The 72089-nt window shown below is 47.0% G+C and overlaps 1 long non-coding RNA gene across 1 annotated transcript; it reads left to right on the forward strand.

The window, feature by feature from the left end:
- Positions 1 to 18699: 18699 nt before the first annotated feature.
- LOC138421814 (uncharacterized) lies at positions 18700 to 32479 on the forward strand. The gene is made up of 4 exons (XR_011249645.1): positions 18700 to 18861; positions 18972 to 19081; positions 28210 to 28485; positions 30087 to 32479. It is a non-coding gene; the product is annotated as an uncharacterized lncRNA (long non-coding RNA).
- Positions 32480 to 72089: the final 39610 nt, after the last annotated feature.

Raw genomic sequence — 72089 nt, forward strand, 5'->3', positions numbered from 1 at the left:
GCAAGTAGGCAGGGCCTGCTGGTGCTCACTCACTAACCATGGTTCCCTCCCGTTCCCGCGGGCAGTCATACGACCACGGCCAAAGGACCATCACCCAGATCATGGTTTTAAGTATGTCTCTACAGGTGCTCAAGTGTAGATAAAGCCCCCTCTTATGGTCTTTTATGGTGATGGACAGGGAGGCCTGGCGTGCTGCGATTCATGGGGTCGCAAAGAGTCGGACACGACTGAGCGACTGAACTGAACTGAACTATGGTCTTTTATAGTTTTTAAAAAAACAGATTTGACTTTTCAGAGTAGTTTCAGGTACAGAAAAATTGCCTAAAAAATACAGACAGTTCCCATACCCCACCGCACCCCACCCCCGCCACCTTTCCCTATTTCTACCATCTTGCATTAGGGCAGCACCCTTGTTACAACCACTGAACCAGTCCTGGGATATTATTATCATTAATAACTAAAGTCCATAGTTTCCATTAAGGTTCACTCTGGGTTCTACAGGTCTATGGGTTTTGACAAAAGCGTCATGCCTACATCCACCAAAACTGTATCAGACCGAATACGTGTGTGCTAAGCCCCTTCTGTCATGTCTGACTCTTTGTGACGCTATGGACTGCAGCCCTCCAGGCTCCTTTGTCCATGGGCTTCTCCAGGCAAGAATACCGGAGTGGGTTGCCATGCCCTTCTCCAGGGGATCTTCCCGACTCAGGGATTGAACCCACATCTCCTGAGTTGGCAGGCAGAGTCCTTACCGCTGAGCCACCTGGGAAGACCCTTCAGACAGAATAGTTTCCCTAAAAGTGACCAAGCTCCTCCCATTCATTCCCCCCGCTCTTCCCTCTGAACCCAGCTTTGTTCACTTTTTCTTCAATGCCCTTTTGCCCCATGCAGGACATATACTGATTGCCTGAAACCACTTTGTTGGATGAACGGGAAGTGCAGTGGAGGGAACATAGCCGGCTGGAGCGAGGTGGTTTCAGGGCAGGAGGAGGAAGCACCATCCAAATTGATTTTGCCTTTCGCAGTCACCTCTCTGTTAGGAAAATGACACGCAAGACAGTTATTCCTGAGCAGAGCGGCTGTGTCGTGGGGGCCATCAACATAGCTGCACCATCCTGGCGGTCGGTGCCGCCCACCCTCACCCCCTTGGCATGGCAAGGCCAGGCTGCAGGAGCCCGGCCCTGAAACTGACCAGCAGGATACAATCCATCAGTGTCTTCATCATGGTGACTTTTGGAGTCACCTCTAGATGTTTTGGCCCAGTAAATGATTAAGCAGTTAAATAAAGACAGGCTCATTAAGGAAACACACTTCCCTGCGTATCTGCCCCAGTTACTCCTAAATTTAATCTGTCCATGAGCCAATTTCCAGGACAAAAACACAGTCTTTTTTTTTTTTCAATCTTCAGAGCCTTAACCTTGAGGTCATTCATCACTCAGGGCTTTTCCTGATTCTATTCTCCCACCTCCCTTCTCCTCGGTGGCCTGGGGCGGGGCGGGAGGGGGGACTTCTCCGCACCCACCCCCAGGCTGTGAGGGGTGAGCAGGTCCCAGGATACAAATGAGAGCGGACAGGGCACCCGTGGGCCCCGTGCCGCAGGCAGCAGGGCTGAGCCCGTGAAGGCTCCCTTTCTTCTCTGTCACACGGGAGCGCCAGCCTTAAGCAGATTGAGTTTCCTTGGTGGACAGGTCGGCTTTGTTCTCCTGCCCAGATTTGTGTCTGCTGGACTCCCCAAGTTGCTTCTCGAATGTTCCCTGACCTGATTTCACTGGGGACACATTAGACTCTGTGGGTTCCACTGGGATGGCCAGAGCACCGGGCTAGGTGAGGGTTGGGTGACCTCAGAGGGGAGATGGGCAGTGAGGAGCCAGGCCAGCCTGTGCGGGATTTTCTCATGACCACTCATGTGCCTCCTGCCCAGCTTTCTGCTTCCTTTCCCTCTGCCCTGAGCTGACTCCGCTGAGTGTGAGGACCTGTGCCCCCCTGACCAGGGCCAGTGGCACCCTGGGCTGCAGGGCTTGTGATCAGCAGGTCAGGAGAGGACCTCCGGTCCCTTCCCAAGGCTCTGCAGCTCCCCTAGCCCTGGATGTCCATGCTCCTGCTGGTCCCGGGGCCCTCTGTGGGTGAGGTATGTGGAAGGAGGGTTTTGCTGATTAAAAATCCCAGGAGGAAATCTCTTTTCCTGGAATGCCAAATAGAAAGCTGTTAAAAGAGGGCTTCCTCTCAATCTAGTTGAATCCTGGGTAAAGACCCAGGCCTTGCTAGAGAAGGAAGAGCTGCCTGCACTATGAGGAGTGCCCACAGGAGGCGGGGACCCCCCGCCTGCGGTCCCCCGCCCAGGCTTCCTCCGTGCCTTGGCAGGGTCCCGGTGAGCCCACCACTGTGGCGGTGGCCCTGCTCATGGTCCCTCACCCCTCGCTCAGGCCCCAGGGCTTGTGGCTGTGCCCTGCCCCTCCTGGGAACAGAGGGGGCCCAGGAGCCTCTCTGCAGCATGGCCACCACCCAACCTCATCGGACCACGAGGTAGGATCCAAGAGAGGACATGGGCCCCGGCAGAGCTGATCAGTATCCTTCCCTCATAACTGGTGGGTGTGCTAGAAGGGGAGGTGAGGGCTGCAGGCAGCCCCTCGCGTGGTAAAGAGAATGAACAGAGCACATTCAGAGACGTAGCCGGGGAGGGGAGATGGAGGGGCGTCTGAGAGTGTTTGCCTGCCTGTACCCAGGAGGCCCCTGTGTCTGCTTCCTACCTGTCTTTTCTGGATTTATTTTTGTCATCCACTAAGTCCTCCATTTTACTTCTGTTCATTCATTTGAATTCTGTTTCTTTTTTCTTTTCTTTCCCTTTCTTTTTTGCAAGTAAAAGAGTGCTGATGGATCCAGGAGTGGTGAGGAGCTCTCTCCACCTTGTTGCAGCTGGGCTGGCAGGGCGGCCGGGAGGGCAGGGACCAGGCTGCCTGGGTTTGAAGCTGATCTGTCCACTTAGCACAGGTTACTCTGAGCCAGAACTTCGAGCTTCTGATCTGTAAAATGGGAGTAATCCAGTGTCCAGCTCGTGCGGTCGGTTATGAAGATGAGGTGAGTTGATACATACCAGAGGTGGTTTGAACAGGGCCTGGGGTGCAGCCACTTCAAGGGCTGCTATCATTACCCTCTCCCTTGGTTCCAGTGGCTTGTGAACAGAGCCTCACAACACCCAAGTGCTGGAGGAAAGGGAACAAGCTCAGAGTGTGAGTGATGCTCTCTTGTGACCTAGTTAGTGTCTAGCTGGAGGGCTGCTGGTCTTGCTGGCAAGTGAGGGACAGATGGAGTGCCTACTGAGTCCTTGCAGATAACCTGGGCTGGGCTGGCCTGGGCCAGCCTCCTCACATGCCAGCACCCAGACCCAAGTGGGGGCTACTGGACCTGCTTAGGTCAGCGGCATGGAGGGGGCCCACAAGCCATCAGTTCTACCCCAAGGTTGCCTAGAGAAACTTCAGAGAAACACACACAGGTGCTCACAAGCTGTGCCCGCAAATGCCTAAAAGAGCGCTATTTGGATGGCCAATAGCTAGGTACCATCCATAGGCCCACTGACGGCAGGATGGGTAAGTGAGTTGAGTCACAGACACACAGTCGAATACACCATGTACCTGTGAGAGCCAATAAAGTACAACCACATACTGGGAGAAAATATTTGCAGATGATGTGAAAGATAAGGGGTTAATATCCAACATATATGGGCTTCCCAGGTGGTGCTAGTGGTAAAGAATTCGCCTGCCCATGCAGGAAACGCAAGAGATGTGGGTTCGATCCCTGGGTTGGGAAGATTGCCTGGAGTAGGAAATGGCAACCCACTCCAGTATTCTTGCCTAGAAAATCCCATGGACAGAGGAGCCTGGCGGGCTACAGTCTAAGGGGTTCACAGAGTTGGACTCAACTGAGCAACTGAGCACACACATGTCCAACATATATAAACAGCTCATATGTGAAACAAACACACGGCCCCATTAAAGAATGGGTAGACGAACTGGAGACTTTTCTAAAGAGGAAATGCAGATGGGCAAAAGCGCATGAGAAGATGTTCGACATCACTAACCAGCAGAGAAATGCCGATCAGAACCACCTCACACCTGTCAGCGAGGCTACCGTTAGAGCACAAGTTACAAGTGTTGGCGAAGGTGTGGAGAGAAACCTCCTGCATTGGTGAGGGTGTGAACTGGGGCGGCCACCGTGGAAACAGTGTGAAGCTTTCTCAGAAAACTGAGTCGAATTACGATATGATCCAGCAGTCCCACTCCTCGGTGTAGATCCAAAAAACCCAAACACATGGATTCAGAAAATGCACGCTCTCCAGTACTCACAGCAGCGTTATTTACAGCGGCCAAGCTGTGGAGGCAACCTGAGCACCCATCAGCAGGTGAGTGGGCAGAAGAGAACATGAGATACAGATGTATATATATGCACAAGGAATGCCACGCAGTTATAAGAGTAAGATGTCGCCATTTGCAGCAACATGGATGGACTTGAAGGACATTATACTAAGTGAAACATGCCAGTCAGAGAAAGACCAATACTGTTTGATACCACTTCCATGTGGAATCTAAAATATACAACACACTAGTGAATAAAACAAAAAAGAATCAGACATAGAGAATAATCTCGTGGTTATCAGTGGGGAGAAGGGAGGGGTGCAGAGGGGTAGGGAAGCAAGAGGTACAAACTCCTAGGTATAAAATAAGGGAAATAAGAGGCACAAACTTAGGTATAAATACGCTACAAGGATATACTGTACAACACAGGACATGTAACCAGTATTTTATTAATAACTTTATAGAATATAACCTTTAAAAATTGGGAATCACTATATTGTACATTTGTAACATATAACATTTCTGTACGTCAGCTATTGTTGTTTAGTCGCTAAGTCGTGTCTGACTTTTTTGCGACCCCACACTCTCTGTCCATGGGATTTCCCAGACAAGTATCCTGGAGTGGGTTACCATTTCCTTCTCCAGGGGATCTTCTTGACCCAGGGATCAAACCTGTGTCTCCTGCATTGGCAGGCAAATTCTTTACCACTGAGCCCACCTGGGAAGCCCAATTTAGAAAAAAAAAAGAAAGAAACTCTACAGCCATGGGGGTCAACATGGCTAAACTGGAGATACAGGCTACTGAACTTAAAATGCGAGTTACAGAAGGGTCCAAGATGCATTTCTGATAAAGCTTGAGAACAAGAAAATAAGCACGTAAGCACACTGGACACACACTGTATTTGGTACACACAAAAAGTGAAGCAAGGGGAAGAGACCAAATGAAACGCAGGGTGTGGTCAGCTCACAGCGGGTTTAGACGTGTGGGGATGGGGGCGGGGAGGGCATCAAGGTGGATCCGCCTCAGCGAGGGTGGCCTCGGCAAGTTCTAGTGCCTACATGGAATGGAGGGGTTGTGGGTATTTGTTTCATCATCATGCTTTATGATTTAGTATAAACTGCATTCAGTTATCCCTGTGAAATAGTTCATAATAAAATGTTAAAATGCTTCAAAAGAGAATGCTGGCTTGACTTTGCTGTTAGTTGTGTTTCTCCCCTCCTTCCATCTTCTTTCCTTCTTTCTTGCCTTCCTCCTTCCCTCTTTCTTTCCTCCTTCCTTCCCTCCCTAATCTCTCCCTTCCTTCCTTCCTTCCTTGTATTTTAATGAGCAAGGATAGTTTTGCCTCTAAAAAGATAAATTACAAAAGAATTTTCAGTTCCACTGCCATTGCCTGGATGAGCCCGCAGTTCATCCAGCCGCCATCCTCACCACCTCCACCTTTGCCTCTACTCAGCCTCAGAGGGATCTTTGAAACCCTCAGTGGCATTGGGCCACTTTCCTGCTTAAAGCTCACCAGTGCTTCCTGAAAGCCCGAGGCCATCCGAGTCCACTGTCCTCCTTAGCTGGGTTGATCCCTGACCTTTGTAACCAGAACTAGAGTTCCCTGAACCCAAGACCTGCCTGCTGCCTCTGGGCTCTTGCTCAAGCTGTGCTTGAAAGAACAAGTCAGGTCTCAAGCTTTGTCAAGGTCTTTAAGGGTGTGGCAGCCGAAAGAGACCAGGTTCGAGCTTCATTCTCTGCAGAGCTCAATTTAGGTGACACCTCCTCCAGGAAGCCTTCCCTGATGTCCACCCTTTGTTCTCTCAGCCCCTTTGCGAACCCCTATCAAACAGTGCTGTTAAATTTTCACAGTGCTGTTAAATTTCCACAGTGCTGTTAAATTTTCCATCGATGTATCTCCTCCATTGGACAATAGCACCCTTTTCTCTGTTTCTATAGTTACTGAACAGGCTCCGGCACTGTGGCACTCAAATGCCAGCTCCATGAAGGTGGGGATTTTGTCAGTTTTGTTGACCCATGAATTCCAAGTACCTAGAACAGTGTCTGGGACATGTTTATGAGACATGTCATAAACATTTATCGAATGAGTGAATGGATGGATGGATGGATGGGTGGATGTTACACTGTACTGAATAGAACTCTACGGCTTGGTAGCTGTGAGAGTCTGGGTCAGACACTTGACTTCTCTGTGCCGCACTTTCTTTCTCTGTAAATGGGGATATTAATAGTACCTTTCTTGAAGGGTAACTGGGAGAATGCATGTGAAAGTACCTAATGGATGTCAGACACATAACCCAAGCTAGTGCGTATGATTCTCAGTCTGACCCCGAAGGCCTGGACAAATTCCCAGGCGGCCCAGTCCCCTCCCTGTGTGGTCCACGGGAAAAGTCATCACGGGTCTGTGCTCCTTCTCCTCGACCAGGGGCTAGTGACCTCTGGGGGTCACCTCTGACTGCTGGGTCAGTGCATCTGTTGTGCAGGGGCTCTTAATGGCTGGGCAGCTCCAACGAGTCCCCTAAGCCCAGCTGGTCTGTGCAGCCATGGCCGTGGTTCCCGTTTCCTGAATGGCGCTTTCTTTAAATAGAGGCGAACTCTTCGGCAGCCACAGGCAGCTCCTGACTCAGCCAACCGTCTGACCACTCTCTCAGGTCACTTTGGGTCTGGAAATTCTAGGACAGGCAGCAGGGAGGTGGAATCATGCAGGCCTGGGCTCCAGGACTGCTTCCCCCACCCCAGCACCCCATTCTGTCTGTGTGACACTGAGCAAGTAACTTTATCACTCTGAGCCTCAGGCTGCACATCTGTGAGATGGGGAAACCAAACCTATCCTATCCAGTGGGACTGTTGTGAGGATGCATTCGATTTTCCTGGTAAAGTAGTATTCACTAAAGAGTTATATAAATATCATATATATATATATATACACATATATAATATTATGTAGAAGTATAAGATGTGATAGCTTCCCTGATGGCTCAGTGGTAAAGAATCTGCCTGTCAAGCAGGAGACATAGGTTCAATCCCTGAGTCTAAAAGATCCCCTGGAGTAGGAAATGGCAACCCATTTGGGTATTCTTGCTTGGGAAATCCCATGGACAGAGGAATCTGGCGGGCTACAGTCCATGGGGTCGCAAAAGAGTCAGACACGGTTTAGTGACAGATTGTAAGATGTGGTGCTTATATAATTACGGAGATGATGATGCCAGTGTCTGCATTTCAGTGAATTATTTTATGTAGACTGAGCGTCAGGGGGAAAGAAGCACCGTGCACGTGTGCTTGTGCATATGTGCTGTGTGTCTGTATATTTATATATAGACATATATGGTGTATATAAATAGACACTTCACATTATGTAAGAGAAAGTGACATCACAGGAAAAATACATCTCTGTTATTGAGCATGTTTGTATGCATGAGTGAGCAATGAAGCACTTGGAATGCCAGCTCAGTGCCACAATGCTGCCTAAACACAGGCCGATGTCTTGGTGTTGCTGATACCCAGACGGAGGGCTCCTGGATGTAGCCTCCCAGCTCTGAAGCACCCGCTCACCTGCACCTCCCCACGTTCTTGCTGCTGCTCCTGCCACACCAGGCTTTTCCTGTCACCCACACCTGGGGCAATCACCCTGTTACAGAACTTGTGGTTGGATGAATGAATGGATGGATAGTTGGATGAATAGATGGGTTGATGAGTGATCAGATGGATGAAAGGCCGGATGGATGGATGGATGGATGGATGGATGGATGGATGCTACTTGGATGGATGGTCAGATGGATAGATGGATGGATAAATGGATGGATGGATGAACAGGAGGATGGATGATGAATGGATGAATATCACAGATCTACCCTTGAGGAGCTTATAGTCCATTTGGAGTAATAAGATTTAGAGCCATAAAATGGTCAGTCATAACTCAAGGCACTTTGTGGTCCAGTGTCTTTGATGGAAGGATGTATTTCTGTGGGAGGAAGAAGAGGAAGGGCCTTGTGATTGGCAAATGGAAAGGAAGCCCATGATCATCTCCTTGAAGGACAGAAATTTTGTTTGTATGAAACAGGAGACATTCTCAAAAGACCCAAGGACAACCTCTTCCAGTGTCAAACACCCTTCTGTGTCTTGGCTGAAATTCAGGACTGCACCGTTTCAGTTCTTCAGGTCGTTATTAGCCATTCCTCCTGCTAGGCTCTGTGCCAGGGTCTGAGGACACAGACAAATCCGAAAGTCCTTGTCTGAGAGCCTCAGATCTGCAAACGTCACACAACTGTGCAGGTCACAGCAGAGAGGTGTCAGCGCAGAGAAGAAGGAAGACAATCTAACCACTGAGACAGAGTCAGGGTGGAGGTGGAGGTTAGGCTGATCCCTAAAGGACTGACAGGAGGCTGTCCTGGTAGAAGAAGAACCAAGGCAAAGCAGAACAGGTGAGAGCTGGTGGCTTCCCAGCCTGAGTGACCACTACTCATGGGAAGGTGAGAGATGAAGCTGGGAAGCTTGGTGGCCGCACCCAGTTGGCCAAGGCCTTAGACTTTATTCTGGAGGTGATGGAGAGCTCTTGTTGGCATTTAAGCAGGAGGGAGACCTGGTTGCATTTGAGGCATGGTAGGAGGGGAAGAGGTGGAGGCAGGGAAGCTGGTTCAGAGGCCACAGCAAATTTGAAAGTGGTGTAGGTCTAAATAGAAGCTCCAGATAGACAAGACATTTCATTTATTCATTTATTCTCTAAAAGTGGAGGGAAGGCAGGTAAAGACTGCTTATCCCACCGTCCAGGGCAACACATGAGGGTGGGAAGTTGATGATTGTTTTTCCTGCTCTAAGAAATTCAAGACATCTGACCCCACCCCTGCCCCACCTCCCGGGTGCAGAGTGCACTTACTTGGCAGTGCTGTCTGTCTTTGGATTCTGTTGCCTGCCAGATGCAGAAAGGAAGGGCAGGCCCCCTCTGAGCTACAGGGGACAGAACGCAGGGCTGGGCTTCTACAGGGAGGAGGTGAGGAGAGGCACCTAGTGGGCAGGCAAAGGGAAGAGGGTTGGGGGAAGGGAAGACTGGAAAAGTGAGGACTGTAACCCCTAGTAAGATCCAAACTGAAAGGCAGAGTGGGAAATCTAGAGAAAGGGCTGAACTATGACCTCAGGCAGAATTTTCTGTTTCCAAATGCATGTGAGGAGGAAGGTTTCATTTCCCACGAGTTTGGGAGAAATGACTCAAGAAAACAGAAGGTAATATGGTACAGGTGGATAAGAACATGTTTTATAGCTCTGTCTCCTAAAACATTTGTTTTTAAAGGAAACACTCTAGGGCCAGAACACTAAATGCCTAACCACAGGACAGGGCAGGTCACATACATGAGCGAAGCAGGCTACGTGTGCAAAACACAGGAGGTCAGGCATGAAGGTGCAGTGCAGGCAACAGCAGGCTATAGTTACCAGGAGACGATAGAGAAGGGTGGAGACTGCGGCAAACAGACCATGGAGCCAGCCAGAGGGAGCAGCACAGGTCAGCCCCGAAGACCTATTGTCTGAATAAATACAGGTCCAGGGAGGCCAGGGCTTCTCACTTTTTTTTTTTTTTTCTTTTTAATTCAGAAACTTGCATTTTTTCCCCTTTAAAAAATTTTTAAAATTTATTTATTTTTAATTGAAGGATAATTGCTTTATAGAATTGTGTTGGTTTCTGCCAAACATCGACATGAATCAGCCATAGGTATACGTATGTCCCCTCCCTCTGGAACCTCCCTCCCCATTCCACCCCTCTAGGTTGTTACAGATTGTTACAGGTTTGAGTTCCCTGAGTCATACAGCAAATCCCCATTGGCTATCTATTTTACATAAGGTAATGTGAGTTTCCGTGTTCCTCTCATATGAAACTTCCTGATTTACAAATTGTAGCAAGTAGGTCAGATGTTTTTCTAATCATTGTGCTGCCTAAATTGTAGAGGCCGGCAAACCCACCGCACCCTTGGGACACTTGTGCTCTAGGCCAAGCTTGCAGTCAACTGAAAACACACTTTATAGGTTCTGCCGCCTCCTCTAGTGTCCCTGGCTCTCCCAGAGGAGATCTGGAGAGAGGAGTGGCCTGGGGGTCAGGGTGTGGCATTTACTCCCCAATTCTCCATCTGATGAGATTGCTAGAGCAGGCCCTTCAACCTCTCCAGACCTCAGTTTACCAATCTATATAGTGGCAGGAAGGGCTCTAAGGGATCCGCCTGCCCAAATTCTCTTCTCTTTGTTCTCATCTTCCTTAAATCACCACCACTTTCCATTATGTAAGGCCCTACTATGTGCCAGGCATGGTGCTACCCAAGATCACACAGCTGTTAACGCTGCTAGAGCTGGTTTCCAGCCCCAAACTGTGTGACTCCAAATGCCATTGGCTTAAACACTCTACCATCTTCAGGAAAAGCAAATTATAATTCAGGTGATACTCGGGGGAAAAGGAAAGACGCTCAGTTGCTTTTCATTCTGCTACCCAACTTCTAGGTGACCCCAAGGATGGTTTTTGTAGCTCATGGGCCAGTACAGATTTTTGAGGATTCTGTCCGACTTTGGAAAAGGCTGGAGACTTTGCCTTCAGAGTCAAACTGAGACACTGGCTCTTCTTGAGTCTCTGCTCTGCTGGCTTTCAGACTGAGCTTGCATCATCAGCTCTTTTGGTGCTTTGGCCTTTGACTGGAGCTGCACCATTGGCTCCCGTGGGTCCCCAGAAAGCAACACCTGTCTTCAGTTCTCATAGGTGAGCGAGTTGTTCTGTAGATTATTATCCTTCTTGCTAGCTGGTTTGAGGATGACTAGAATTCTGGTTCTACTTCAGTTTCTATGGATGCATTTACCAGCACTGACCTCTTTTCATTAGAAAGCGGAAACTGGTGGGCTTCAGGACCTTTGCCCTTCCTCCCCAGGTCATGGGCTTCCCGGATGGCTCAGTGGGAGAGAATCAGCCTGCAGTGAAGGAGACTCAGGAGACACGGGTTCAGTCCCTGGGTCAGGATGGTTCCCCGGAGGAGGAAATGGCGACCCACTCCCAGGATTCTTGCCTGGAGAGTGCCATGGGCAGCGAGCCTGGTGGGCTACAGTCCATAGGGTCGCAAAGAGTTGGATGCGACTGAAGTGACTTCTGACACGGCATACACACCATGGATTATAGTAAAACCATTTTTAAAGAAATTCTCTGGTTTAGACCACTTCCAAAGTCTCCTACAACTTTAAAATTCCATTACGATATTAATTTATTTCTTCCATATTTATTTCTTTGGGACATCTAGATTTTTTTGTGGTCAGAGAAAAGAAAATATAAGTACAATGAGTCAGAAACAGAAGCGAGGAGAGCTATAGATTGTAGTTTTTTAAATGGCCATTTCAAAAATACACAGAAACTAAAGATTTAGACTTTCTTTTTCATTTAATAGGTTTTTAGCGACTAAAAGGGAGAAGGCACTGGCACCCCACTCCAGTACTCTTGCCTGGAGAATCCCATGGACAGAGGAGCCTGGCAGGCTGCAGTCCTTGGGGTCACGAAGAGTCAGACACAACTGAGCGACTTCACTTTCACTTTTCACTTTCCTGCATTGGAGAAGGAAATGGCAACCCACTCCAGTGTTCTTGCCGGGAGAATCCCAGGGACGGGGGAGCCTATTGGGCTGCCATCTGTGGGGTCGCACAGAGTCGGACACGACTGACGCCACTTAGCAGCAGCAGCAGGAGACTAGAGAATGTCACGGAAAGCCAGGGGAACGACCAACACCAAATGGGGGCGCGGGTAGGGGTGTCTCAGTTTGGCGGCTCAACCTGGGCTCCCGTAAGGTTTCAGGCCAGGCCTGGGCTCACTGGAGTCAGGGCATCAGTTTGTACATAGGGCAGAGGGAGCTGGGAGGAAAGCATTGACCTGCAGAGAAAGACAGTTGGAGTGTGTGGGCAGGTCAAGAGCATGGCCTCTGTTGGGGTCGGGGGAGACTCTTCAGGCAGCTCCTGCTTGTCCCAGGGCTCCAGTGTAGAGACCAAGACACAAACCGGAAGTTCTGTTTAATTAAAGAGATTGCCCCCATATTGCTTTCTTCCGTTATTTCAAATGTCACCACTTTCCACTCCATTGTTGAAATCAAAGCCTGGATGATCCTTGACCCCTTCGTTCCCCTCAAGCCCCATATTCAATCCTTTGCCAGATTCTGTGACCCTCCCTGAAAGGTCTCAAGAATCTGTTAAGCTCCTCTCCATCGGCCTGTGCCTCCGCAGCCTCCCTGCCAGTATTCATGGTCACCCCTTTCCAATCTACTCTTGATCCAGTGGCTGGAGAAGCTTTTATAAAATGCAAATCTGGCCTTGTCCCTCTTCTGCCCTAAAGCCCCCAGGGCACCATTCATAAAACCCAGGCTTCTCTCCACGACCTGCAGATCCCTTCATCATCCGGCCCTGACAAACCACACTCCAGCCACGGTGGCCTGGTGTCAGTTCTTCCCACGCTGTGGGTTCTTTCTGACTTTGGAGTCACAATGACCTGGATTTGAATCCCGGGAAACCACGGGTCAGTGACGATGCCTCTCTGCGCCCCACTCTGCTGGCTTCTGAAATGGGTATAATTGTGTAGCTTCTTTCAAGGTTTAAACAATACAACCAACAGGTGTGGAGCACTCTTTGGCTGGAAACTTACAGTCCCACTGGAAAGGGAGGAGAGAGAGATTTAGTCTAGTGATAATTTCACCTGCCTCTTCTACTTTAACAACAAAGTAAGTCAAGAGACATTCATAAACCTTGGCTTCTTTTTAACTGAGTTGTACAACTGTTTTCACTTTTTAAAGAAAACTACAACGTCTCCATCTCCTTGTTTTGAATGTGGTATTAATTCCTCCCTTGCTTTTCTTTATATTTTTATGATTTAGTTATGGTGGTTCAGAAGGTAAAGCGTCTGCCTACAATGCGGGAGACCTGGGTTCGATCCCTGGGTTGGGAAGATCCTCTGGAGAAGGAAAGGCTACCCACTCCAGTATTCTTGCCTGGAAAATCCCATGGATGGAGGAGCCTGGTAGGCTACAGTTCATGGGGCTGCAGAGTCAGACACGACTGAGCGACTTCACTTTCATTTTCACTTTTAAACAATGGATAGCTCGTTTTGGCTGTGTGGGGATTTTGGGTAAATGGAATCATACTGTATGTGTCTGTGACTTGCTTTTTTCACTCACATGAGGGTTTGGGAGCCCAGACCTAAGCCCCTGAGCCCAAGCCCCAAGCCCAAGCATCAGTTCCCCGGTTGGGAAGATCCTCTGGAGAAGGGATGGGCTACCCACTCCAGGATGCTGGGGCTTCCCTGGTGGCTCAGCTGGTTAAGGATCCATTTTCAATGCGGGAGACCTGGGTTCGATCCCTGGGCTGGGAAGATCCGCTGAAGGAGGGAACGGTTCCACACTCCAGCTCCCCCGTCTGGAGGGCTCCGTGGACGCGAGCCCAAGCGCGGTGGGTGCTCCGTCTTCACTGTTGTGCTGTGCTCCTTTGGAGGAATGCCACCTAGTTTCCTCGCATGTTCTACTTTCTGTGGGCACTTGGGCTGGTCCCGTCTTCAGGACCGTGAATAGCATTGCTGAGCGAATGAGTGTGCGTGTATCCTACAATGCACTTGCAGGCTTCCCTGGAAGGTCCATAGTGAGGAGTACAACTGTGGATCTTTGGGTATGTGTGAGTCCAGCTGAACTGGGTAATGCCAAACTGCTTCCAAAGGGATCATTTTGCGAGAATTCTCCCACCAGCGGTGGATGGGAGTGCCCATTGCTTCTCATCCATTGGTATCTCGTTGCGGCTTAGTTTGTCAGAATGACCAGGGCGTCGTGCAGCCCTGCAGTTCCTGCCTGAGCCCACCAGGACTGCAGCTGCACCTCTCCTCAGACCCTCCAATGTAGGGCCTGGGCTGATGGCAGTCTTGAAGAAGGTCAGAAACGCTGGAGCCTGCTTTTCTAGAGGAGGAGAACTCCTCATCCAGTCTGGTCAGGGGGAAATAAAACCACTGTATTCCTCTGCCCTAAACTTTCCAGAGGTGCCCAGCTCATGTGCATTAAAATTCCAAGTCCTTCCTGTGCCCATGTAGCACCATCTGCACTGACCTCCTTCTGTGTTTGACTCACCGAGCATGTTGATCAGGGCTTTGCCCTCATGGATCCTCTGTAGGAACACTCTTGCCAAGATCTCCACTTTGCTCTGTGCCCCCTCAGTCCCTTTCTGGGCCTGTGCCCAGGGACCTTCTGTCCATCACTCTGTTCCCTGCCCTGCTCTATTTTTCTTGCAAACATGACTGCGCAATGCTTTACACACAGGTGTTCGTCTGTTTGCTGTCTGCTTCTCCCCCAGGGTGTGAGCTCCAGGAGACAGGGATGCGTCTAATTTCCTGTTGTGTGCACAAGCCTAGGGCAATGCTCGCTTAGGAAGTATTTGCTGAATGAATCAGTGAATGAGTGAGTTGCTCAACGTACTTTAAATAAATAAAAATAAAATTCACTTTTCAAAAAAAAAAAAGAGCCCTCAGCTTTGGAGACTGGTTCAATAATGAGTTCTTTTCATTTATCAACATTCCTTACTAAATTATTATGAAGAAATGAACAGAGTAGACTTCTTTCATTACTGGGCATGAAAACACTCAATGATTGAATGAGCTACACATACACACGTATACAAAAAGTAGTCTCTGTATATTCATTTTATTCCACGCTTCTTGCCCAGCAGCCAATGTTAGTAGTCTTCATGCTCAAACATGTACAAAATGAGGCTTATAAAAATAAGTTGCTTCTTGCCAAACAGTGGGATCTTGTGATTGATATTATTCTGTATCTTATTTTTCTCATTTAACTATATCCTAGATGTCAACCCCGATTGTTGGCTGTACAGCTAATTTCTTTTTAAAATCGCATTAGTATTCCATTGTTTGAGTGACCTGTAATTTACTCAACCAGTTGATAGTCATGAAAATGTTTCCAGTCTTTGCCACTACAAACAGTACTACAATAAACATGTGCTACTTATAAGTCTTTTAAACTGGTGTTTGTGATGTTGGATAGATTCCCATGTAAAGGATTATGTGGTCAAAAGATATGAATACTTTGTATATTAATAGATATGATAAGGTTACTTTCCAAGGGGTCATTTGTTCTGCTCCTTTGCTTTCCCAGGTGACTTTCTTGGCTTCTGGCTTCCCTGGTCCTGGCCCCCCACGCCCCACCCCGCCGAAGGTCACCCAGAAGTTGGGTGCATCCTGAACATCTTCCCTGGAAAACTGGTTTCCAGGTGTGTAGTTGCTCCTGGCCAGCCAGCTTATTTGGGGAAAGCGATCCTAACCCCACTCCTCACTCCCCTGCAGGTGCCTCGACCACTTCCCCTTCAGCTGCTCAGCTAGGCCGGGTCTGGTCAGGTACAGCGGCTTCAGGAGCCAACCGCAGAGAAAGGGTGGGGCTGGAGGGTGAGGAGGAGAGAGAGGAGGGAAGTGGCTGTTGGAACAGAGGCGTGTTCTCACTCTGCTCTGGGTCCCCTTCCTTTTATTTTATCCACTTATTCTTGGTTGCTCTGGGTCTCTGTTGCTGTGCACAGGCTTCCTCTAGTTGCGGTGAGCAACTCTTGGCTGCGGTGCGTGGGCTTCTTGCTGCAGTGGCGTCTCCTGTTGTGGAGCATGTGCTCTAGGTCCACGGGCTTCAGCAGTTGCAGCCCCCGGGCTCAACAGTTGTGGCCCAAGGGTTTAGGTGCTCTGTGGCCTGCGGAATCTTCCTGTAGCAGGGATTGAACCTGTGTCCCTGCACTGGCAGGTGGATTCTTATCCACTGCACTACTGGGTAAGTCCTGGGTCCCCTTTCCATACTGACTATCCTATGGCTAACATCATCCTAATGATGATGATGATAATCATAGCAACAACATTAATAATAACAGTCAACATGTATAGTAGTGATTTGCAATGGGGGAGATTTTGTACCCCGCAGGGGACATTTGGCAGTGTATAGAGACTTTTTTTTGTTGTCACAACTTGGAAGAGAGGGTGCTATTGGCATCTAGTGAGTAAGGCCAGGGATGCCACTGTATATCCTACACTGTGCTGAACAGCCCCCAGCCACACATACACAACAAAGAATTATCTGCCCCAAATATCAGTAGTACCAAGGCCGAGAACACCTGGTTTACAGTGCACTCACTGTGTGATGAGAGCTGTACTGGGTGCTCAATCAGTGTGAGTCTCTCAGTCGTGTCCGACTATTTGTGACCCCATGGACTATAGCCTGCCAGGCTCCTCTGTCCATGGGATTCTCCAGGTGAGAATACTGGAGTGGGTTGTCATTCCCTTCTCCAGAGAATCTTCCAGACCCAGGGATCAAACTCAGGTCTCCTGCATTGCAAGCAGATTCTTTACCAGCTGAGCCACCAGCCTATATGCACCCTCTAATTTGGTTCTCACAGTGTTCTTTGAGCTAGGATTATCATTGAGCTCATTTCACAGATGAGGAAACTAAGGCTCAGAGAGCTAAAGTGACCTACTCAAGGCCCACAGCTTTGGGGTAACAGAAGAAGCATTTGACCTCTGGTTTGCTTGACTGCACCCCTCTAGATGGTCTCTGGTTCACCCTCTTTCCCCCTGTCCTGTGACTGAGTGCCAGTGGGTTAGATGGCTTCATGCTATTGCAGCAGATGGAGTGTCTAATACAAACCATGTGCTAAAGACTTGGGTGGGGTGACGGCCCGGTGTGATCTCGGTCCCTTCCATGTACTTCTGGGACAGTGGGGAGGTCTCCCTCCGAGTCCCTCAGCCCTGAGCTCCCTGTGGGGATGTGGGGTGCCTGCCTCCCTGTCCCTAGACACCTGGCCCAAGCCCCGCTCCAGGGCATGCTCTGTGCCCTGGGAGCGGGCAGCCGAGGGGATGCGTGGGCAGCAGATCCTGTTATGTCTGATGTGACATTCCCAGACCAAAGGTGGGCTATTCTGTGCTACAGCTGGGAGTGGGTATTTGCATCCTCTGCTTGCGTGTATGCGCGCGCGTGTGTGTTTCCCTGTATGTGTATTGATTTGTGTGTGTCATAGCGGGTCTGTGAATGTGCAAATAGGTGTGAGATTGTGCTGTGTGTCCTTGTATATAGGTGTTTTTCTTTGTGTACATGGTGTCTTTCTTTCTCTGTCTGCCTATGTTTGAATATCTGGGCAGATATGTCTGTGGATTTGCTTGCCTCTGACATGGTATCCATGTCTACGTGTATATGTAGGTGACTGGGCGTGATTATGTCTATGTGTGTATGAAATGAATCTGTGTATATGTGCACACATGAAGTTATGTTGATGTGTATTATGTGCACAGATATTTGTGGGGGGTGTGTGTGTCTGTACCTGTATCTCTGTGTTTGAGTAAACAGTGTGTCTTGCCTATAAACGTGTCCCAGTGACTGTATAGGTTGTATGTTTGTGGGTGCATGTCGATGGCGATGACTGTGCTCTGTGATTGCTGCGTGTGTGTGTGAGAGAGAGAGAAGAGACTGATATTACCAACACAGGGGAAGCTGCAAACACTGCTCTTCATCTGCTCCTTGCAGCCTCTGGGGTCTCAGCACCTTACCTCTCCTTAAGTCGGGACAGGTGACCACGGGAGGACAGTCCGGGGCCCTGGCTCTCCCTCCCTGCTTCCCCGCTGGCCCCCACGGAGTCAGACGTCAGGGGTGACGGCCTCCGCCTCGCCCCTGCCAGCCAGTCACGGGGTTGAACATTTCCCGAGGCCTCAAAGCTCTGGGGTCAGTGCACACAGGCAGCCTCTGGTTTGAATGCTTTCCCTTCTGTGGACTGAGGAGGGCAGGTGCTGGGGAAGGAGATAAACTAGGGTTGCAGTTTCCCTCCATGGAATAGGCTGGCTTAATCAAGGTTTGCTTCACCTCAAGAAATTTTACCTTGGCAATGCATTCACTGTGTGTGTTTAACTCTAGTGTTTTTGCCAAATCTGTACACTTCCTATAACTATATTTTGCATTTTAAGAAACTGATCTGCTTTTTAAAATGTAAATACTTATTTAAGCTTTATTCAAATCAATTATCTTCTGTAATCAAAGATTAGACATGCTACTTATATATTTATACATTTAAAAATTTTGTGTTAATATATATTGAAATAAAAGGCACACATCCCTATACTCCTTCGAACTATCCTGTTTGCCCCAGGTAGGGGTGAGAATGCTCTGGAAGTTCCCTCTTGTCAGCTTTAAAAGGAACAGTCTGTTAGAAGATCTGATCTCCATACACCTTGCTCAGAAAGACATCTTTTGCATAAACACAGGCAGAGCTGGTGTACCTGCCTTCGGTTACCGGGAGGGAGATTTCGGCTCTCCCCAGTGGAAAAGGCTTGGTTAGGGCGGGCCGCCTGGGGAGTGTGGGAAGGCAGTGCCGGAGGGCGGCTTCAAGGAGCTTCTGAGGCGCTCTCTGCCGTTGTCTTTCCTTGGTCAGGAACCTCCCCTGGGGAACCATCAGCTCCCGGTGTCGCTGCCTTGGTGGCCCTGGTGGATCACAGAACTCCTCCCTTTGCAGGTGAAGAGCATAGCAGGGGAGGGCAGCAGGGGGAGTGGGGACAGACGCCCAGACAGACGGCCCGGGCACCAGCTCTTCCAGCCTAATGAATTTCCTTCCCCGGCCCTCAGGCAGGTCAGAAAAAGACCAGTGACAGCGTCTGGGATGATTCCAGGGAGAGGCTGATAAATCGGGCCCAGGATGGATCTAGCTTCCCCGGAGATGGAGGGAGGCCACCCAGGTACGAGGACAGCTTGGGGGGCGGTGCCCGGGACCCTGCTGCAGCCAACCTTTGGGTGACACCGGAAGGAGTGCCCTTCTGACAGGAGTCGGTGGGCTCCGAGGCACCGACTGTGGGTGGGTGGGAAATGCACCGGTACCAGGAGGGCATCATTCCTCTTCAGGGAAGCCTCCTGGACCCCCAGGGGCTCCGTCCATATGTCCCGAAATGTCCCTGAACTTCCACCTTTAGTGCCCCCCACCGCCACACACCCACACGCACGCACGCACGCACACTCTTGGACGCACGCACGCACGCACGCACGCACGCACGCACGGAGGCAGGGATGGCAGTTCCCGGCATGCGGTAGGTGTTAAATATTCATTCGGTGTTAGCTGAGGGAAAGAAAGGAGGGGAAGTTAGAGGTAGCAGGGGTTGCAGCTCTCCAGGGGAGCAGACCCCTCCCATCCCCATACGGAGGAGGCGGGAAAGAAGTCTGGGCCACTCTGGGCACTCGGGACCCTGAGGGCGCCCCGGTGCTTGTGCGGGCCCCACCACTAGCCGGGGACAGACCTTAGCCTCCTGTTCATAACCTTCCTGAACCTCCAGGAAGGGTCCCCTCTAGGTTGTGTGAATCCAGTCCAGTAGGCTGTTTGTAAATGCTTTGAGAGGCGTGGGGTTTCTCCCACTTACCAAGTGTTAGCTGTGAAATTACACAGTCTCCATCTGTTGGGGGAGTGGATGAGAGAATACCTCCTTTAACTTCATTTTGCAGACGGGCGACCTCAGTGCCAGCTAAGGCAGTGAACTTGTCCTGGCTCAGACACGGGTTCAGTGAGCACAGTACTGGCACCGATAGTCCAGTTCTGGAGCCAGACTGCCAGGGGCCAGAGCCCAGCTTGTGACTTGGTGGCTGTGTGCCTGCAGGCACTTACCCTCTTTGAGCCTTGCTGTCTCATCTGTAAGGCGAGGGTGCAAAGGGTACCTTCCTCATGGTGTTGGTTGGAGGATGGAACAAGGTGCTAGGCATCTTGTGCCCTACGCTAGGGTTCAAGGTCTTCCTGGGGAAAGTCTGCATTGTCACAAAGAAACGGATTGTGGGCGCGTAGTGTGAATATGAGCGTATGAGTGTTCGATATTGTGGGCATTTGACAATGCTCCTGTGACTCTGACCCTGTGCACATGCGGGAGAGTATTTGTGTGTGTGCGTGCGTGGAAGTGAGAGCGTGACATTCAAGGGCACAAGGTACCCTGTGAAGTGCGATTTTGTGTCTATAAATGGGAGCGTGCTCTGAGAGGGTGAGTGGGCGTGTGGGCACGTGCACGTGTGTGTAGTGTGGCTGTGCGCCCCAGGCACGTGCACGCCCGGCCTTCTGGAGGGAAGGGAGCAGAAGAGGGTGGGACGTCTCCGGGGGTGAATTTCAGATGACAGCAGAAGGGCTCAGCCAGGAATTCTGGGGTTTGCCATTCCAGGCCCAGCTGGGCGAGGCTCAGGCCAGAGAAAGGATGAAGAGTAAAAGCTTTGAAGGGGATTGTGGGGTCAGAGTGAGGCTGGCGCCTGTGTGGGCAGTGTTTCCATGGAGAAATCCCCAGAGGCACTGAACAGAGCATGCACAAAAGACTGCCCCTCCCACACATACCCCACCAGCATCGCATGTCCTCAGGGACACAAGGCAGGCTGTCTCAACTCTCAGATGGATCTCTCTCTGTGAATGTGCTACCTCTCGGTTCTTGAGTTGAACATTGTGCACGCTCTGTTGCTGGAGAAGGTGTTGCCTATTCCTTCAGTTCCCATTCCAAAAGTCCCAGGAAAGGTCTCTGGGCTGGGCTGGAGCAATCAAAACCGCTTGAGGTAGGAGAGTGCCGTGATTGGCTCAGCTTGGACCGATCAACAGAGGTTGGGGAGCAGGGTCCTGTAAGACATGGCCTCTCCAGAGAGAGCTTCAGTGGCTGAAGTGGGGACAGAGTTATTCCCAGGAAAGGGGGTGGCACCATACAGGCAGGATCATAGTTATTGATTACGCTCAAGCCTCTGCCCAAATGCCTGAATTTCCTTCCGAGGTTTATTTGACTAAACCCCAATGGTGTTTCAGTCTCCGAAGGCTCCTATTGGAACCCCTGTTAAACTCATACTGAAGTTGAAATTGGCTGCCAAGGATTTGAAATCCTGTGGGAATAGGGTAAGAACAGATGCCTACGGGATGGCTTTGCAATTTGGCTCCAGGACCTGCCAATGCATGCATAAAACAGAAACAGCTTGGGGAAAACATGGGAGTCAAGTGAAGCTGGGATCAGATCTGCACTCAGCATTCCCAGGAGCTGGCTGCGTGGCTTTGGGCGAATTACTTCACCTCTCTGAACCCCCGTAAAACCAGGAAGTGAAAACTGAGGCTGTCACGAGTTCAGTTACGTCATTCACCGCTTATCAATCTTCACCAAACAGGTGCGGCTGGATGCTTTCTTTAATTCAGCCTGGTTGGTCCTTGTTCTCTGATGACCAGATTAGAAATGTGAGCTATGTAACCAGAGAATGGCATGTATGTAACCATTCTCTTGGTAAAGCAAGCACCGTACTTTGCTGATTTCCCCATTAGATTAGGGAGAGAAGGGAGAAGAGGAACAGGGATAGCTTTCGAATCAGGTAGAACCAGGCTTGAATCCCACAAATGCCACCAACCAGTTGTGTGACCCTGGGAAAGTCACTTTTCCTCTCTCATCTGATCTTTAAGCAATAGATAATTATCAAAAGCTGCATGTGAAGATTCGATGCAGTAACACACACAACTGCCCAGGATACAAAGCCACTGCCCTGTCACTGATTTTAAAAGATCGTCTTGCATACCTACCGTGCATTCAATTATCCGACAAGTATCTATGGAGTGCCTCCCATGTGCCAGGAATTCTACTAGGTACTCACAGACAGACTGTCTCTCCTCTTCACAGCCTAGCATGGGTGATGTGTCGACTACAGATACGTTCTTTGAGGACAAAGGGAATGGGGATGGTGAGTGATGGGGTGGGTGTGTGGAGCAGAGGATGCAGTGTGAGTTCACATACTGTCAGTTGTGTGGATTTCCAGGGGCACAGAGATGGAGAGACCCAGCTCCTCGCTTCTAGGAGCTGTCATTTCAGTGGGGAGACAGAGAGAGAGAAAGCAGACGGCGTGGTTGAAACTGGAATGGAAGCATGCAGAGGCAGATGGAGGCTCAGGCCTGGTTCTACCTGATTCGAAAGCTATCCCTCTTCCCCTTCTCCCTTCTCTCCCTAATCTAATGGGGAAATCAGCAAAGCATGGTGCTTGCTTTGCCAAGAGAATGGTTACATACATGCCATTCTCTGGTTACATAGTTCACTGCAGACCTACATGCTTGGTAAAGCCTGTCTCTGTCCCCTGTACCCCTTCTCTCCTGGGAAGAAACTAACCCTCCTCATAATCCACGTGGGATTCAGAAATCCACTTAGCAGCATCCTGGTCCTCTGAATGCTCCAGGACACTTCTTTGGATGCCCATTCGACTAAGGTTGCGACCTCTCTGCCCACTCCCTGTCCGCCTCCCATCCCTCCTTCTCCAGGTGCCCCTGAGCAGGGGGGCCTCAATGTTCAATGAGTTTAGAGTCAGATCTGGTTCTAATCTTGGCTCAGTGCCTACTGGCTCTGTGACCTTGGATGAGCCCTTCGCTTGGCTGAGCTTCACCTTCCTCATCTGGGAAATGGGGATGATAATGGCGCAGAGGGATGCAACATTTCGAAAGCGCCTCTCCCAGGGTTCAGCCAACGAGACGCCACTGTCCTGCCCTCCTCCTCCATCCCGTCTCCTCTTTGCCTTCGTCCTGAATTCTCTTCTGTCTGGGGAACAGGTCTGTGCTCCCCTTCAACATTCCTTGATGCAGCAAGGGCAGGAGGTGTTGTGGTTTCGAGTCAGGAACAAAGTGAAGTCTTGCCTTGGCCTTTCAGCTGTGTGACCTGGGGCACTCCCTTGCCCTCTCATCCCTTATCTTCCTCATCTGCCATTAGGAATAATGACCACCCCCCAGGCCTCGCCTCCTAGGCAGGTGGTGAGGGTCTGTGAATACAATGCAGAGAAAGAACCTGGAACATCTCACGTCTGATAAGCGGCAGCTGCTGTCTTTCATTCCTAGGCCTCAACATTTCCTCTGAAAATGAGTGACATTTACTCAGCACTCACTGTGTGAGTAAAAAGTCACCCAATTGCCTCTCTTAGTCAACACTGTGTGGTTGGTATTTTCATTATCTGCTTTCTGTTTGAAGTCACTGAACCAAGAGAGGTTAAGTAACTTGCCTAAACCCCCCGAAGTTGTAACTGCTGGCTCAACATTCACAGCCTAGCATCTGGCTCTGGATGGATCTGGTGGTCTAGCCGCTGTGGTCCTCTCTTGCCTCTCAGCTGCTGAATCATACTGATGGGTGTTGCAGGTGTAGACTGCTCAGCCCAGAGTCTCGGTCTCTGAGAAGGTGCATGAGGGCCCCAAGGAGGGGCTGAGTGCTTCCTTCTCCTGGTGCACCGTTTGAATTCTCTGTGGGGCGACCATTAATCCCACAGGCTAGATGGTCAACGAGGGGCCCCCTGCCCTCATAGACCTCAGAGTCTGGTGGCAGAAATCATAGGTTGGCTGAGCAGAGCTGAACAGGCCCTGAGTCCAGCACCCTGGATCTGAAGCTCAGCTCCAGCACTTAAGAGCTGTGTGCCTCTGGGCAGGTCTCTGCCTCAGTTTCCTCAGCTGCAAAATAGGGATAATAATCCTAGTACTATTCCCGAAGTCGGACACAACTTAGCGACTGAACACCACCACCCAAAGGTTGTTTGAGGAGTGAGTGTCTACCGGTAAAGCCTGTAGAGAAGCACTTGGCTCATGGGAATGCCCAACAATAGTTGCTCTTAGAGGAGGAAAAGGCCAGCGTGCAGGGCCAGCTGGGGCGTGGGCGCTCGGATCAGGCAGCTGCCTACAGGCCGTCCAAGAGGTTTATTAAACACCTATTTTGTGCTCTGTGCTTTGCAATTATAATCCCACTTGATCTTCATGGTAACTCAGTGGGGTGGTAACCACTACTCACCATTGGCAGACAAGGAGGCTTGGCTTAGAGAGGTCACAGCCAAGGGCACACAGTGGTGTGAGTGAGCTGCCCCTGTGTCTCCTGAGCAGGGGCCGTGCTCCTGGCAGGGCTTGCCTGGTGTGGTTGGCCAGGCCTCTTCCTTCCTCTGGCTGGCTTCGTGTCCCTGCTTCCCAGGGCTGGTGCTCCCAGGGATCCTTGCAGGCCTCTGTCTTCTCCTTGAGAAGCTTCCCAGGGCCCCAGCCCAGGGCTCACCAACTTGGCTTCCGTCTCCCACCCTTCCCAAATTCCATGGCCAATTCCAACTGGTCCCATCTAACATTGCTCTGAGAGTCAGCTCTAATTCTCCCTGCCCCTGCCAGCCCACCCCGGCCCGCCCCATCCATGCCTCATCCCATACTCAGCTTGGCTCTTATTTAAAGCCATCTCCCCTTCTCAAAATTTCAGTCTCCAATATCTGATAAGAAGAAAGAGCCTCAAAACCAATACAGTGTTGTAAAGTAAAAAAATAAAAAATAATATTATATTTAAAACATTAAAAAAAAGAGAATAGAACAAAATAAGGAATAACAGAGAAGTCAGAGAATTATCATAGACAAGGACTGTTATCAATTATCCTTGAATAAAATCAAACTATAGGATAAATTTAAAAAAAAGAAAGAGCCTCATCTGATGAAAACTTATTGCATTAGTTAGGGTTCCACAGAGAAGTAGGTTAGATAGATAGATATGTATCTATATATGTAGATTGGAAAGGACCCTAATGCAGGGGAAAATTGAAGGCAGGAGGAGAAGGGGACAATAGAGGATGAGATGGTTGGATGGCATCACTGACTCGATGGACATGAGTTTGAGTAAACTTTAGGAGTTGGTGATGGACAAGGAAGCCTGGTGTGCTGCAGTCTGTGGGGCTGCAAAAAGTCGGACATACTGAGCGACTGAACTGAACTGATAAATGTAGGTAGATGTCATAAAGAATTGGCTCATGAACTTATGGAGGCTGACAGGTCAAAAATCTGCAGTGTGGGCTGGCAGGTTGCAGACCCAGGAGAGCCAGTGGTGCAGATGAGGTCTGATGGCAGTTTTCTGGAGAATTCCCTCTTACTTGGAGGCCTGTCTTGTTATGGTCAGGCCTTTGATTGGATGAGGCCCACCCACAATATGGAGGGCAATTTCTTTTTACCCAAAGTTCACTGATTTAAATATTAATCTTATTTAAAAACACCCTCCAGGTTGACACATAAAGTTAACCGTTGCATATATTATCTGTCTCTTGAGAAACCTGTATGCAGGTCAGGAAGCAACAGTTAGAACTGGACATGGAAGAACAGACTGGTTCCCAATAGAAAAATGAGTACGTCAAGCCTGTATATTGTCACCCTGCTTATTTAACTTATATGCAGAGTATATCATGAGAAACTCTGGGCTGGAAGAAGCACAAGCTGGAATCAAGATTGCTGGGAGAAATATCAATAACCTCAGGTATGCTGATAAAACCACCCTTATGGCAGAAAGCAAAGAAGAACTAAAGAGCCTCTTGATGAAAGTGAAAGAGGAGAGTGAAAAAGCTGGCTTAAAGCTCAACAGTCAGAAAATGAAGATCATGGCATCCGGTCCCATCACTTCATGGGAAATAGAGGGGGAAACAGTGGCTGACTTTATTTTTGGGGGCTCCAAAATCACTGCAGATGGTGACTGCTGCCATGAAATTAAAAGACGCTTACTCCTTGGAAGGAAAGTTATGACCAACCTAGACAGCATATTAAAAAGCAGAGACATTACTTTGCCAAGAAAGGTCCGTCTAATCAAGGCTATGGTTTTTCCAGTGGTCATGTATGGATGTGAGAGTTGGACTATAAAGAAAGCTGAGCACCGAAGAATTGATGCTTTTGAACTATGGTGTTTGAGAAGACTCTTGAGAGTCCCTTGGCCTGCAAGGAGGTCCAAACAGTCCATCCTAAAGGAGATCAGTCCTGGGTGTTCATTGGAAGGACTGATGTTGAAGCTGAAACTTCAATACTTTGGCCACCTGATGCAAAGAGCTGACTCATTTAAAAAGACCCTGATGCTGGGAAAGATTGAGAGCAAGAGGAGAAGGGAATGACAGAGGATGAGATGGTTGGATGGCATCACCGACTCAGTGGACATGGGTTTGGGTGGACTCCAGCAGTTGGTGATAGACAGGGAGGCCTGGCGTGCTGCGGTTCATGGGGTCACAAAGAGTTGGACATGACTGAGTGACTAAACTGAACTGATATTATCTGCCCTAAGCTCTGCTTCATGCTAAGGAGAATTCCAAAGGGAAAAATGGGATTTCTGACATTCTAAAGCTCCAAGTTTAGTAAAAATATCATCCCAATTCTGTTATCAGTCTCAACCTGGGCTTGAAGCTCTTTGCCTGCTCCATCCCATCTACCATGCTTGGTGGTTTCTGAGGAGGAAAGTCAGCCTTCATGCTGGTCCCCACATAATTCTCTATCTCTCTGGCTCCTGGGCATTTTACTACCCTGAAAGGGACACTGTTGTTTTATCTTTCCAGCACTTCACCCTCTTTGGGTGAGCTACTCCCCTTGCTCCTACCTCATGATCTGGGAGTCCTGCCTAACCCCTGTGCAGCAGTGACCTGTGACCTAGGGTGGGCCAATCAGAGGCCTGCCCTGGGAATTTGGGAATGAAGTTTAATGGAAAGGGGCAGAGAGTCCTTCTCTGTGGTTAAAATGAGATGTGCAAGCTTGGAGCCCATTAGCACCCCTGGTTTCAGCCTCATAGAGTAGAACAAGGTTGATGCGGCTAGAGAAGCAACAGTGAAAGATGGAGAGAGAATGTCCTGGTGACGTTCCAGCAGTTGGTGCCATTTGTCCCCGAGACCCAGCCTCACCCCTGCCTTTCCCCTCTTTTGGCCACACAAGCCAATGCCATACTTCCCAGTCCCCCCAGCTCCATCTTATTCTAGCACAGTGGTTCTCAAATGCGGATGAGTTTGCCCCCTGCCCCGGGAACATCTCAGAGTGTCTAGAGATGTTTTTGGTTGTCACAATTTTAGGATTGTTAAAAAGGTCCGTCTAGTCAAGGCTATGGTTTTTCCAGTGGTCATGTACGTATGTGAGAGTTGGACCGTGAAGAAAGCTGAGCACTGAAGAATTGATGCTTTTGAACTGTGGTGTTGGAGAAGACTCTTGAGAGTCCCTTGGACTGCAAGGAGGTCCAGCCAGTCCATCCTAAAGGAGATCAGCCCTGGGTGTTCATTGGAAGGACTGATGCTAAAGCTGAAACTCCAATACTTTGGCCACCTCATGGGAAGAGTTGAGTCATTGGAAAAGACTCTGATGCTGAGATGGATTAGGGGCAGGAGGAGAAGGGGACGACAGAGGATGAGATGGCTGGATGGCATCACTGATTCGATGCACATGAGTCTGAGTGAACTCCGGGAGTTGGTGATGGACAAGGAGGCCTGGCGTGCTGCGATTCACGGGGTCACAAAGAATCGGGCACGACTGAGCGACTGAACTGAATGGCCTCTAGTGGAGAGAGACCAAGGAGGTTGTAAATATCTTATAATGCACAGGTTATTCACTACGACAAAAAACAATCCTGAGCACGATGTCGGCACGAGGAACCCTGTTGTAGCCCCTTGTCCAGATGATCCCTGCTACTCAAGCACTTCTCGTGGTCGCATTACTGGACCGAATTCCTGGCTCGGAAGTATATAATCTGGGTGACCGGAGACAAAGCCTGTCACATAGCCAAGGCTCCACGTCCGATATCAGAGTTGCAGCGTCCAGTATGCTGGCTACATGTGCTTGCTGTGGGCTTGAAATGTACTAGCCCAAAGGCAGATGCAGTGTAAGGGTAAAAAACACACCAGATTTCTAAGACCTGGTTAAAAAAAAAGGAATATAAAACATCTCATTAGCGATTTGTCTACTGACTATGTATTGAAATGGTATTTTGGATGTATTTATTGGATTCAATAGAATACAGGATTGAAATGAATTTCACCTGTTTCTTCTTACTCTGATTAATGTGGCTCCTAGAGACATTAAAGTTAATAATGTGGCTGACCATAAAATGTTTTCCAGGACCTTCTTGAGGTGGATGAGATGATAGGTACGGAGCCATTTTTGTGATGCCAGGTACCTCGTGCTGACAAACCTGGAAAACTGCACCTCAAAAATCTACTGGCGAGCTCTCTTCTGTGAAGTCCCCTCCAATCTGGGTTCCAGGTGCTTGCATCTCACTGATGGGAGCATCCCGTCTCCTTCTCACTCCAGCATCTAAGCTGCAGCCTGGCAGACAACTGTTAGTGGCTGTGATCTCAGCAAAGAGTAATCCCTGTTTTGGGGATCTCAGCACAGGTAAGTCTTAGACACGTTTCTTTGCCTCAGCCTGAATTTGGTTTGTTCCTGGGTCTTTTCACTGCATTCCGTGTTCACTGAAAATGTAGGAAACGTGACTGCCCCTCTTTTCCAGCTCCCAGCAGTTCCCTGGTGTGATTTTTCTGTTGGTGGCTCTCACTTCCCAAACATGTTTTCCGTGGCTCTGCCATTGTTATAGAAAATTCAGGGGCAAATTGGAAGTTGATGCTGCCTGGTTACCATGGCAATGCCAGCTGCTTCTGCCTTCGCACAAGGCAGAAGCAGCCACAGGGCTGACAAGATGTGATTTGAGCCTCCGAGAACAAAACACACGAGGCCCTTCCAGTCTCTTTTAATACCAACCTTCTTCCAGACCCTCAGCACCACCACCTGTTTTTCTGGGGATGGGGAGGGGGGTTGGTGCCATCCTACAGCTGATGTGCTGGTGCAGTAAATGAAACACGCCCCTCTGGGTGGAAGGGGAGGCCTGCATTGCCCTTGCCAGCCACCCCGAGGGGTGCCGACCTACTGTGTGCATCTCTACGTGTCGATGTTGGTGACATCAGCTCCTACTCCAGCTTTCAGGATGCTGACAGAGAGCCCTGCCCTGTTGGCCTGTCTCCTTAGCTTCTGTCGCGGGAAATTTCCCTTTTTGGAAAGAGAGCTGTTTCTCAGGGAATGTGACATCATCTTTTCTGATTCCTGGATGATGAAAGAAAATCATTTGTGTCTGAATAGATGGTGTTCCTATAAAAAGAGGAAAAGGCAAGAAGCCCAGGAATCTTTAGGGCTTTTGCATCCCTGGGTGAGTCCTGAGTAAGTGCTCAGTGAAGAGATGTTAAATGGCTGGTGGACCACTTTAGATGGTGTTTGATCTTTTCCACAACCCTGTGGATTAGAGACTTTCATTATCCCCATTTTATAGATGAGGAAACTGAGGCTTAGCAAGGCCAAACAAGGTGCCCAAGATCGACAGGCAGCAGAGCCAACTGAGATCTCTTTTCCCAGAGCCTGAGGTCTTACACGATTTTGGAGCACATAGGAACAAATGTGTGGTTTAACAATTGTCATCCCAGTTTACATCTGAGGACCCTGAGGCTCCCAGAGGTAAGATCAGATGTCCAAGGTCATTCAGCTAAATTGCAAAGCCAGGATTTGTGTTCCAGCTTTTGCTCAGCCTGCCAGGCCACTGGAATAAGCAGAAAGGCATCTGGGACACAGGCTGGTGCCTCTCGGCTGTGAGTGGGCATTTCGCAAGTGGAAAGCTCTCTCATGAGCCCCCAAACATGTCTAGAATGTATTGCGAAGAGTCCTGCTGGGTTGGGAGAGCCAGACTCCCGCCGGAGCTTGGGGCTCATGTGGTGATCTGAGCCCAGGGAGCAGCTGAGCCCTCGGCCCCCTCGGCAGGCCCTATGGTGAATCAGGAGCAGGTGAAGTGGCCGAGGGGGGCTGAGAATGCTTAGCGTGCTGTGGGGACTGCTTTTGAGCCCTAAAGGCATGGCATTTGCTTGGGGAGTCTCGTCATAGCTACTCAGCCCACACAGATGTAGCCAAGCCACTGACGACTGAAATCTCTTCTAAACATGCTCCCACGGTCCCAGGGAAAAGCATGGCTGTCTTCCTAAAGAACCACCAACCCTGAATGGACTGGAAGGACTGAGGCTGAAGCTGAAGCTCCAATACTTTGACCAGCTGATGCAAAGAGCCAACTCATTGGAAAAAACCCTGATGCTAGGAAAGACTGAGGTCAGGAGGAGAAGGGGACGACAGAGAATGAGATGATTGGATGGCATCACTGACTCCATGGACATGCCTTTGAGCAAGCTCCAGGAGATAATGAAGGACAGAGGAGCCTGGTGTGCTGCAGTTCATGGGGTCACACAAAGTCGGACACAACTGAGTGGCTGAACAACACCAAGACCTCCAAGGAGGAAGATGCACGCAGGAGTTTTCTGAGATCTGTCAGCTGGGCGGCGATCTTAGACACAGCCTAGTTCAGGGGCTGGTGAGAGATTTGCTTTCCTAGGGTTTTATACCCCGAAGAAAGAGAAGCAAAGTACAGGAGCCCCAGATTGTAACCAAACCACTCAGCCTTCTGATGTCACCCTGTGCTCTAACAGCCAGAAGGCTGCCTGGGGCTCCTGTCCGTGCCCATCAAGTAGCTCCCCAGCCGGCACCCCCCTCAGTCAGGCTCAGCTCCACGTTTTGCTTCTCTGCTGTTCGCCCCTGTTCTTCATGGTTTCTCAGCTCCAGAACGGACCCAGCTCTTCCTTTATTTCCTCCTTAGAAGTAAACAAGCTTTTGGGTTCACCCTAAGTTTGAATCCTCATTCCACCATTCTTAGGCATCTGAGCAATTTGCTTCACTTCTGGAAACCTGCATTTTCTTGTCTCACATGGAGTAAATTACACCTGCCTCTCTAGGTGGAGAAAGAGGAGGTAAAACCCCAGCTTAGCACCTGGCCCACGGCCAGTGTTCAGCACAATTCTTTCCCCCTTTCCTTCATCCTCTCCAGGGCCAGTGTGTGTGGGGTCTGGAGCCAGCTAGATGCTGAGCGGGTGGCCCACTGGAGCTGGGTGAATGAATGGGTGAGGTAATGAATGAATGAGTGAGCGAATGAGTCAGTGAGTGAGAATGAATGAATGGGCCAAATTCTCGGGCCCGAGTAGGAACAGGCCTCCATGCCTGGCACCATACCATTAGGCTGTGGTTTTCCTCAAGTCCATCTCACTAGCTAGACTCTATGAGGCCTCAGAGCCCCTCCATGGGCTCTGGAGGGTCTGATCCTTGGCTAATCCCCCAGCTTCAAGGACAAGACTAGGCACAGAGTAGATGCCCCCAAAATATACATGCCTGTGTCCAATGAATGGGTGGATGGGATCTGACTCCCATGGCAAATGCAATTATGAAGAACTTAAAAGCATAGCTTAGGAGTCAGGAGCTGACAACCTGGGTTCAAATCTTGAGTGAGATACTTTCTTGTCCTTTGAGACTCAGAGCACATTTCTCACCCTGTCTGAGCCCTTGTTTTCTTCAGTACAAAGCAAACAAAAACAGTAGGGACCCTAGCGGAATATGGTGAAGACAGAGTGAGCTTATGCTTGTGTAAGTGCTGACACGGGGTGAATTCTAATGGCACTCATAGCTGCAGCCTGTACCCTCTCGCAGTGTACTCTCAAGGTGCTTGTCAAATGCAGGAATGGACGTACATGCACTCTCACTCCCAGACCCTCCAGTTGAGACTTTGGAGGGAGTTGAGAGCCTCTCTGACATGCTCTCTTCTCTGTTTCTGCACATCACTATCACTGGGTTATAGTTACGTCGTGGATGAAATTAGCAGAGCAACGTGTCACAGAGAAGCACAGGGAACGCTTTCTCCTCTTTTCCTTGGTTGGGGTGGGGGCGCAAATTGACGATCACAGCCTAGTTGCCTACCATGTGAGTGCTGGGAAGATGAGGCTAAGGAGCAAAATCAAATCACCCCAGATAACCTTAGACTCGGCCAGCTGGGAGGGCCCATGAGGATCACTTGCACTTCTCGCCTTAGACAATGGGGAGACTGAGGCTCAGAATGGGACACAGACTTGCTAGTTCATGACAGAGCCGGCACTCGCTGCTGGGCCTCTTGGCTTCCAAGCCCTGCTGTTCTAAAGTCAGTCTTGGGCCCAGGAATGAAACCCTTAGAAAAATTTGAGACAACTTTGGGTTGCATTTAGAAACTAATTTGTATTTTTTAAATTTTTTGAAATTTCTTGCTAACTTTATTTTTTTTTTCTCAGTTCATATAATTTATTGCAGTTAGCACACAGTTTGAAAATTCACCAACACACCAATAGTACAAAACTAAACAGCATTATAAGTTATTCCCCCCTCAGGAAAATAAAACATACTATGATTGTCAAAGCTAGATGTCAGTCTAAGTTTTAGAACAAAGGAAGAATGTGAAACTAATAAAAGGAAAAAGCAATCACTCACAATGACCACAAAAAGAAAATCCAAAAGAAAGTCCGTTTTCTCACAGACATTGATTGTCTTCTCTAAATTAATAAAAATTATCTTAACATAAACTGTACTTTAAAAAAACTAGAAACTCTTCAAGTAACTAAAGATAATGCTCCAAGGCCATTTTCACAGCTTTTTTTGTTTGTTTGTTTGCTTTAAATGCCATTACAGCCAAATTAACACACATTTGACCAAATATTTCCAAAACAGTCCAGCAACACACAATGGAGTTTTCCATTCAGTATCTTAAGCACAAAAATGGGCTATGTTTACAGTAGTTAAGGCGATCAAATTTTAAACAAAAGCAATTAAGAAAAAAAAAAAGGGAAAAAACAGCAAACGTTTTCCATGCTACTCCCATAGACCTTATTTGTAAGTGCAAGACAGGAAAACAAACGCTGTGCAAAATGCTTTTGCCCTGTGTGCTGGTCATTAAAGCCACACGCTGGGCTGCAGCCTCTGCTGCCGATACACATAGTCTACGCTAACTTATTTTTTCATTTCGTGTCTGTTAATCCCGCAGCCCAAGCTTGTCCCTCTCCGCTTCCTCTCCCCGTTGGTAGCCATAAGTTTGCTTTACTTGTCTGTGAGTTTGTTTCTGTGTTGTATATGCATGCACTTGTATTGTGTTCTAGATTCCACATAAAAGTGACATCATATACTATTTGTCTTCCTCTGACTTATTTCACTAAGCTTAATATTCTGCAGGTCCATCCATTGGCTGCAAATGGAATCATTTCATTCTTTCGTATGACTAATAGTCCATTGTGTCTGTGCACCGCATCTTCTTTTCTGTGTATTTGTGACTGCGTCAGGTCCTAGTTACGGCTCTTCAGTGCCGTGGGTGGGCGTCTCTCTAGCAGTGGTGCACGGGCTCCAGAGCAGGTGGGCTCTGTAGTATGCAGCGTGCAGGCTCTCTAATGGGGGCATACGGGCTTAGTTGCCCCTCAGCGTGTGGGATCTTAGTTCCCCAGCCAGGGGTCAGACCATGTCCTGTGCGCTGAAAGTGGATTCTTGACCGCTGCGCCAGCAGGGAAGTCACGTCCCACGCCCTCTTTATCCGCTCATCTGTCAGTGGACATTTTGGCTGTTTCCACGTCTTGGCTGTTGTGAACAGTGCTGCTATGAACACTGGGGTGCGTGTATCTTTTCAGATTAGCATTTTTTTTTGATGTGTACCCAGAATTGCTGGATCATAAGGTCGTTTTATTTTTAACCTTTTGAGGAGCCTCCATATTGGTTTACATTGTGGCTGCACCAGCTTGCCTACCCACCAGCAGCGTTTGAGTTTTCCCTCTTTTTCACATCCTTCCAGTATTTGCTATTTGTAGACTTTTTGATGACAGATATTCTGACATGTATGAAGTGGCACCTCATCCTGTCTTAAAAAAAAATTTTTTTTTAATCTATTTTTTTAATCTATTTATCCAACCACATCAGGCTTTAGTTGCAGCATTCAGGGCCTTCATCATGCTGTGTGGGGCCTTCCATTGCAGCACACACACTCTCCCTGTGGTTCTCAGGCTCAGTCGTCGCGGAGCACTGGTTTGGTTGCTCAGGGGAATGTGGGATCTTAGTTCCCCGACCAGGGACTCAAACCCAGTCCCTCGCATGGCAGGGCAATTCTTTACCACTGGACCACCAGGGAAGCCCTCCTCATTCTGGCTTTCAGTTACACGGCTCTAGTAATTTCTTTTAATTTGTTTTAAAAACACCGTAACTACTTCTCATTCAGTTAGTAATCTTAAAAATAAAAGCAAACAAAAAAAGACAAGAAACCCAAAAATTTAGACTGGCTGAAACAAGGAAATGGTAAATGTAGGGATTTTCCAAACCTAGAACCTCCCCACCTTCAATTCCAACCTACTGGTGCGATGGCTTTGATCTCCATCTAGATTCCCTTCACGCACAAGGTGACAATGGCAAGACAACGGTAGCCTTCATATCCGCACACTGTCTCTTCTTGCAGCTATTCCAGAAGACCGCAGTCCACCTCCCTCACGTCTCATTGGCCCAAATGGAGTCACATGCTCAATTCTTGAAAAAAAATTTTTTTTTAAGTATAGTTGATTTTCATTATTGTGTTAATTTCTACTTACAGCAGAGTGACTCACTTATACACACATACACGTATATATGTATATATATGCTTTTCCATATTCTTTTCCATTATGGTTTATCACAGGATATTGAATATAGTTCTTGTGCTATGCAGTAGGAACTTCTTGTCTCTCCATTCTACATGTAAGAGTTTGCCTCTTCTAATTCCAAGCTCCCAATTCTTTCCTTCCCTGCCCCCACCTCCTGGCAACCACAAAACACTGTCTGCTTTTGTTTCAGAGATGCGTTGACTTATGTCATATTTTAGATTACACCTGTAAGTGATATCATATGATATTTGTCTTTCTCTTCCCGACTTACTTTGCTTAGTATTATAATCTCTAGGACCATCCAAGTTGCTGCAAAAGGCATTATTTCATTCTTTTTCAACACATATTCATTTCCAAATCAGTTCCTGTAGCTCTTTTTGGCTGAATACTGGATTAAGCTATTCTTCCTTTCAACAAATATTTTAGAACCCCAGCATGGTGATGAACAAAACAAGAAAAAGTTCCAAGAATGAACTTATATTCTAGCAGGAGGATATAGACAAAAGCAAGGAAACAAGTAAAACACATGGTGTTTTGAATCTGTCTGCAATACAGCAGACACAGGAGATGCAGGTTCGATCCCTGGGTCGGGAAGATCCCCTCGAGAAGGAAATGGCAACCCACTCCAGTATTCTTGCCTGGAAAACCCCATGGACGGAGAAGCTTGGTGGGCTACAGTCCCAAGAGTCGGAAAGACTTGGACATGACTAAGTATGCAAGCACATGCCAAGTAGAGAGAAATTTGGAGAAAAATAAAGTAGAGCAGAGATGGAGAGCACAAGTTGCAGCATTAACTATGGGAGTCTAGTTCAGTTCAGTTCAGTCGCTCAGTCGTGTCCAACTCTCTGGGACCCCGTGAATCGCAGCATGCCATGCCTCCCTGTCCATTACCATCTCCTGGAGTTCACTCAGACTCATGTCCATCGAGTCCGTGATTCCATCCAGCCATCTCATCCTCTATCGTCCCCTTCTCCTCCTGCCCCCAATCCCTCCCAGCATCAGAGTCTTTTCCAATGAGTCAACTCTTCACATGAGGTGGCCAAAGTACTGGAGCTTCAGCTTTAGCATCATTCCTTCCAAAGAAATCCCAGGGCTGATCTCCTTCAGAATGGACTGGTTGGATCTCCTTGCAGTCCAAGGGACTCTCAAGAGTCTTCTCCAACACCACAGTTCAAAAGCATCAATTCTTTGGCGCTCAGCCTTCTTCACAGTCCAACTCTCACATCCATACATGACCACAGGAAAAATCATAACCTTTACTAGACAGACCTTAGTCTGCAAAGTAAGGTCTCTGCTTTTGAATATACTATCTAGGTTGGTCATAACTTTTCTTCCAAGGAGTAAGCGTCTTTTAATTTCATGGCTGCAGTCACCATCTGCAGTGATTTTGGAGCTCCAAAAAATAAAGTCTGACACTGTTTCCCCATCTATTTCCCATGAAGTGATGGGACCAGATGCCACAATCTTCATTTTCTGAATATTGAGCTTTAAGCCAACTTTTTCACTCTCCTCTTTCATTTTCATCAAGAGGCTTTTTAGCTCCTCTTCACTTTCTGCCATAAGGGTGGTGTCATCTGCATATCTGAGGTTATTAATATTTCTCCTGGCAATCTTGATTCCAGCTTGTGTTTCTTCCAGCCCAGTGTTTTTCATGATGTACTCTGCATAGAAGTTAAATGAGCAGGGTGACAACATACAGCCTTGACGCACTCCTTTTCCTATTTGGAACCAGTCTGTTGTTCCATGTCCAGTTCTAACTGTTGCTTCCTGACCTGCATACAGATTTCTCAAGACGGAGGTCAGGTGGTTTGGTATTCCCATCTCTTTCAGAATTTTCCACAGTTTATTGTGATCCACATAGTCAAAGGCTTTGGCATAGTCAATAAAGCAGAAATAGATGTTTTTCTGGAACTCTCTTGCTTTTTCGATGATCCAGTGGATGTTGGCAATTTGATCTCTGGTTCCTCTACCTTTTCTAAAACCAGCTTGAACATCAGGGGGTTCATGGTTCAAGTATTGCTGAAGCCTGGCTTGGAGAATTTTGAGCATTACTTTACTAGTGTGTGAGATGAATGCAATTGTGCGGTAGTTTGAACATTCTTTGGCATTGCCTTTCTTTGGAATTGGAATGAAAGCTGACCTTTTCCAGTCCTGTGGCCACTGCTGAGTCTTCCAAATTTGCTGGCATATTGAGTGCAGCACTTTCACAGCATCATCTTTCAGGATTTGAAACAGCTCAACTGGAATGCCATCACCTCCACTAGCTTTGTTCGTAGCGATGCTTTCCAACGCCCACTTGACTTCACATTCCAAGATGTCTGGCTCTAGATTAGTGATCACATCATCATGATTATCTGGGTCGTGAAGATCTTTTTTGTACAGTTCTTCTGTGTATTCTTGCCACCTCTTCTTAATATCTTCTGCTTCTGTTAGGTCCATACCATTTATGTCCTTTATCAAGCCCATCTTTGCATGAAATGTTCCCTTGATATCTCTAATTTTCTTGAAGAGATCTCTAGTCTTTCCCATTCTGTTGTTTTCCTCTATTTCTTTGCATTGACCAGTGAAGAAGGCTTTCTTATCTCTTCTTGCTATTCTTTGGAACTCTGCATTCAGATGCTTATATCTTTCCTTTCTCCTTTGCTTTTCGCCTCTCTTCTTTTCACAGCTGTTTGTAAGTCCTCCCCAGACAGCCATTTTGCTTTTTTGCATTTGTTTTCCATGGGGATGATCTTCATCCCTGTCTCCTGTACAATGTCATGAACCTCAGTCCATAGTTCATCAGGCACATAGTTCATCAGTAGGGAAAACCGCTAGACCATTCAGGTATGACCTGAATCAAATCCCTTATGATTATACAGTGGAAGTGAGAAATAGATTTAAGGGCCTAGATCTGATAGAGTGCCTGATGAAATATGGGAGTCTAAGCAGGGATCAAAGAAGGTGAGTGAGTGAGCTGTGAGGGCATCTGGGGGAAGAGTATTCCAGGCAGTGCCAACAGCCTGTGCAGAGGCCTTGAGTCAGGAATGTACAAACAGCCTGTGCAGAGGCCCTTAGAAATGTCCTGATATTTTTGAGTAAGAAGGAAGCCAAGTGTCTAAACCAAGGAGGAGGGTGCAGGAGTGAGGTCATGGAGGTAAGGAGAACAGCAGGTGGAACAGCCCTTGAGAACTGTGGTGAGAATATTGGCTTCTCCTTGGAGTAAAATAGGAAGTCCATAGAGGTTCTGAGGAGAAAAATGATAAGATCTAATTTTAAAGCAGAAGTTTTCAGTCTTGCTTCCATGTTGGAATCACTAGAAGAGCTTTAAAAATATAGATGCCTGGGTCCCACCCCCAGAGGCTCTGATGTAGTTAAATGGAAATGGGCTCTGGGAATTAGGATCTTTAAAAGTTCCCCTGGGAATCCACAGGATTTCAGTGTATACCTGAAGTTAAGAAACATGTGCCTATAGGCCAAATCCTCATCTCTGACTTAAAACTGTCCCTGGATATGCGTGTTTCAGTCAACTTCTGACTGCAGGTCTCAGTTTGGATGCCTGATCATCATAATAATCATCTCCCAACTTAGAATTTCTTGACCACCCCCCACCAAACCTGCTGTTGCTGTAGTGTCCTCTATCTTAATGAGTGTGTTCCCCGTCTTTCCAGTCCTCAGGAAAAAACCTTGGCATTGTCCTTGACTTGTCTCTTGGTTTCTCATCAAACCTTCAATTGTTTACAAGATCCTGTTCACTCCAGCTTCAAAATACATCTAGAATCCACCACTTCTCATGTCTACTGCTGCCCTCATCAAAGTCCCAGATAATCTCCAGGTCTTGCAGGGCCTTCTAACTGGTTCCTCTGCTTTATCTCCTGCCTCCAGCAGCGGTTTTCAACCTAACTTCAGTGGATTCACGTGAGTAGCTTTAAAAACTATAATGCTGAGTCCTCGGCATCTGCTGGAACTTGTGGGGCATATCCAGGCATTGAGAATTTTAAAAGCACCCAAGTAATTCCATTGTGCAACCGGGGTTGAGAACCACTGAAATGGGATTTAAATCCATGAATTTGGCTGTGATTACCTGGGCAGGGAGTGTAGCAGAGAATCAAAGAGATGCAAAGACTGAGTCTTGGGTTATCTTATATGCAGAGACTGGGAAATGGGGAGGAACCAGGAAAAGATTAAAAAAAAAAAAAAAGACTGATCAAATCACTGTGGCAGGAGTTAGAAGGTCACTGACCAAATCAGACACACCCCTTGAATTACAGGTGAATTACCCTGGCCAGAGCAGTACAGGCAACCAATTGAATGGATACCTGAATCAGCTACTTGTGGAGCAGGGAAGGAGCAAGATGAATGTTGGTCAAGAAATGTCTACCTGTCCAGTTTGTTTCTTTTGCATAGAGCTGCCCAGTTTCCCCAACACCATTTATTACTGAGGTTATCTTTCCCCATTGTGTATTTTGTCTTCTTTGTCATAGATCAATTACTCATATAAGTATGGATTTATTTCTGGCTGTCTAATCTGTTTCACTGATCTGTATCTTTTTTTGTGCCACCCGAGGCAAAGAGGTGACTCACTGGAAAAGACCCTGATGCTGAGAAAGGTTGGAGGCAAAAGGAAAAGGGGATGGCAGAGGATGAGATGGTTAGATAGCATCACCAACTCTATGGACATGAATCTGAGGAGACTCCAAGAGATAGTGAAGGATGGGGAAGCCTGGTGTGCTGCAGTCCACGGGGTCACAAAGTGTCAAACACGACTTAGGGACTGCACACCACCTCCGCACTGTTCTGATTCCTGTGGCTTTGTAATAATAGTTTGGAATCAAGGAGTGTGGTCCTTCCTGCTTTGTTGTTCTTTCTCAGGATTGTTTTGGTTATTTGGGGTCTTTTTTGTTTCTGTGCAAATTTTAGAATTATTTGTTCTAATTCTGTGATAAATGTTTTGGTATTTTGAAAGAAATTGCATTGAATCTGCAGACTGCCTTGGGACTTCTGGTCAGTTTAACAATATTAATTCTTCCAATCCATGAACATGATATATCTTCCCATTTGTGTTATCAATTTTTTTCATCAATGTTTTACAGTTTTCCAAATACAGACCTTTTACCTCCTTAGTTAGATTTTTGCCCAAATATTATATTCTTTTTGATGCAATTATAAATGGGATTACCTTAATTTCCTTTTCTGTTAGTTTGTTGTTAGTGTATAGAAATGAAAAAGATTTCTGTACATTAATTGTGAATTCTATGACTTTAACAAAGTCATTAATGAGTTCTGATAATTTTGGAATAATATCTTTAAGACTTTCTATAGATAGTATAGCCATGAAAATAAAAGATGCCTGCTCCTTGGAAGGAAGGCTATGACAAACCTAGACATTGTATTAAAAAGCAAAGACATCACTTTGCCTACAAAGGTGCATATAGTCAAAGCTATGATTTTTCCAGTAGTTATGTACTGATGTGAGAGCTGGATCATAAAGAAGGCTGAGAATTGATACCTTCAAACTGTGGTGCTGGAGAAGACTCTTGAGAGTCCCTTGGACTGCAAGGAGATCAAACAAGTCAATCCTAAAGGAAATCAGCACTGAATATTCACTGGAAGGACTGATACTGAAGCTGAAGCTCCAATACTTTGGCCACCTGGTGAGCCAACTCACTGGAAAAGACCCTGATGCTGGGGAAGATTGAAGGCAAAAGGATAAAGGGGCAGTAGAGGATGAGATGGTTAGATAGCATCACTGACTCAATGGACATAAATTTGAGCAAACTCTGGGAGCTAGTGAAGTACAGGGAAGCCTGGCAAGCTGCAGTCCATGGGGTTGCAAAGAGTCAGACATAACTTAACGATTGAACAACAACAATGTATAGTATCATGTCATCTGCTTTCTCACACCATATACAAAAATAAATTCAAAATGGATTAAAGACTTAAATGTAAGACCTGAAACCATAAAACTTCTAGAAGAAAACATAGGCCATACTTAAACTCTTTGACATTGACCTTAGCAATATTTTTTTGGAGCTGTCTATTTTGGCAAGGGAAATAAAAGCAAAAATAATCAAAAGAGACCACATCAAACTAAAAACCTTTTGCACAGTGAAGGAAACTCAACAAAGTGAAAAGTCTGCTTCTGGAAAGGGAGAACATACTTGGAAATGCTGTGTCTGATAAGAGGTTAATATCTAAAATATACAAAGAACTCATGAAACTTAACATCCAAAGTAATAATAATAATAATAACAATAAACTAAGCCAAGTAAGAAATGTGCAGAGGCTCTGAATAGACTTTTTTCCGAGGAAGACATACAGGTTGTCAAGGGGCACATGAAAAGATGCTCAACATCACTAACTATCATGGAAATTCAACTCAAAACCACAATGAGATACCACCTCATACCTGTCAGAATGGCTATCATAGAAAAGACAAGTAACAAGTGTTGGGGATGATGTGGAGAAAAGGGAACACTTGTGCAGGTGGGAAGGTAAATTGGTGCAGCCACTATGGAAAACACTATGGAGACTCCACAAAAAGTTAAAAATAGAAGAACTGTCATGCCAGCCAGTGGTTTCACTTCTGCATAGTTATTTGAGAAAAATGAAAATACTGAGAAAAGATATATGTACCCAATGTTTATCACAGCATTATTTTCAATCGCCAAGATATGGAAGCAACCTAAGTGCCAATCAAAAGAGAAATGGATAAAGTATAAATATATATATATATTTGAAGTGAAAGTGAAAATGTTAGGCACTCAGTTGTGTACGACTCTTTGCAACCCCATGAACTGTAGCTTACCAGGCTCCTTTGTTCTTGGAATTCTCCAGGCAAGAATACTGGAGTGGGCTGCCATGCTCTCCTCCAGGGGATCTTCCTGACCCAGAGATTGAACGCGGGTCTCCTGCATTGAGGGCAAATTCTTTACCGTCTGAGCCACCACACACACACACACATTCAATGGAATGTTAACCTAAAGAAATAATGAAATCTTGCCATCTGAGACAACATGAATATCCTAGAAGGTATATGGCTAAGTGAAATAAGTCAAAGACAAATACAATATGATTTTCACTTATATATGGCATCTAATAAAACAGTGAACAAACATCAAAACAGAAAAAGAGTCATAATTATCGGAAGAAACCAAATTGTCAGAAGGGAGGGGTGTGGGGAAAGGAGTGATATAGCCGGAGGGGGATTAAGATGTATAGGAACTTCTAGTCGCAAAGTAAATGAGTCATGGATATAAAATGTACAGTGTGGAGAATATAGTCGAAAATTATGTAATATCTTTGTACGGTGACAGACGGCGACTAGACTTAACATGGTGATCATTTTGAAATGTATAGAAATATCAAATAGCTATGTCGTATAAGGGGAACTAACATAGTGTTCTATGTCAGTTAAACTTCAAAACAAAAGAAAAAGCAATCTTATACAAAAAGAGATCAGATTTGTGGCCACCAGGAGGTGGGGAGTGGGGGGAAGGGGAATTGGATGAAAGCCGCCAAAAGGTACCAACTTCCAGTTATAAGACAAATAAATACTAGAGATGTAATATACATGATAAATGGAATTAACACTTCTGTACGTTATACAACAAAGTTATAAATCCTAAGGGTTCTCATCACAAAGAAAAAAATGTTTTCTATTTGTTAAATTTTGTATCTTTATGAGATGATGGATGTTTACTAAACTTATGGTAATAATAATTTCCTGATGTATATAAGTCAAATCATTATTCTGTGCATTTTTATCTTATTCAGTGCTATATGTCAATTATATATCAATAAATGTGGAAGGAAAAGTGTCTATTAAACCAATAATGATGATTATCATGAAAATAAAAATAATACTAATTATATTAGTTAATTTGGGCTGCCATAACAAATACCACAGACTAGATGGTATAACAACAATGCAAATATTGATATCTTTTCTTGCAGTTCTGGAGGCCAGAAATTTCGACATCAAGGTGTACAAGGGTTCAGCTTCTGGCAGAGCACTCTTCCTGGCTGGCAGGTGGCTGCTTTCTCACTGTGTCCTCACATAACCTTTCCTTGGTGGGTGCGCGTAAAGCTAGAGAGATCTCTCCCTCTTCTTATAAGGCCCCCAGTCCCATTGGATTAAAATCCCACCTTATGAGCTCATTTAAACTTAATTATCTCCTAAAAGCCCTATCTCCCAATACAGTCAAATTGGGAGTTAGGGTTTTAACACATCCATAGCATTAACACATCCATAAAATAAAACATTAGTGCTTACTTCCTAGAGTTCTTTGGAAGATTAACTAATTGCTGGCTCAGTGCCTGGCACACAGCAGGAAGTCAAGGAATGTGGGATATTATTAGGCAGGGTTAGCGTTTGCAGGCTTTGTTGTTAGTATTTTCAGGCTTAACCTTAAGTAAAGTTAGTCCACCAAGCATTCTATATTCCTTCACTGTTTCATCGTCCCAAATGCTGTTCCCTTCTCCCTTCTCCTCTCCAGGCTTACTTCTATTCTTCCTGAAGGTTGGAGATCAGAACCCTCAGCTAAATTTCAGGACCCCTCTTCCAGGCTCCACAGCCCCATGTAGAAAGATTCCCCCTCTCCCATCTTAGCCCTTAGCTCATGGCATTATAACTGGACCTGGTCCTCCCTTTAGACTATAAGCCCCATGAAAGCAGCAGCTGTGCGTTATCCTCCATAGTCTCAGTGCCCAGCCCACGGCCTGTTGCAGAAAACAAGCTCAGTAAAAGTTAGGTGAACAAATAATTAATGATTGATTAATTATGGCCATCAACATAAACCACGTGCATGTCCAGTTGTGTCCGACCCTTTGTGACCCCATGGACTGCAGTGCGCCAGGGTCCTCTGCCCATGGAATTTTCCTGGCAAGAATACTGGAGTGGGTTGCCATCTCCTCCTCCAGGGGATCTTCCTGACCGATAGCGAACCCATGTCTTCTGCATCTCCTGCATTAGCAGGCAGATTCCTTACCACGGAGCCATTTGGGGATCCATCAACACAAAATAAAAAAGCAACCATTCTTGTAGAATCAATGTGGCCCTCATAACCACAACAGAAAGGATGTTCCTTTTAGGAAAGGAGTTTTGTAGAATGATTCAGCTACAGTCACTGAACTCGTGGTCTTTTCTGGAGGGACATTCAATCCCTCTTACCACAAATACCAGTTAAACTTTTCAGGGAATTTGACTGTAGGCCGCAAGATACTGTAGCCAAGTGTAATACTCAGTGTGAATGACTGTTCGCCTCCTCTGACCTTAATCCAGGCCAAGCCCCACACCCCAGAGTTGGGTGCAGCCACCTTTCTGTCCCACTTCCTGAAGATAGATGGCAACCTGCTCCAGTATTCTTGCCTGGGAAATTCCTTGGACAAGGAGCCTAGTGGGCTACAGTCCATGGGGCTGCAAAAAGTTGAACACAACTGAGTAACTGAGCACGCAGTTGGAATAATTAAGTTTGTACACATCTCTTCATGAATGGGTGAATCTGTTTGTAGGAAAAACTCAGATGAATGGAACTTCTAGGTCAAAAGGATACACTATTCAGATGTAAACCACCAGGATGCTCCACCTGCTCTGTCTGAGCTCTTCCCCATTTCCCTGCAGTACCACAGACCTAGAAGACAACCCTGAGAAGAACTGTGCCCTACCACGTGGCCCCAGGCATGGTTCAGTGGGTAGGAGTTACCCCTTCCTTGAAAGATGGCATAAACTGTCTTCAGAGTCTTGGTCAGAGACCTCTCAGGGAGGATGGCCCAACCTCAGGATCACCTGTCTCCATGGCCTCCCTTCATTCGCCAGCCCAGCCACATCCCTACCTTCAACTCCAGCCCAGTGACTTCACCCCAAGTCCCAGAACAAAGGCACAGATCACAGAAGGCCAAGGAAGTTGTGGTAGTCAGACCGGCAGAAAGTGAAGAGGAACTAAAAAGCATCATGGCATCTGGTCCCATCACTTCATGGGAAATAGATGGGGAAACAGTGTCAGACTTTATTTTTTTGGGCTCCAAAATCACTGCAGATGGTGACTGCAGCCATGAAATTAAAAGACGCTTACTCCTTGGAAGAAAAGTTATGACCAACCTAGATAGTATATTCAAAAGCAGAGACATTACTTTGCCAAGAAGGGTCTGTCTAGTCAAAGCTATGGTTTTTCCAGTAGCTACGTATGGATGTGAGAGTTGGACTGTGAAGAAAGCTGAGCGCCAAAGAATTGATGCTTTTGAACTGTGGTGTTGGAGAAGACTCTTGAGAGTCCCTTGGACTGCAAGGAAATCCAACCAGTCCATTCTGAAGGAGATCAGCCCTGGGTGTTCTTTGGAAGGAGTTATGCAAAAGCTGAAACTCCAGTACTTTGGCCACCTCATGCAAAGAGTTGACTCACTGGAAAAGACTCTGATGCTGGGAGGGATTAGGGGCAGGAGGAGAAGGGGATGACAGAGGATGAGATGGCTGGATGGCATTACCGACTCGATGGACATGAGTCTGAGTGAACTCTGGGAGTTGGCGATGGACAAGGAGGCCTGGTGTGCTGCGATTCATAGGGTCGCAAGGAGTCGGAAACGACTGAGTGACTGAACTGAACTGAACTGAAAGATATCCATGCCCTAATCCCCCAAACTTGTGAATAGTTTGCCTTATATGGCAAATGGGACTTCACAGATATGATGAAGTTAATTAAGGCTCTTGAAGTGAGGAGGTGATCCTGGAGTGGATTCAGATAATTACAAGGGTCCTTAAAATATGGAAGAAGGAGGTAGAAAGTGAGAGAGATGAGAAGATATTGTGCTGCTGGCTTTGGAGGTGGAGGAAGAGAACATAAGCCAAGAGATGTAGGTAACCTTTATAAACTGGGAAACAAACAAGGGAATATAGTCTCCCCTTAAAGCTACCAGAAAGAATATAACTGAGCCGCCACTTTGACTTTAGCCCAGAGAGACTGTTCGGATGCTGACCTCTAGCACTGGAAGATATGCGCTTGCGTGGTTTCCACCACTGTGTTTGCTGCAATTTGCTACAGCCTCATCAGAAACCAATGCAGCAGGCCCTGACCTACCCATACAGCCACCCGGCACTGCCTCTCTCCTGACTCCCTAGGCTCCTCCTTTCTCTCAGGAGACCTGACCTCAAATCCCAGTTCTATTTACCTATGTGGTGCTCTTGGGTACCCATAGCATCTCTTTGGGCAAAACACAGCTCACAATCAAACTGGCCCCACAGGCTTGCTATGAGGGTTAAATAAAATTATGCTCATGAAGTCTCTTAGCAACAGGGCCTGGCACCAGAGTGGTGCTTGATGACATTTTCAGTTGTTGAGCATAATTCTGTAACTTTCATTTCTACTTCTAGAACTGTCTTCTGCTCTGGCCCTGACTGGGGTCCTAGCCCTCCCTAAGGGGTCAACCCCTTCCTGTAGTGTGTGGACCTGCAGGAGACACTGTTCTTCCCACAAGTCCTGGGGGGCAGCAGCATCCTGAACACTGCCCCCATAGCAAGGATTTGAACAGTTTGTGATCCCTCTTTAAGAAAGAGCATCCATTCTGGGATTAATAAGCCAATACAGCAGGTTTCACAACACAATGTTAATGTATAAAAGTTAATTGCTTTCCTCTGTATTTAGCTCAGTTGGTAAAGAATCCGCCTGCAATGTGGGAAACCTGGGTTCGATCCCTGGATTGGGATGATCCCCTGGAGAAGGGAAAAGCTACCCACTCCAGTATTCTGGCCTGGAGAAGTCCATGGACTATAGTACTGTGTTTTTAACTTTGAATTTTACTTATTTGTTGTTGAGTGAAATGAAAGTCACTCAGCCATGTCCAGCTCTTTGTGACTCCATGGACCATCTATTTGCCATGAAGTGATGGGACCGGATGCCATGATCTTAGTTTTCTGAATGTTGAGCTTTAAGCCAACTTTTTCACTCTCTTTCACTTTCATAAAAGGCTCTTTAGTTCTTTGTTTTCTGCCGTAAAGGTGGTGTCATCGGAGGTTATTGATATTTCTCCTGGCAATCTTGATTCCAGCTTGTGGTTCATCCAGCCCAGCATTTCACATGATGTACTCTGCATAGAAGTTAAATGAGCAGGGTGACAATATACAGTCTTGAAGTAATTATTTCCCTATTTGGAACCAGTCTGTTGTTTCATGTTCCAACAGTTAGTACTAACTGTTGCTTCTTGACCTGCATACAGATTTCTCAGGAGGCAGGTAAGGTGGTCTGGTATTCCCATCTCTTGAATAATTTTCCACATTTTGTTGTGATCCACACAGTCAAAGGCTTTGACATAGTCAATAAAGCAGAAGTAGATGTTTTTCTGGAACTCTCTTGCTTTTTCCATGATCCAGTGGATGTTGACAGTTTGATCTCTGGCTCCTCGGCGTTCTCTAAATCCAGCTTGAATATCTGGAAGTTCACAGTTCACATACTGTTGAAGCCTGGTTTGGAGAATTTTGAGCATTACTTTGCTGGTGTGTGAGATGGGTTCAGTTGTGCGGTAGTTTGAGCATTCTTTGGCATTGCCTTTCTTTGGGAATGGAATGAAAACTGACCTTTTCCAGTCCTGTGGCCACTGCTGAGTTTTCCAAATTTGCTGGCATATTGAGTGCAGCAGTTTCACAGCATCATCTTTTAGGATTTGAAATAGCTCAACTGGAATTCCATCACCTTCCCTAGCTTTGTTTGTAGTGGTGCTTCCTAAGCCCCACTTGACTTCTCATTCCAGGATGTCTGGCTCTTGGTGAGCGATCACACCATCGTGGTTATCTGGGTCATGAACATCTTTTTTGTATAGCTCTTCTGTGTATTCTTGCCACCTCTTCTTAATATCTTCTGCTTCTGTTAGGTCCATAACATTTCTGTCCTTTATTGAGCCCATCTTTGCATGAAATGTTCCCTCGGTATCTCTAATTTTCTTGAAGAGATCTCTAGTCTTTCCCATTCTGTTGTTTTCTTCTATTTCTTTGTACTGATCGCTGAAGAAGGCTTTCTTATCTCTCCTTGCTATTCTTTGGAACTCTGTATTCAGATGGGTGTATCTTTCCTTTTCTCCTTTGCCTTTAGCTTGTCTTCTTTTCTCAGCTATTTGTAAGGCCTCCTGAGTCAACCATTTTGCCTTTTTGCATTTCTTTTTCTTGGGGATGGTTTTGATCACTGCCTTCTGTACAATGTCATGAACCTCCATCCACAGTTCTTCAAGGACTCTGTCTATCAGATCTAGTCCCTTAAATCTATTTGTCCTTTCCAATGTATAATTGTAAGGGATTTGATTTAGGTCATACCTGAATGGTCTAGTGGTTTTCGCTACTTTCTTCAATTTAAGTCTGAATTTTGCAATAAGAAATTCATGATCTGAGCCACAGTCAGCTCCTGGTCTTGTTTTTGCTGACTGTATAGAGCTTCTCCATCTTTGGCTGCAAAGAATATAATCAATTTGGTTTTGGTATTGACCACCGTGTAAAGTCTTCTCTTGTTTCACTGAAAGAGGCTGTTTGCTATGACCAGTGTGTTCTGTTGGCAAAACTGTTTGCCAGCTTCATTTTGTACTCCAAGGCCAAATTTGCCTGTTACTCCAGGTATCTCTTGACTTCCTACTTTTGCATTCCAGGACCCTATAATGAAAAGGACATCTTGTTTGGACTGCAAGGAGTCCAAATAAAAAGGACATCTTTTTTGGACTTCAAGGAGATCAAACCAGTCAATCCTAAAGGAAATCAGTCCTGAATATTCATTCAGGAAGGACTGATGCTGAAGCTGAAACTCCAATACTTTGGCCACCTGATGTGAGGAACTAACTCATTAGAAAAGACCCTGATGCTAGGAAAGATGATTGAGGGCAGGAGGAGAAGGGGATGACAGAGGATGAGATGGTTGGATGGCATCACCAACTCAATGGACATGAGTTTGAGCAAGCTCTGGGAGTTGGTGTTGGACAGGGAAGCCTGGCATGCTGCAGTCCATGGGGTCACAAAGAAGTCAGACACAACTGAGCTGACTGAGCTATATGTGGAAAGCCACAAAACTCTGAGGAATGAAATAAAAATACTAAATAAATGTTTGTGGTTAGAAAGGAACACTCAATATTGTCAAAATGTCAGTTCTTCCCAACTTGATCTATAGATTTAATGCAATTCCTATCAAAATTCCAGCAAGTAAGTTTGTGAATATTGGTAAACTCATTCTGAAATTAATACAGAGAGAAGAAGACCCAGAATAACCAACACAATATTGAAGGACAAAGAGTGAAGTTAGAAGGTTGACACTACCCAACCTCAAGACTCACTGGGAAGCTACAAAGTAATCAAGACAGTGTGGTAACAGCAGCAGAATAGACAGATAAATGGGACAGAATAGAGAGCCTGGAAATAGACCCACACAAATACAGTCAACTGATCTTTGAAAAAGGAACAAAGGCAAACAATGGAGCAAATATAGTGTTCTTAACAAACGGTGCTGGAAGCTGGACATCCACATATCAAAAAAATGAATCTAGACAGAGACCTTACACCCTTCACAAAAATTAACTCAAAATGGGTCATAGACCTAAATATAAAACATAAAGCTATAATACTCCTGAAAGGACTTCCCTGTGGTTAAGAATCTGCCTGCTAATGCAGGGAACACAGGTTTGGTCTTTGGTCTGGGAAGATCCCACATGCCATGCAGCAACTAAGCTCACGTGCCACTTCTGAGCCCATGAGCCACAACTCTGAGGCTGTGCTCTAAGAAGGAGACGCTTCTACACTGAGGAGCCCACTCACCACAATGAAGAGTAGCCCCGGCTTGCCACAACTAGAGAAAGCCCGTGTGTATTAGTGAAGACCCAGCTCAACCAAACATAAACAAATAAAAATTAATAAACAAAATGTCTGAACCATACTAGAGGGGGAAACCTCGATGACCTTTCATATAGTGATGCTTCTTTAGGTACAACACCAAAGACAGGGCCATCAAAGGCAGAACTGATAACCTGGACTTCATTAAGATGAGAAACTTTGCTCTGCAAAAGACAGTGTCAAGATGATTAGAGGACAAGCCATAGACTGGGAGAAAATATTTGCAAAATGCACGTGTGATAAAAGACTGGTATCTCAAATATACAAAGAACTCTTAAAAGTCCATGGTAAGAACACACATAATCCATTTAAAAATGGGCCAAAGACCTTGACAGATACCTCAGCAAAGAAGATGTCCAGAAGACAGATAAGCATATGGAAAGATGCCCTACATCCTAAGTCATCAGGAAGATGCAAATGAAAACAGCAGTGAGATACCACCACAGACCAATCAGAATGGCCAAAATTCAAGCACAGACACCAAATGCTGGAGAGGATGTGGAGCAACAGCAATGCTCAGATAATGCTGGTGGGGACGCAAAACGGGACAGTCACTTTGGAAGTCAGTTTGGTTATTTCCTACAAAACTAAATATACTCTTACCATAAAATCCAGCAATTATACTCCTTAGTATTTCTCCTAAAGAGTTAAAAATGTTTGTCCGCAAAACATCTGCATACAGATGTTTATAGCAGACTTGTTTGTAATTGCCAAAACTTCAGAGCAACCAAGGTGTCCTTCAGTAAGTGAATGGACTAATAAACTTGTGTAACACGACAATGGAATGTTGTTCATACCTTACAAAGAAGGAGGCATCAAACACTGAAAAGACACAGAGGAGACGTAAATGTATATTAGTGAGTAAAAGAAGCCAATCCAAAAAAAGCTACATGCCGTAGGATTCCAAGTACATGACATTTGGAAAAGGCAAAGCTATGAAGACAGTAGAAAGTGGTTGCCAGGGGTGCAGGGAAGGGAGTAATGAGTAAGTGGAGCACAGAGAATTTTCAGGGCAGTGAAAACAGTGTGTAGGATATTATAATGCCAGATACACGTTGTTCTACATCTGTCCAGACCCATACAACGTACAAAAGCAAGACTGTACCGTAATGTAAGCTATGGACTTTGGGGGGATTATGATGTGTCCGTGTAGCTTTATCCTTGACAACAAATGTACCACCCATGTGAATGATGTTGACAAAGGTGGAGACTACTTATGTGTGTAGGCAGGGGGTGTGTGGTAAATTCTACACCTCTTTCTCAGTGTTATTGTAGACCTAAAACTGCTCTAGAAAGAAAAAAGGTCTTTTAAAAACAGAAAGAGAGAGCAGACTTTACGAATATAAAATAAGGTCTGAGATAGGACCCGTGCCAGAGAAGGCCTCTGAACTAATGGACTTTAAAGTCCATTAGTTTCTTTTTTCTGCTCTAAATCCCTACTCTTCCTGTGCCGAACAGCCTCCAGAAAAGTCCCTCCAAACAGCTTGAGTAACTGGCACAGGCAGGGACCACTTGGCCTCCCAGCAGTCTCTAAGCTCCCTTGGTAAGTGAGCAAGACCTCTGATGAAACAGATGCAAACTCTCCAGGATGTGACCAGCTTCTTGGGAGCGAGGAAGCGCTAATCTCCTCCTTGCTCTGACAGGTAGTTGACTTTGGCAAATCAAAAGACTGGCTACCCACTTCCATTTGAGTTTCAGATAACAAATAATTTTTTTTTTTTTTTTAGTATAATATAGGACAGTTTGGGCTCCCCTAGTGGCTCAGTGGAAAAGAATCTGCCTGCCAGTACAGGAGACATGGGTTCAATCCCTGGGCTGGGAAGATGCCCTGGAGAAGGGAATGGCTACCCACTCCAGTATTCTTGTCTGGGAAATTCCATGACAGGGGAGCCTGGTGGGCTGCAGCCCATGGGGTTGCAAAAGAGCCGGAAATGACTTAGCAACTAAACAACTTCAACAAGAGGACAGTTTACAGGGGACATTTAGCAGGGTGTCCTGTATGTTACCTGGCAGCCCTATCTCTCAGGGACCCAGCAGAGCAGTGGGGCTCCTGACAGTTCTTTGCCAGACAAAGATGTGGGTAGTCAGACTCAGGGTGTGTCTCTCAGAAGCGCCCCTGGTCTGGAAAGTGGGTGGAGACACTTGATTGGAGTAAGGAGCAGCAGAAAGGATGTGGGGCGGCCGCACCCCCGCAGGTCGGTGACTCAGAGCCAGACCCCCTGGGCTTGAGTGCTTGGCCTGAAATTGTGAAGATCTCACTTCCCTCTGAACCTGTTTCTCCACCTGTAAAATGATGGCTCCTTGGTTCTTGGGTGGTGTGAGCATAAAGTAGGGAAATATGTGTAAAATGTAATATGTAGGAGTCAATGGGAAGTACCCCTCTGTTAGATTTTTAAATTTTTTTATAGGTATTTAGGAAAGAAAAACATCTTCCCAAACTGTTGGACCTGCTTTGCTTTGCTGAAGCTGGCAGTGGGGGCTCTGCGGTCCGCGGGATCCCCCTCCCTGTGTGGGACTCTCTTTATCCTGAATGAGCCCTTCATTCCTACAGTGGCTTCTGACGGGCTGCGCACTGGACTGCTTTTCCGGGAATCTGCCCTGGAGCCCCTGCTCGCTTTGCCTCTGACAGCTGCAGGCTCCGTAGCCCCCAGCACAGGCTGCCGACAGCCGTCTTCCGATTCTGCCGGGCCTCTGCTCAGGCCTAGGCTGTCGGCCCTGCCCTGAAGCACTCCAGGAGCATCTCTGCGGCGGCCTCCACCTGTCCCTGAAGCGTGACCGTGGAGCCCTGAGATGTGGGTTGCACTCAACCCGGTACATTTTGCCTTCTGTGAGTCTTGAGAGCAGGCTTCCACACACCCACTCTGCAGATGCAGAAACTAAAACTCATGGGAAGAACACCATGTGAGCAAACACCTGTGCTGGCATTTTACATGCCTGATCTCACAGTTTAGAGCGGGCAGATTCTGTTGTTCCCTTGAATGGAATACATTCAAGCATTACAAAAGCAATGTATTAAAAATAAGTCTTCATCCCCAAATTCAATAGCCTTCATCTCTCTCTCTCAAGTGGAGTTTCTCATTTAGGGCCAGATACCTCATTGTGGGGGCTGTTCTGTGCCTGTTCCATGCAAGATGTTGAGCAGCATCTTTGTCTTCTACCATCAGTGGTGCACTCCCCCTGCCCCCCGCCCCGCCACCGTGTGACAACCAAAAATGTCTCCAGACTTTGTCAGATGTCCCTGGGAGGCTAAATTAGCCCTGCTGAGAACTGCTACTCTAGAAGAATCGCCGTTAATAGCTTCCTGTAAATCTTTTTAGAATATTTCTAAGCACATGTGTATGCCTTTATTTTTAACAAAGATGAATTAGTATGTACAACTCTTCCACGGCTTGCTTTTTCACTTAACAATATGTCATGGACCTCGTTCGGTGTGTGCATTCAATCTGCGTTTTTGCCTTGGAACACCTGCATGCTAGTTCTTTGTGGGTCTAGCTGCGATTGGTGTGACTAGATTGATAATTCCCCTAACAATGAGCGTTTGAGTTGCTCCCAGCATTTTGCTGCTACCGTGTCAGCATCCTCACATGTGTATCTTGACACATCCATGGCATGAACACCTGAAAGTAGGATTGCTGGATCAGAGGTGGGGGCATTTTACACTTGATCTGCCACACTGTTAGCTAAAATGGTTGGTACCAATTTACTCCTCTGCCACAAATACCTTGATTAAAGTTATCACAGTATTTAATGAGCATTCACTATATTTCAGGAGCCATGCAAAATGATTCACGTGTGCTACGTTATTTACTTCTCACGACAATTCTTTTTGGTAAGCACTGTTATTATTTCTACTTTACAAATGAAAGAACTGTGGTTTGGAGAGATTAAAACTCTTTTCTAAGCTTGCACATGACAGTACTGGGACCTCTCTTAATTTCATAACCGTCCTGGGAGGCAGGCCCCATCTTCCCATTTTCTAGTGAGACCGCTGAGACCCAGAGTCAAACGGCTTGCCCAGGGCCACAGAATCCAACCACAGACTCAAGCTTGTCTCCAGAATCTGTGCTTTCCTGTGAAGGCTCTAGGGGCGCCTCCTCCAGGGAACTGTCAGGGATTACTTCAGTGGCCTTCTCACCTGACCTCTAGTATCAACTCCCCGGGGGCCCTGGAACCTGCAGCAGAGTGCAGATTCCACACTCACTGACCAGAGCGTGGGTTTGTGGGCGCGTGGGACCTTACAGGCATTGGTGTTATACAGACCTAGGTCAGGGTCCCCTTTGGCCCTCTACCTGCTGCATGTAAACTTGGGCAAGAGACCTTCCCTTTTGGGGTCTTAGTGATTCCTCATCATGATTCTTGTTTTACAGGTGTTACTCGTTCCCCTGACACATTATTATTGATAATTGATACATTATGATAACTGATACATTGGATGTGTGTGTGTGTGTGTGTGTGTGTTAGTTGCCTAGTCGTGTCTGACTCTTTGCAACTCCATAGACTGTAGCCCACCAGGCCCCTCTGACCAGGGGATTCTCCAGGCAAGAACACTGGAGTGGGTTGCCATTCCCTTCTCCAAGGCATAAGATATGCGGGTTCAATCCCTGGGTTGGGAAGATCCCCTGCAGGAAGGCATGGCAATCCACTCCAGTATTCTTGCCTGGAGAATTCCATGGACAGAGGAGCCTGGTGGGCTGCGGTTCATAGGGTCACAAAGAGTCAGACACGACTGATGCGACTTAGCACACATGCACATTATTATTTATACAATATTATTAACTGAAGTCCGTAGTTTATACTAGGATTCTCTTTTTGTGTTGTGTGTTCTCTGGCTTTGAACAAATGCACCACGACATGAGTAATCCACTGTACAGTCTCACAGAGTAGTTTCACTGCTATCAGAATCCCCTGTGCTCTACCTACTCACCCCACCTCCCTGTCCCATCCCCTGACCCAGGTGCCATTTTTAGTGCTGGGGATACAGCTGGGACCAATTAAAATTTCTGTCTTCATGAATCTGACATTTTAGTGGAGGACTTAAACAAGAAACCAACAAATGAATAACTCATAGCAAGCTCTAGTAATGATAACCTCTGTGCAGAGAGTGTGTGGGAGTGAAGGGGTTCCTTTTTAGACAGAATGGGTAGAAGAGGCCTCTGAGGAAATGTTGGAGTAGGCCCTGCCCATGTGTGATGGCTATGGATCCCATTGGGAGCCCTGGGCTCAGAGACCCCTGCCGCTGAGAGGCCAGCCGGGCACCCTGACCTCTCACAATCAGGAGAAGGGTCAGGGCTGAAATTCATTTATTGAAGTCCTAACCCCTAGTACCACACTGTGACTGTATTTGGAGATAAGGTCTTTACAGAGGTAGCTAGGTAAAAATGAAGCCTGATATGACTGATGTCCTTAAAAAGAGAAGAAATCAGGACAGAGACATGGAGGGAAGGCCATTCGAAGGCACATGGAGACACTGGGCATCTACAAGAAGAAACCAGTGCTGCTGACACCTTGATCTTGGACTTCTAGCCTCCAGAATTGTAATGAGATAAGTTTCTGTGGTTTAAGCTCCCTATTAGTGCTTTGTGTGGCAGCCCTAGCTGACTAAGACGGGAGGCAAGAAGACTGTCCTTCCGTTGTCCCACCTGCCCACCCACTCAGTGGTGTTAGAGAGGATGGTCTCACACCGCCCTAGGGAAGAACAGTTCTGACTCCATATTGGATCTGTTTCTTTTCCTTTAAGCTTTGTGTTCATTGCTTTAGCTACCAGTTGAGAATGTTGCCTATAACCTGAAAAATACAGGATACCCCATTCTCAAGGGTCTGACCTTTATAAGTATAACACTTTCCCATTCATGTAGTGATAAAATGTGCAGAACAGAGAATAATGTTTGCCGTGTTGGAGGTTTAGTAACATTGTGGCCAGACCTAGGCAGATAGTTGTAAGCACAAAGGATTCCGGCACCAAGAAGTTTGCAACAACCAAACTTGCCATGGCAAATAGATGGGGAAAAAGTGGAAACACTGGCAGACTTTATTTTATTCATTGGAAAGACTGATGCTGAAGCTGAAGCTCCAATACTTTGGCCACCTGATGCAAAGAGCTGACTCATTGGAAAAGACCCTGATGCTGGGAAAGATTGAAGGCAGGAGGAGAAGGAGACGACAGAGGATGAGAGGGTTGGATGGCATCACCGACTCAACGGACATGGGTTTGAGCAAGCTCTGGGAGATGGTGAAGGAAAGGGGAGCCTGGCATGCTGCAGCCCATGGGGTAGCAAAGAATCAGGCACAGCTGAGCGACAATAACAACAACAAAATTTTTATGATGATCATCTATCTACAGCGAGTGAAACCTATTTTCCAATTGCTACTGTGAGAGAAAGATTCCTCTTAACATAAATTTTATTGGCTCAAAGGACCAAATGTTTGGGGTGCGCCTGGCACAATGCCTGCCATCCCCCACTCAGATGAGTTAGCAGCACTTTTATTCCATTAAGTATTTGTCTTTACAACAAGCCTGGGATGGAGGTATTATTCTCACTTCATGGCAACGGAACTGACCTAAGGACACATTCTGCTGACCAGTCAGCCTGCCCACAGCCTTGAACCCCACTGCAAATCCTCTGGTGGGCTCAATGGGGTGCTTGGCTGTGGCACTAAGGTCCCTGGGGTTGAGGTTGTGGGTGTGACTTTGTAAATAAGTCTCAAAATTCCTGGTCATCTTGTCTGTTGCTCTGCAGCTCCTTGGCCATGAAACAGATTTTCTGTGTTATCTCCAGCTTTTTTTCCCCCTACTTCCCTTCTAATTTACCTCTCTGGAGCGCAGATGCATCTGGAAAATGAGGTTTAGAGGTTCAGTGATTTTTCAAGCAAGCAAGCTTCCTCCTAGCAGCAGAACCATCTTGAAACTCTGCTTTTATATGCTGCTGGAGGATTGAGGACCCCGTGGTGACAGTCACTTAATGAAAGCTCTTATTGACTGTGTGTCTCCTAAGTCTGGGACTTTTCATATATCATCTCATTTTGCTCAAAGGCTCTGACAAAGAGCCACGGAGGTGGACAGTGTCGTCACTGTTTTTCAGATGAGAAGACAGAGGTCTGGAGATGGGCGATGAAGTGGTGAAGGTCCCGGGGTCAGTGCATGGCAGAGCTGGGAGTCAGACTCCCATCTGTCTAGGTTCAAAGCCTGTGTTGTTTTGTTTTGAGGCAAACATTGGACTACAGTTCAGTTCAGGTTTATGGAAAAAATAACATTTATAATAACACAAGTGACCTTCATGTTTTAGCAGCAGGCTCAGTGCCTGGGGCATGATTTTTACAAACCCTGCTCTTCCTTCCCTCTTCCTTGAGAGAAGAAAAGCCCCTGTGCCCTGAACATTTACTTAGCTTTCACAAAAAGAAGCCGGAGGCAGGTGTGTTTCTGAAGCTCTCCTTTGAAATGGAGGGAGTGAGGAACAGAGATATTACTGAGGCTTGGGGCTGAAATTTGTGGGCAAATAGAAATCTTAGAGAGGTGTTGACTTCCTTTGGACCTGAAGAAGTCTGCCAGAAGGATGCTAATTCCCAGAGCTCAGGGGAGCGTCCCAGAATGCACTGCAGGAGAGAGGGACAGACGCAAATGGGACGAGGCTGCGTGGCCCCGGTGCCACGGGAGCCTGGTGCGGTGGGGACAGCTACGTGCACACTTTGGCTGCTGGAGAGTGCAGTGCAGTGGGGGATGGGGAGAGGACGAGAGGAGCAGGAAGAGGAGGAGGAGGAGCCTCAGAAGGCCTGGATTCAGGCTCGGTTCTGCCACCAGCTACCTGCGTGACCTGGAGGAAGCTGCCTAAGTCTCAATCTCTAAAAAACGGTTGGGCACTAGACTATCTCGTCCTTCCACTTCGGTCTAACAGAGATGAATTTGGCCAATACAGTGTGGAACTGTTTCCTAGGAACACGCCCCGCGCAGTAACAATGGAAAAAATGATAAAAGTAGCTCAGACTTATGAAGCACTAGTGTGGGCTAAGCACTATGAGAAACATTTTGTGTGGTTATATCACTTGTGTCTCCTAATAAATGTGAGAGCTGGATGCTTTTATATCTTCACACTCAGAGATGAGAAAACTGAGGCTCACAGGCCAAGGGATTTGCTCAAGCCCCAAGTGACAGATCTAGGATTCACGCCTGGCATGCCCTCTTACGTGCAGCTTCAAGTAGCGGCCATAGGCCTGGATGCAGGGGCGGACACTGCCAGGCCCCATCGACATGCTCTCATCCCAAGGTCCAGAAAGCCAAAAGCTGGCCTCCCCCCGCTGAGTGTCCCTGGCTCAGGGAGGCATTGCTGGGGTGTAACGGGATCTGTTCAGACAGGCCCTGGCAGAGGGAAACCTGAGCTGCTCCCAGACCTGTCCCTGAAAGGGGCTGGAGGACAGCTTGGGACTTGGAGATTGGTTCACGCGAACCCAGATCTTCCCTAGCAGGCTGAGGGGCTTTCAGCCCTTGTTAATAGTGTCATCTCAGATCAGTGCCAGGGGAACCTCTGGCCATGTGGGTCACTCTGGGGTGGGGAGGGGTGGCCCTTGGTCCCTTTGGTTGACACATTGCCTGCTTCAAGTTGGCAAGGCAGAAATTTCAGGTGGAAGGGCTGCCCAGGTGCAGGAACTAGTTTCATACCTGCATGTGGATCACTTGCAAGCCTGAACCACAGCCTGCCTGCAGATTCCAGACCATGCTCCCGAAAGCCAACCTGATCAGATATGGGTGGGTTGTCATCCTCATGAATCCCATGAGCTGCATCTATTGCTTTAGCACTGTTTTATGAGAGTGACTTTTCCTCCTTTGCTGTGTGCCACATTTTCTCTGCCCTCCGAAAACAAGTCCAGCTTAGAAACGTGGACAGCTCTGGTTTATCAAAATTGTGCTCAGGCCTCAACCTTGGAAAGAAAATTAATTTATGTATGTGGCATTGATTACAGTGATGGAACCACTTAAATATTTGTTTGTAGAGGTGCATGGCATGGAAGGAAAAATCTTCCAATCAAACACTTGATTTAGTCAAGATTTATCATGTGATACATATATGACACAATACTCATAACAAATCTATGAGCCAGATGATATTATCACCACCGCCATTTTTCAGATGAGGAAACTGAGGCACAGGGAAGTCACTTTCCCAGGTCTCATACATTACAAAAGGCAATTTGCTGAGCCCAGTTTGCACTTATTCCAAAAGTGAGGGATGATAATTCCTAGTTTATCAGGTTCTTGGGAAGATCAGATTCTGTAAGGGAGGAGCGCTAAGCATATGGAATGTTCCTCAGCCTTCTCTTCCTCTCTCCCTCACTTTCTTTCTTCTCAGTGTTGATCAGGTCTCCATGACGTCAGGTCTAGCGCCAGATCCTGGAAAGACAGCCCAAAAAGCCGACAGTGCCTTCATCCTTCCTGTCTCCCGAGAGATTGCCATTCTGCCGAGAGAGGGGCGATAAACCCTTCTCGTTGTCTCACTCTGCCCTGGTGCCAAGGGGGCTGCCAGAGCTTCTGCTTCCCCTCTAGTTCTGGAGGGAGAGGTGATTCTTGAATCTGTAACCACTTCCTTAGCATTGTATGTGAGCAGAACTCTGACCTAGGCAGAGGCCAGCGCAGTGGAGGGTTTGCCCAAGGTCGCACAGGAAGTAAGCTAAGCCAGGATTTGGACAAGATCTATCTGACCCAAGCCCCATGATAAGAGTGGGTTGCCACTTCCTTCTCTAGAGGACCTCCCCTACCCAGGGATTGAACCCTGGTCTCCCACATTGCAGGCAGACAGTTTACCGTCTGAGCCACCAGGGAAGCCCCGTGATAAGACAGTGCATTTCAGACTCAGACCACAGTGATGGGTTCAAAGTCCCTCCCTGCTTTGAGCCTAAATCCACAGCCTGTCATTGGCATCCAGCAGCCTCCAACCCTGGATCCAGCCTTGCGTGCCGCATTCTGCAAATTGAAGTCACTCCCTTCAAGTTCACTCTGGTGACTGTTTGGCATCATGACGCTGTCCTCACTCAAGATGCCTAATTCCTTAAAGTCTCCTGGTTGGAAAAGGTGCTGAGTTCCCCTCCCTTCCCTGGCACTCCTCCTTGATCCTTCTTGTCAAGGTCCCACTTTCAAGCCAGATACCTGAGGTTGAACGAGTCGCTGCAGATGACGGCTAACATGCAGTGGGCCTGCTTCTCCCCTGTAGCGGGCTCCCGCTCCACCTGTCTGCTGGGCACACCCTGCAGCAGCATCTTTGAGTCAGCTGGAGTCCCTAGGTAACAGGCAGACCTGCTGCTGCTCAGGCAAAGGCGTGCAGGCACCCATGTGCACGGACCACCGCCTAGACTCCAGGCTCAGCTCACGCACAGTGCTGCGCAGAACCCTCCCCTGTCTGTCCGAGGCAGGTCTTATCAGCCCCAGAGGAGACACTGAGGTGCAGAGAGGGGCTGTACTTAGAAGCCCAGAACTAAGTGAAAGCCCCTAACCTGGTGTCCCTGTGGTCAAGGTTTGAGTCCCAATGGGAATGACTTACCCTCTGAACATCATGTGATTGGATTCAGTCTCTCTTGCCTGCTGCTCACATATTTTAGGGCTCCAAGTATTTCAGTTGGGTTGTGATCCCTAACTTTGTAATTTCTAGAATGTAATCATATCATTTGTAAATGTCACGAATAGGATGCCACTGAGTTCAGAGTCCTGAAATCTCCACTAGAGACCTTCCCCACTCCAACCTCTACAACCTCATACTAATTTTTGAGACTTGACCCCAAGAATCCAGCGAACATATGCTCATCCCCCCAAACTTCTCCAGGTTGTCCAAATGAACATTTCATGAGACCACTGTGGTTGACATGAGTAGTTTTAATCTATTTCTATTCTTTTTTTGGTATTAACGTTTTTATTTTCCCTTGGCGGTAAGATGGTAGATTAAAATATTGCTTCTAATTCTTCATTCCTATAGAACAGGGTTATACATCATGTTATTCAACTCATGGGTTTTCAGTGCTTCTCAATCGAGTAGCTTGAGTTTTATCCCCTCATGGCACTGTTATTGGGCTTGGTCAAGAGGCTCATACTGACCAATGGGACATGGTGGACACGAAGTGAGCAGAGGGTCTCACCATGTTCGTGCGGTTTGGTCTGTGTACCTGTCATCCGAGATGAGAAAATCCACAATCGGATGAGGAGCAAGTGGCACAGACCCAACTCAACCTGGAGCCTGGAGCCTAGCCCAGGCGACCCCAGCAGGGGCACAATTTGTCCTCAGATGCACGAGCAAGAAAAAAAAAAAAATGCCTGTTCATGTAAGCCACTAGCTTTGGTGGCTGTTAACCAGAATTAGCAGAGTGATTGCCAGCTCCTACTGGGAAGCGTTCCCCTTCCATCCTCAGCTGTTCGGGTGGGGCTTGGCACCACCCAGCGGGGCCAGCATGGGCCCAGTGTGGCCAGTAGATGCCCCTGAGCTGGAGAGGCTCCATTTGCCACCCCTCCCATCCACTCTCTGCCCAGCTCCTGCTGCTCCAGGTCCAGGGGAGCTCTCTCCCCTGCAGTCCCCACCAGCTGATAACGAGGTTTTCTTTCCTCACCCCTCAGGCCAACAGACAATGTGAGATTTTCTCTGTGCTCCTCCCAGCTGACTCAACACCCCTATCAGCTCCCTATCTCTCCCTCCCACTCTCTCTCTCTCTCTTTTTATTTTTTTGTCCTACCCAGTTTTTGTTTTGTTCAGTCACTCAGTCGTGTCTGACTCTGTGACCCCATGGACTGCAGCATGCCAGGCTTCCCTGTCCTTCACCATCTCTGGGAGCTTGCTCAGACTCATGTCCCTCGAGTCAGTGATGCCATCCAACCATCTCCTCTGCCTCCCCCTTCTCCTTTTGCCTATAATCTTTCCCAGAATAAGGGCCTTTTCCAATGAGTTGGCTCTTCGCATCAGGTGGCCAAAGTATTGAAGCCTCAGCATCAGTCCTTCCAATGAATATTTAGGGTTGATTTCCTTTAAGATTGACTGCTTTGATCTCCTTGCAGTCAAAGGGACTCTCAAGAGTCTTCTCCTGCACAACAGTTCAAAAGCTCCAATTCTTCAGCACTTAGCCTTCTTTGTGGTCCAACTCTCACATCCATACATGACTACTGGAAAAGCCATAGCTTCGACCATACAGATCTTTGTTAGCAAAGTAATGTCTCTGCTTTTTAATACACATTCTAGGCTTGTCATAACTTTTCTTCCAAGGAACAAGTGTCTTAAATTTCATGGCTGCAGCCACCATCCATAGTGATTTTGGAGCCCAAGAAAATAAAGTCAGTCACTGTTTCCAATTTCCCCCTATTTGACATGAAGTGAGGGGACCAGATGCCATGATCTTGGCCTACCTGGTTACGTGGGGGTTTCCTCGCCTTTTCGGAAGTCTGCGGTCTTCTGCAGTGTTCAGGAGATGTTCTGTGTGAATGGTCCCAAATGCATGTATATTTACTGGTTTATTTGTAGGAGGAGCTGAGCTCCACATCCTACTCCTCTGCCATCTTGATTCCTCCCTCTCCGTCCCCTGCCTGTCAGCTCCCTAATTCACCCCATGTCTCCGTAAACAAATCCAACAGGACTTTATATTCAGCATCTCCCCCACCCCCTAAATGGACCCTCTACTGGGATTTGGTCTTATCCAGTATGACACTTCTGATGCCCATGGGCAAGTTCCTTAGATTCCTTTTTCCCCTACTTGACAAATTGAGGATTGTGCTGTTTTGCCCTTTCGAGGTTGTTGTGAAAAAGACATCGGATCACAGATGGACAGTGCCCAATCTTGTGCTTGACTCCTGGGGGTTGCAAGACAGGTCATCTCTCCCAGCCCATCTTGCTATGGCTGGCACTCACTAAAGCATTAACAAATATTTGTAGTTTGAAAAGCTCTATGGTAGATTTTCTTCCTTTGACCTTTTGATTATTTTCCTCTTGAAATAGCAGAATAAGGCCCCGAGTACCATGGCGACAGTCTCTATAGAAATCCATAGCTTGTTCTCAGCACACCCACGGATGCCAGTGGGAGGCTGGCATAGATTTGGACCAATGGAGAGAAGGGAGGTTTAGCCTTGTCCTGGTTACAAAGAACTTTTTTTTTTCCTCTCTCAAATGGACCTTTCTGTCCCCAATTCAGCATCATCTAGGCTTCTCCTAATGAGGGGTAATTTTCCAGCGGCTCCTAGAAAGAGTGTATTTCCAGTCTCTCCTGGGACAGACAGAGGAGTTTTGAACAGGATAAAGCAAGTTTTGCTGGGGAATATTTGGAGCCTGCTGAGGAGTCAGGTGGCTCTAATTGCATTCCTGTCACGGGTTGTGAGTGTGTTTGCTTGGAACAGGTAATCCTTTTGGATGCTGTAATCTGAGGTTAGAAATAGACTTGTGTTGCTCCCAGAAAACCCTGTGTTTTGGTCCTTTTTTTTTGGCAGGCTTGCTCTGGTCAAGGTTGGAAATATATTCACTTAGGAATGGAGGTTCTTTATGAAACCAAGGAGAGTTTCTGTCCCTTTAAGAGGGTCCTTGAGGAGGGACAGTCAGAGAATCACAGAGATGAGGGCCAGATGGCCAGTAAACAGGATGGCAGTGAGTTACAGAGAGGACCAGCTGGGCCGTCTGCTTCAGTCACCTTGCGGTAGAGAAGCCTTCATTTGGTGGCTGCAGTTAGAAGATTTGAGTGAGATTTGGGCAGCCTGGTCCAGGGATCTCAGGATGATCTGACTTGTCCCATCCTCTGCCTGAACTGAGACTCAGAGTTCTAGACTGGGAGACAGTGGCAAAACAACAGAAAAAGTACAGGCTATGGGGTCAGACAGGTCGGGGTTCAGATCCTAGCTGTGTTCCCTGGAGGGTGATGCAATCTGTCTGAGCCTCCATTTCCTCATCTGTGAAATGGGATGATAGCCCCAGCTCACAAAGATGTTGTGAGATAAGTACCAATGATGGGTAGAGTATGCTGTGTGGGGTAAAGTTTGGGAAATTTTAGGCCCCCTCTCCTCTCCTCTCCTCTGGAGAGCGTTGTTTTTGCTGCTGTTCAGCTGCCAAGTCATGTCTAACTCTTTGGGACCCCATGGACTGCAAGCATGCCAGGCTCCTCTGTCCTCTACTATCTCCCAGAGTTTGCTCAAGATCATGTCCACTGAGTCGGTGATACTATCTAACCATCTCATCCTCTGTCGTCCCCTTCTCCTTTTGCCTTCAATCTTTCCCAGCATCAGGGTCTTTTCCAATCAGTCAGCTCTTTGCATCAGGTGGCCAAAGCATTGGAGATTCAGCTTCAGCATTAGTCTTTCCAATGAGTATTCAGGGTTGATTTCCTTTAGGACTAATTAGTTAGATCTCCATGCAGTCCAAGGGACTCTCAAGAGTCATCTCCAACACCACAATTCAAAAGCATACTAATAACTGTTAACCAAGAGGGGCAAAAGGGAAAATCTTTCTCTGAGAGCCTGGAGTCTTGGCAATTTAAAAGTGGAATCCCAAAATGTAGCTAAATACCTTACTCAGAATGCAGGTATTACTTAGGACTGACTGGTTTATCAGCTCCCTGTAAGAGAAAATCTAGATAATCATGACTTAAACAAGATAAAGAATTATTTTTCTCTCATGTGACACTGCAGAGTCAAGGCTTGGAATGGTGGCTCCCATGTCATCCCTTCCAGGGAGCCAAGGCTCCTTCCATCATTTTGTTCTGTTATCCTTAAAGTGTGGCTTCCCTCATCAAGATCATTCAGTTCAGTTCAGTTCAGTCGCTCAGTTGTGTCCAGTTCTTTGCAACCCCATGAACTGCAGCACGCCAGGCCTCCCTGTTCATCACCATCTCCTGGAGTTCACTCAAACTCACGTCCATCGAGTCCGTGATTCCATCCAGCCATCTCATCCTCTGTCATCCCCTTCTCCTCCTGCCCCCAATCCCTCCCAGCATCAGAGTCTTTCCCAATGAGTCAACTCTTCGCATGAGATGGCCAAAGTACTGGAGCTTCAGCTTTAGCATCATTCCTTCCAAAGAAATCCCAGGGCTGATCTCCTTCAGAATGGACTGGTTGGAACTCCTTGCAGTCCAAAGGACTCTCAAGAGTCTTCTCCAACACCACAGTTCAAAACCATCAATTCTTTGGCATTCAGCTTTCTTCACAGTCCAACTCTCACATCCATACATGACTACTGGAAAAATCATAGCCTTGACTAGACGGACTTTAGTCGGCAAAGTAATGTCTCTGCTTTTGAATATGCTATCTAGGTTGGTCATAACTTTTCTTCCAAGGAGTAAGCATCTTTTAATTTCATGGCTGCAGTCACCATCTGCAGTGATTTTGGAGCCCAAAACAAATAAAATCTGACACTGTTTCCACTGTTTCCCCACCTATTTCCCATGAAGTGATGGGACCAGATGCCATGATCTTCGTTTTCTGAATGTTGAGCTTTAAGCCAACTTTTTCACTCTCCTCTTTCACTTTCATCAAGAGACTTTTTAGTTCCTCTTCACTTTCTGCCATAAGGGTGATGTCATCTGCATATCTGAGGGTATTGCTATTTCTCCCAGCAATCTTGATTCCAGCTTGTGCTTCTTCCAGCCCAGCGTTTCTCATAATGTACTCTGCATATAAGTTAAATAATATATTGCAGGGTGACAATATACAGCCTTGACATACTCCTTTTCCTATTTGGCACCAGTCTGTTGTTCCATGTCCGGTTCTAACTGTTGCTTCCTGACCTGCATACAGGTTTCTCAAGAGGCAGGTCAGGTGGTCTGGTATTCCCATCTCTTTCAGAATTTTCCACAGTTGATTGTGATCCACACAGTCAAAGGCTTTGGCATAGTCAATAAAGCAGAAATAGATGTTTTTCTGGAACTCTCTTGCTTTTTCCATGATCCAGTGGATGTTGGCAATTTGATCTCTGGTTCCTCTGCCTTTTCTAAAACCAGCTTGAACATCTGGAAGTTCACGGTTTACGTATTGCTGAAGCCTGGCTTGGAGAATTTTGAGCATTACTTTACGAGCATGTGAGATGAGTGCAATTGTGTGGTAGTTTGAGCATTCTTTGGCATTGCCTTTCTTAGGGATTGGAATGAAAACTGACCTTTTCCAGTCCTGTGGCCACTGCTCAGTTTTCCAAATTTGCTGGCATATTGAATGTAGCACTTTCACAGCATCATCTTTCAGGATTTGAAACAGCTCAACTGGAATTCCATCACCTGCACTAGTTTTGCTCCTAGTGATGCTTTCTAAGGCTCACTTGACTTCACATTCCAGGATGTCTGGCTCTAGATGAGTGATCACACCATCGTGATTATCTTGGTTGTGAAGATCTTTTTTGTACAGTTCTTCTGTGTATTCTTGCCACCTCTTCTTAATATCTTCTGCTTCTGTTAGGTCCATACCATTTCTGTCCTTTATCAAGCCCATCTTTGCATGAAATGTTCCCTTGGTATCTCTAATTACATGGTCATAAATGTTGCCACAGCTCCAGTCATCATGCCCACATTTCCAGGCACCAGCAAGGAGAAAGAGAAATACAAGAGAGTATACTTCTCCGATGAGTCAACATTTAAGAACAAAACAAAACAAAAAACCTACCAGAACTTCTATCCAGTGATTTCCGCTTATATCTTATTGCCTACCTCCCCACACATGCACACAGCAAAGGAGGCTGGGAAAGTGTACTGAGTAAGTAGATCCCCCCAGTAATTTAGGGGTTCTTTTTAGTAAAGAGAAAGGGTAGAATGTTGTCCCTGCCATAGCCAAATCTTCTTTAGTTTCATTGGAAAGGTCTGCCTGGGCCAACACTGGAAGCAAAAGCATTTTACAAGAACCTGGTCCTCCACAGATTGTCAGCAAAGGTTACTTCCTGTCCCTTCCAACTTCCTGTTGCTCCATACCACTTCATGTTAGAGAATCTGATACTAGCTTAATTACAACTCCTAATGCTACATAGATTTTTGTTATGAATCAGAAACATTCAGAGTCAGAAGGTCAGGTGAATTACACACAGGTTCCATGCAGAGAATTTACTAAAATCCTAAGACTAACCACCGAAATAAAAAATATTTTGCATTATCTCACACCTGCCTACCTTATCAGTCGCATTAGTTATCTATCACTGTGTCAGTGGCCCCCAAACAGCGACTTAGAAAACAACACGGTTTATGATGTCACTAGTTCTGTGGGTCAGAAATCTGTATATGACTAAGTTGGGCCCTCTGGCTCAGGGCTTTGCACAAGGCTGCAACCAAGTTATACAGGAGGCTGCGGTCAACTCAGGGCTGATCTTCCAAGTTCACTCACGCAGTTATTGGCAGGATTTAGCTCCTCGCTGGCTGTTGGCCAGAGCTTCTCTCAGTGTCTTGCCACAAGGGCTTCTCCATAGGGTAGCTTACAATATGGCAGCTTGCTTCAGCAGAACAAGCAAGTGATAAGGCAGAGACAGAGTGGGTGCAAGAGGGAAGTCTTTTATAACCTAATCTGAGAGGTGACATCCCATGGCTATCTTATCCTGTTTGTTAGAAATAAGTCATTAGGTCCAGCCCCAACTACAGGGGGTTGAGGAGGGAGAGTTTCAGAAGCGCCAGTCGGTGTTCTGTTTCATCACTCGCCTTCATGCTCAGGGTTTCTGACACAGGAGTCTACTTCCCCCCATGAATGAGCCCAGCTCCTTCCTACAACAGGGCCTTTGCTGGTGCAGTTCTGTCTGCTTGGCAGCTCTTGTCTTCCTCCCTGCCTAGTTCTATTCATTTTTCAGAATTCCTCTCCAGCCCCATTCTTGCAGAGAAGCCATCCTTGGCCTGCCTTCTCCTGCCACAGGAAGGAAGGGTGCTTGAAATGTTACTCACCCCAGCTCTGAATATGTGTGCCTTCCTGGCCAAGATACTTCTATCAACTGTGCTATTTCCTTCATTCACTTGTAATGGGTAGGGTTTTCAGTCTACAAACTCAGGTGTGGGATACACATAAAATCTGTATTTCTTTATTATGCCTAGGCTCAGTTTCTATTTTGAGTCTCTGATTAGCTGGGGTAGGTCTCAGCTCAGTCACAGTCTGCATTCCCTCCAGTCCCCAGCAATCACATCTATGCTTGGTGTGCACAGGTGATGGGAGGAAGGCCCCTGGTCACTGATGTCACCGTCAGTGGCATTTATCGCGCAGTCACTGGTCAATGCGGGTCCCCGTGGAGCGGTCCCTTTTCTTGTTTGTGAGTTAACTCAGATCAGGTGACTCTGTGACCTCTGTGACATTCTAGGGCTCCCAAGAGTCGTTGTATCACTTCTTATGCCTCACAGGATTGTGGTAAACTCTGTGAGATGTCTGAATTCCCGACCACCTGCGTGCCACGTGGACACTGCTGCCCTTGGGGGCTTTCCTTCCTCCCTGGGGGTCCTCCTTCCCTTCTGCTCAGAGATCCCGCGGGTTATTCCCCTGGGGCTTTGTCTTTGTCCCCCAACACGGCCTGGGGAGCAGAGCACACTGGCCTCTTTATGCAGGGCGGCGACTTTCTCATTCTCGCCCTCCTAGTCCTTTTCTGCACAGCCCAGGGGACATTTTTCTGGCCAGCAGGCAAGAGTGGAGCACCTTGCTCTGTGCATATCTTCCTCCAAATGTTTTTAACTAAGCCACGATTTCTGTCCAACCTCCTGAGAAGTTCCTCTTAAAAACCCAAAAGCAGACTCCTGACACCAGATGATAAGTGACTCCAGAGGGCATGGAGGCCCAGAGGAGACATCCCATCTGGGCCATCCAGACGGGAGGGGTGGGCCTTCGAGGACAGAGCTGAGCTGAAGAATGAGAGGAGTCAGATAAGCCGGAAGGGGCCATACCGCAGGGAAGAGCCTGGTTAAAGAGGGGCTGTGGAGATGGGCCTCTGAGTGGCTGCCGCCTGCTTGGACAGAGGAGAGTGCAGGCTGTGCCTTGGGGAGCAGCTATAGATAAGGCTGGAGAATCGAGCAGGATCTGGTAACAAAAGGTCTTGGATGTCAGGTCTAGACATTCGGATTTCTTCTTCAGAAAATGGAGATCCATGGGAGGACTTTTAAGCATGTGGCGGGCAAGGTGGCCAGCTTTGTGATTAGAGTGTTATCTCTGAGCCAGGGGGAGGACGGGCTGGAGTTAGAGGAGCAGGGAGGGGCTTGGCGCAGCCACCTTGACAAGAGAGGGCTGCAGTGCAGAGAGACTCAGTGAGCAGGGGACCGATCCCCTAGAGCCTGGAGGGCAGGGCCTCCCAGACTTGGTAAATGAGGGAGGTGGGGACGTAGAGCGCCAAGAGCTCAGCATGACTCCACAGCCTACGATGGCATCTTTTACCGAGCTGGCAAGACAAGGACCCCAAGTGAAAGTCTGGGGAGGGGGTGAGAGTGAGTTGGGTCTGAAGTCCAGTTTGGAGTCAGGATTCTGTTAGTAAGGGTGCTTCCCGACAGAGATCTCTAGAGCGGAGAAGTTTGTATCAGTCTGTCTTCACCTGCGCCTCTTCCTAGGATCACATGGAAGGTGTCTTGTTTTAGTTAAAGCCCTTCCCTTATAAAATGACTAAATTAACTCATTATTGACTTATTCCAACTGTTAGAGCTCTTACTCTATTAAGATACCATCATAGAAAAGAGAACCAAAGATAAAAATGTTAGAGTTTATAATCTAACATGGAGAACAGATCATTTTTAATATGACAGTGCAAAATAAGTGCTCCAGGGAACTGTATTCAATGTACTGTGATAAACCATCATAGAAAAGAATACGAAAAGGAATGTATATATATACGTATAAGTGAATCACTTTGCCATGCAGTAGAAACGCAACATTGAAAATCAACTATACTTTAATAAAATAAAATGCAAAAAAATGTGTATCAGAGAGGCAGCCTCAGAACTCCAATAGTTTCTTGTAGTTGCTAGGGACCATGGTCAACTAGGATGTTTCAGCAGCGGCTGATTGTAAAATGCACTCTGGCCCAAATAAATAAAAAAACTAGGATTCACTGAAGAAGAGCGCTCCGGGGCTCGGACATCCCTGCAGGGACCCCTGCCTGCTTGCTTCTCCACCACCCTCTGCACTTCAGATCTTTGTACCCATTTCTCCTGATCGCACATGCGTGCTGCATCCTCAGCTCCACCGTTTCAGTGAAATAGAGCAATTTTCCCAGGAAATACGACATTTTCCTGGTTCCGCCAGTGTATTGACATTGGCACTTGAAAGGACAGTTGTCATCCCCGGGTGGACAAAGTGTGGTGTGTTCAGCAGCATTTTAGTAGGACTGTAAAACATTTGGGAGGTGATGGGGATATGAGGAGAGAGTTTAGCCTTTGAAGCCAAACAAACCTGCATCCTGGTCTCTCTGCAAGTGCTTGGTAGGGGTAGGTCACTTCCTCTCTCTGAATGTCTCTTTTAGCATCTCTAAAATGAAGAGAGTTGGGGACTGGAGAATGTGGGTGTTTGAGGAGATGACTTTTGTGAAGTGCCTGGTGCTCTTCCTGGCCCACAGGGGCTCTTTCCTTTGCTATGTGAGCATGCCTTCCCTCCCACCCACCTGCTCTGTACACTGAGAAGTTGCTGTTCTATCAAACAATCCATGCCCCGACACCCACACCAGGACCAAGTTCAATCCCGTAAAATGAACTGATCATGGTAGAATTTCATGCAGATGCTGAGGGAGAGAGTTGGGGGAGGGATTTGAGGTGGCAAGGGTAGGGAAAATACAGGTTGCTTGGCTAATATATGTACCATATGTATGTATATATATATATTTTTAAAAATCTGTTCACAGAGACTGTTCCAATGAATAGAGTCATGATTAGGAAGTAGGAGAATGACTTTGGTCTTCCCTGGTGCCTCAGATGGTAGAGAATATGAAAGGAATATGAAACATACCCCTGCAGATGTATGCAGTTGAGAAAGATCCCTGCAGTGCAGGAGACCTGAGTTTGATCCCTGGGTCGGGAAGATCCCCTTGAGAAGGGAATGGCAACACACTCGAGTATTCTTGCCTGGAGAATTTCATGGTCAGAGCAGCTTGGCAGGCTCCAGTCCATGGGGTTGCAAAGACTCAGACAGGACTGAGCGACTAATATTTTCACTGCCCCCCCACCCCGCCCCCAGGATGATTTCATTAAAAAAGTCTTAAAAACCACCTGTGTCATGTTAGGGTTCAAGCTACCAGAAATAGAACCTCCCCCGCTGTCAGATGCCTCTGTTTCGCTCATTCACCTAGCAAAGCTGTGAGTATGGAGCCTGCTTGCAGGGGGAGAGGGGCTGCCTGGGATGCCTGATGGGTCACTGCAGCCTGCCCTGGCCCCCTGCATGCAAGGTGGCCGCTGTCTTTAGACATTTGTATTTTCCTTTGTGTGGAAAGGTAATTATGGCCTCCATACCCGATGGCTATTACCATTTTGCATGGCCCTGAATAGAGGCAGAAATCTTTCATAAAATTCTTTTTTCTTTTTTCAGAGAACTTGTTGGGGGAGGGAGTTGTGGTGGGGATTTGAGTCTGTTTTCTAAGGTCTGCAGAAGCAAGGCTGGTACAAATGTAGCAACCTTTCAGGATTTGCAAAATGCTTAACTGTGCGCCATCAATTACTGCCAAATGCGGTTGTCATGCAAAGTAGCTTAATTGGCCCACAGGTGGGTTGAGTTTGAAACTCTTGGATTGTAGCAATGCAAGAGAGAGGAAAACAGATTTGACAGATCCAGGCTGGGGTTGTGCAGTTTACAGGAACACAGAGGGAAGACATCTGAGGACAGAATGGACCTTAAATGGAAAATGGTCAGGTCATAGAAAAATAGATCAATGGATGGATGTTAGCTGAGAGGGACCAAGGAAAAATACAGACATCAGGAGTTTGGGATTGTAATATTTAAAAAAGTGTAACCATGACCATACGGAAGATATTCCAGACAGACGCTATATACTGAGATGTCCAGGGACTGAAGATGACAATTCACTCTAAAGAGTTAGTCCACAGTGTAACTAAGACAGAGCTGGCTATAGACATAATCAGTTGGGTTGTGTCATCAAGGGAAAATACTTACTCATGGAGTCTAGAGTTAGGTTCAGTAATCAGATTCCCAGTTTTGAACTGCCACCCTCAGGAAACCAGATAACCTTGGTAAACTGCTGCTTTGGATCTCAGTTTCCTCATCTACAAAATGAATGCCCGTCATGGACAGCATGGAATGCTGTGAAAGACACGCCTGACGCACAGGTAGAGCGTGGCCCATGGTTGCAATTATAGTTTCACGTATCATGTTTTCAGCACTCTGTAACTGCAGTTGGTCATATCCTCTGTGCCCAGTCTGTGCTGGGAGCTAAGGATACAGGCTTGTTTATTTCATAAGCATTTGCTGAACAGCTACCATGTGCCAGGGCCTCCCTGGCGGCTCAGCAGTAAAGAATCTGCCTGCAGTGCGGGAGACCTGGGTTCGATCCCTGGGTTGGGAAGACCCTCTGGAGAAGGGAATGGCTACCCACTCCAGTATTCTTGCCTGGAGAATCCCATGGACAGGGGAGCCTGGCGGGCTACAGTCCATGGGGTCACAGGGCTGAACACAACTGAGTAGCTAACACTTTCACTTTCATTTACCACGTGCCTGGCAGACACTGCTGAGCCCCGAAAACGGACTTGGGTGGAAACAGACAAGA

This window comes from Ovis canadensis, chromosome 16, assembly GCF_042477335.2.
Source record: "Ovis canadensis isolate MfBH-ARS-UI-01 breed Bighorn chromosome 16, ARS-UI_OviCan_v2, whole genome shotgun sequence".
NCBI classification, from domain to species: domain Eukaryota; kingdom Metazoa; phylum Chordata; class Mammalia; order Artiodactyla; family Bovidae; genus Ovis; species Ovis canadensis.